The sequence below is a fragment of the Chenopodium quinoa genome, unplaced genomic scaffold, assembly GCF_001683475.1.
Source record: "Chenopodium quinoa cultivar QQ74 unplaced genomic scaffold, ASM168347v1, whole genome shotgun sequence".
NCBI classification, from domain to species: domain Eukaryota; kingdom Viridiplantae; phylum Streptophyta; class Magnoliopsida; order Caryophyllales; family Amaranthaceae; genus Chenopodium; species Chenopodium quinoa.
Window position 1 is genome coordinate 3,052,709 of NW_018744466.1, and position 72,089 is coordinate 3,124,797.

The 72,089-nt window shown below is 40.1% G+C and overlaps 4 protein-coding genes across 4 annotated transcripts in view; 1 reads left to right on the top strand and 3 right to left on the bottom strand.

Annotated features, from left to right (window-relative positions):
* LOC110697520 (TOG array regulator of axonemal microtubules protein 1-like) overlaps positions 1 to 1,660 on the top strand; it is a 6,085-nt gene extending 4,425 nt beyond the window's left edge. Inside the window, exons 4-5 of the mRNA XM_021874888.1 lie at positions 762 to 956; positions 1,063 to 1,660. Of these exons, the coding sequence (XP_021730580.1) occupies positions 762 to 956; positions 1,063 to 1,296 (429 nt within the window). The 3' untranslated portion in view covers positions 1,297 to 1,660. The remainder of the gene's footprint in view (positions 1 to 761; positions 957 to 1,062) is intronic.
* Positions 1,661 to 25,541: 23,881 nt separating this feature from the next.
* On the bottom strand, positions 25,542 to 27,425 carry LOC110697521 (xyloglucan 6-xylosyltransferase 2-like). The gene has a single exon (XM_021874889.1). It carries the CDS (start codon positions 27,119 to 27,121, stop codon positions 25,772 to 25,774), a length of 1,350 nt encoding a protein of 449 aa, XP_021730581.1. The 5' UTR covers positions 27,122 to 27,425; the 3' UTR covers positions 25,542 to 25,771.
* A 3,339-nt stretch (positions 27,426 to 30,764) lies between these two features.
* LOC110697550 lies at positions 30,765 to 31,772 on the bottom strand. Its single transcript, XM_021874916.1, has one exon. It carries the CDS (start codon positions 31,770 to 31,772, stop codon positions 30,765 to 30,767), a length of 1,008 nt encoding a protein of 335 aa, XP_021730608.1.
* A 12,178-nt stretch (positions 31,773 to 43,950) lies between these two features.
* LOC110697522 (pentatricopeptide repeat-containing protein At1g77405-like) lies at positions 43,951 to 45,903 on the bottom strand. The gene has a single exon (XM_021874890.1). The coding sequence runs from the start codon at positions 45,587 to 45,589 to the stop codon at positions 44,213 to 44,215; it is 1,377 nt and encodes a 458-aa protein (XP_021730582.1). The 5' UTR covers positions 45,590 to 45,903; the 3' UTR covers positions 43,951 to 44,212.
* Between the last annotated feature and the right edge of the window lie 26,186 nt (positions 45,904 to 72,089).

The window sequence follows — 72,089 nt, forward strand, 5'->3', positions numbered from 1 at the left end:
GTTAGTGGGGAGATATTTCAATATATCTTTGAATAGGAAGTAACTTTTGAGTGAAATAATGGATGTAACTTTCAACAAGGGGTGATTTGGGGTTGGAATGTTCGATTCGGACAAAATTGCGGGTTTTTTTTACATTCCTTGTTGATACGGACAATCTCGGTTTGGTCAATTGAAAATCCTTGACAAAACGGCCCAATCAAGACGTCGCGGCCTTGTTTTTACACCATGTTTGGTCCCTTGTTCTGCTTTTGCTCTTACGTTTCTTTCTCAATACTCTGTCCCACATGCCCCAACTGAAAAATTGAAACAAAAATAAGAATATAGGCAGCAACTAAAGGATATGGGATCTTGTCTTTTTTTTTTTTTTTTTTTTTCGATCTGGTACATGCAGGCTAGATTGGGCTGCCCTGTCTCAGGGTATCAGCCCATTAAGACCTCTTCGCCCCACCCCATCTTTCTCTCAAGTCTTCTCCAAAATGAGATCCCCCCCTATAGACATTGGGAAGTGATGGCACTAGGCCACAAGAGCTTCAGCAAATTTTATTTGTTTGATGGTGCTTTCTATTAATTTTGAGATTCATTTGTAAAACCATTTTAGTTACTGATGTCACTAGGCCACGGGAGCTTCGGCAAATCTTATCTGTTTGATGGTTCTTTCTATTGATTTTGAGATTCATCTATCAAAACTGTTTTAGTTTTATGTATAATTTTCTTCTCTCTGTATCTTAATTTGCTGCTAATTTCCCATGATGTGCCCTCAGCTGCTACAACTTTTGCTGAAAGCATCTCAAGACAAGCGGTTTGTGTGTGAAGAAGCAGAAAAGACCTTGAAAACAATGGTTCAGTCTATTACCCCTCTTCCTTTGCTTCATAATCTTCAGAAATATGCCCGCCATTCCAATCCAAAAGTCCGGGCTAAAGCTGCTGTATCCATCTCTAATTGTGTATCCAGAATGGTAACATCTCATTCTGTACTGTTTGTGGATATGGTTATGTTATTCTTGCTGCATTTCACTTATCTGGTAATATTAACATAATATAACAAATGTCTTTTGATTACAGAGCTTCCAAGATTTACAGGACTTTGGGTTGGTTTCACTGGTTCAAGTAGCTGCTAATCTGCTGAATGACAGGCTTCCAGAAGCCAGAGAAGCTGCACGTAGTATTACCATGTCAGTATACAAGTCATTCACTGAAAATGACGATCAAAAGCCAGAGTCGTGGCAAATTTTTTGCGAGTCTAATCTACCAGTACTTCATGGACAATCCATAATCAAAATCACAACTACTAATTAGGCATATAGCTGCTACAGGCAGCAGCAGCAGCCGTGTACATAGAGTATGATTGATCTTCTCTGAAGATGCCTTCAGAAAATTTAGGTCCTCATCAGTTCTTTTGTGATTTACTAGTTGATGTTAAGCTGTATCACGTGCTTGCTACGAGCGTGGAAAATGCGCATCTCTTTTCAAATCAAACGTGATCGAGTTTTTTTGTCTAAGGTGATACAGTCATGTATTGTAACCCCTGCTGGCATGGTGTGCCCTTTTTTGATGTCTATCTTCGTTCTGGCATTGTTATAAACTCCTTTATCATATTACTTTTATAATATGAGAACATGGATTTTGGGGCTGAAATTTGAATGTTAATATCCATTGAATATATTAATACTTGTTTGAAAATTATACACCATCCATTCTAAGCTAACAAGAACTTGTTTAACTATTCTATAATGTGTGCACACTATAAGGTGTTTGTTTAGGGGAGTAAGAAGGGAGGGATAGAAGAAATGCTGTAGTTGTTTAGGGGGATGAGTATTAGAAGGGGATTATTGGGGATAGGGATAATACACCAAACACCTACCTTATCCCTCTATTTCTTCTAAAGAGGAGGGGGGGGGGGGGTATGGGCTTGGTTATAAGAAAGTAAAGGGATAGAAAATGGGTTAAAAAGAATAAATTACTCTTATTGAATAAGGAGAAAAGTGAGGATAAGTTTGTAATTCATCACATCTCCCAACTTATTTCTCATATATACTCACATACCAAACTTGGATTAACAATTATTTAACTTATATCACCTATTAATTTTTTATCTTTATCCTCCCTCTTTATCACGTTCTTCATATCAAACGCTTTGTATGGAGTAGAATAGAAGGTTTTTTTTTTTTTTTTTTTAAATAACAGTACAACTATGCAGAAGGGAGGCTCGTAGAAAATTCCATCCGTTTTGAATTGTAACCGATCAGATTTGACCCGAGAAATTTAGGATCCCGATTTGAAAACGACTTGAAGTCAACTCGAATTTAAATTTAACACGATCTGAACTTCATTTAGCATCGATTTAACCTTGAACTCAACCCGAAATCGATTTGACCCGACTTAAACTCAAACCAAACCGGTATGACTCGACCTAATCTCAACCTGACCCTTTATTGACCCCAAAAAATACCTTCTTTTTTTTTTAATTTTTATTTTTATTATTGACCCAAAAAAATACCTGATTCAATCTAATATGTTTTGACTTGAAGTAATATTAACCTGACCCGATTTTAACCTAACCTGATATTAACTCAACATGAATTCAAACCAATCATAATTTCAAACCAACCATAATTTAAATCCTACCTATGATTTTTAGCCAACCATGATTTTAAACCAGAAATGTGTTGTAAGACACTACTTTAATCATCCTAGTGATCTCTTGCATTACAACCCTAGAAGGTATTGTTATCAAATTAATCTTTCCGATTTTCCCTTAATTCATCTATAAGGCCATTTATAATATCCACATGACAAATCATGAATATACAGAATTGAGAAGACTCCTGGCCAATTTATTCCATCATCACTTGATGCATTCCCCATGTTGGTAGATGTTTCAGGATCATCGCGATGTGGTTGTTGTTTAGGATTTGGGAATTCATATTGCATTTCTGGATCAAATAGATTTTCATGGTTCTCTTCAGGGAATAATTTCTGTTACATTTTCATCATCTTGTCGTCGCTTACGTGTAGGACGTTTAGGAGACAAGATCAAAAGTTGGTTTTTGGTTAGCATGTCTTTGTAATTAGACTTTCCTCCCGTAGTGGTTGCCAAGAAACATGTTGGTGCAAAAATGCATAGAAGTCAATAATATCCTTGTGTAAGACAAGAATACATGCCCATAAAAACTATTGGACTTTGAGTTCGAGACCTCGCTAGGTGTACTTATAGTCTTATAATTTATGATCACCAAAGCAACATTAAAAGTAAAAGACAGATTAATTAATCATTAAACGCAAATACAATACAAGTAGGAATTTAGAGAGATAAACAAGCTGACAATCAAATCAGATCCAAGGAAGAAGAGTTACCTCCATGATTAATTACAATCGAAATTTTACTAATCGCTCAGAGAGTTCAAACATTCTATTGCTATTGTTATTACTATTGCTACATTAATATAGGCTACTGAACCAAAAAAGTTAAGAATGAAAAAAAAATTAAGAACTTTTAAAAAACAACGTAAATTGTGTTAGGATTAATTCCTACTATATACTTTAATCTTCATATCAGATTAATCAGTAAACTTTAATTGCAAACGCGTACCTGATTCCATGACAATTGATCGAACCCCTTCTTGATTATGCGTCTTCTAGTAGATACACATTGTTGGGTTTTCTCTCTATTGATGGGATATTATTGAGTGTCTATTGTATGTACTTCTAGGGACCATAATCCTAGATGTCTATTTATAATGCATTATAAAGGGTTCAACGGTCACTACACATGAAACTAAACCCATACCCTATAAAAGACGTAATAAGCCCAACAATAATAATAATTACTTAAATGGATCACTTTATTTTTGGGTTAAATTAGATGATAGCGTATAAATACAATCATAACCGTATAGTCCACATACAGTATTGTATTTAGGTCCATAAATTTCTTACAATCTCCCACTTGGACCAAATACAATTACATGTTTGTGATTCTTGTTAATTGCATTATACTTTAAAACTTTATGAGCTCAGAATACTATCATTTTCACACGTTTTTAAACAATTCGGTCCACCAATTATATTAATATAGAGTCAAAGCAATCTAAGCTACAATTAACGTAACTAGACCATCAATGGCCACAATGTTAACACAATCAACGACATGAATCAAGCATAGGTGTGTAGCATGGAAATAACATAAATGTCATCCAAAATGTCTATTTCCAACTGGTCCACTTTAAACTTTAGCAAGATCACAATATGATCTAATAGAAGAGTAAACCAAACTGAATACTTTATTTCTACAGAAATACTTTACAATATTCAAAATGTGTCAATGTCATACAAGCAATAAAATAACAAACTCCCACTGAAACTATATATCTTTATGTGGCATGACACCCATACGAGCAGTGTGCTCATGAAATACTTTGGGTGGTAAACCCTTAGTAAGCGTCATGGAGTTTGTGCTAATATGCTCTAAGGACAATTATTTACTCTCCACTCTTTCCTTCACAGCTCTAAACTTAACATCAATATGCTTTGATTTTGTCAAGCTTTTGTTATTGTTGGCATACAATACTGTTGACCTGTTGTGACATAGCAATTTGAGTGGTCTATCAATACCATTCACTATGCGTAGACCTGTGACAAAATTCCTTAACCATAATGCATGGTTGGATGCCTTATAACAAGCTATGAATTCTGCTTCCATGGTGGAAGTAGCTGTAAGTGTATGTTTGACACTTTTCCAAGAGACAGCTCCTCCAGCTATGACAAAGATGTAGCCAGATGTGGATTTCAGGCTATCTTAACATCCAACATAGTCAGAATTAGTGTATCCAATGATCTCAAGTTGATCTGACCTTTTGTAAGTGAGCATGTAATCCTTCGTTCTCTGCAAATACCGCATAACCCTCTTTACTGCTTTCCAATGAACAAGTCCTGGATTGCTTAGATATCTGCCCAACATTCCAACAATGTATGCAATATTTGGACGGGTACAAACTTGAGCATACATAAGGCTCCCTACAGCTGATGCGTAAGGGATCTTCTTCATTTCTTTATTCTCAAAGTCATTCTTTGGGCATTGTGTGAGACTGAACTTATCTCCCTTAGCCACAGGGGTATCACCTAGTTTACAGTCTTGCATGCCAAACCTTTTCAAAACTTTCTCGATATAGCCCTTTTGTGACAATCCAAGAGTGCCTAGATGGTGATCTCGATGAGTTTGTATCCCTAACACAAAAGAGGCGTCCCCAAGATCTTTCAGCTCAAAGTGATTTGATAGAAATATCTTGGTTTCGTGCAAATAGCCTATATCGTTGCTGGCAAGCAATATGTCATCAACATATAAAACCAGAAAAACATGCTACTCCCACTAAACTTATGGTACACACAATCATCAACTGCATTTGTCTCAAAACCATGAGACATAACAACTTGATGAAACTTAAAGTTCCATTGACGGGAAGCTTGTTTGAGTCCATAGATGGATTTCTTTCATTTGCAAATCATTTTATTTGAATCTCTCGAAACAAAGTTCTTTGGTTGTTTCATATAGATGGTTTCCTCAATGTCACCATTGAAAAATGTTGTCTTAACATCCATCTGATGTAACTCAAGATCATAATATGCTACAAGTGCCATCATAATCCTAAAGGAGCCTTTAGAAGAAACTGGTGAATAAGTCTCCTTATAATCAATGCCTTCCTTTTGATTATAGCCCTTAGCGACAAGACGAGCCTTACGCCTTATAACATTTCCATTTGGATCCCTTTTAGTCTTAAAAATCCATTTACAACCAATGGGTTTCACACCTTCTGGCAATGGAACAAAGTCCCAAACTTCATTGTCCATCATGGACTTAATTTCCTCATTTATGGCATCAATCCACTCTTGAGAGTTAGGGCCTTCAATGGCTTTGCGAATGGTGATTGGATCATCATCCACCATTTCATTATCCAATTCTTGTTCTTGAAGTAGTGCAACAAATTCTTCACTAATTTCATTGTTATCCTCGTGTTCTTGGAGAAAAACAATATAGTCATCTGAAATTGTACTTCTTCTTTCTTTAGTGGATCTCCTTAATGGCACTAGTTCTTGAAGTTGTTGAGTTTGTTCATCAGGAATTTCCTGTTGATTCTGAATAGGGGAATCATTTTGAGTTTCTGGGGTTGTACCTTCAACCATGTCAGGAATGGATGTCTGATTATGATTGATAACAATAGAAGGAAGAGAAACTTGTTCCTCTTCGAAAATTAACTCTTTAACCTTATCTTCCCCTCCAAACTCAACATCTCCAAAAAATCTAGCATTTCCCGTCTAAAAAATTTATATCCCTTAGACCTTTCAGGGTACCCAACAAAGTAACAACTGACAGTTCTAAAGTCCAGTTTCTTTTCATTTGGCCTATAAGGCCTTGCCTCAGCTGGACAACCCCAAATGTGTAGATGCTTTATACTGGGTTTCTTACCAGTCCATAGTTCATAAGGGGTTTTAGAAGCTGCGTTAGTTGGTACTTTATTGAGAATATAAGTGCGGTCTTAATGGCCTCTCCCTAGAGGGATTCTGGTAAGGTAGAGTGACTAACCATACTCCTTACCATCTCCTGTAATGTTTTATTGTGCCTCTCAGCTACACCATTCATTTGAGGTGATCCTGGCATGGTGTATTTGAGGGACAATTCCACATTCCTCTAGGAATTTTGCAAATGGCCCTGGACGTTGTTCACCAGATCCGTCATTTCTGCCATAGTATTCACCACCACGATCAGATCTGACTTTCTTAATTATTTCCCCAAGTTGATTTTCAACTTCAGCTTTATAAGATTTGAACACGTCCAATGCTTGGGATTTCTCATGAATCAAATATAGGTAGCCATAACGAGAATAATCGTCTATGAACGTAATAAAGTATTGTTGACCATTCCAAGAAACAGTAGGAAATGGTCCACAAATGTCCGTATGTATTAGTTCTAAGACATCTGAAGCTCGTTCGGCTCCTAATTTTCTTTTGTCTGTTTGTTTCCCTTTGATACAATTAATGCATACATCAAAATCTAAAAAATCAAGGGAATCAAGAATTCCATCTAACACAAGTCTTGAATTCTTTGTTTAGAAGTATGCCTTAAACGTTTGTGCCAAAATGATGAAGAATTCTCATTTGCTAATTTTCTTTTGATACCAATAGAACTGACATGCAAACTTTCATTAGATGAAGCAATAGTATCCAACAAATATAGGTTGTCAAATCCAGATAAAGAACCAGATCAACTAACTTTGAATCATAAAAAAGACTAACTTTATTGTTTCCAAAAGAACAAAGATAACTAGATTTGTCTAATGTAGAAACAGAAATCAAATTCCGCCTAAAAGACGGTACAACAAAAGTCTCTTTCAAATCCAAATGATATCCATTCGTTAATGACAACCTAAAAGTGCCTATAGCTTCAACTTCAACTACCTTGCCATCACCCACAAAGATTTTTCTTTCACCATCTCTCGGTTTTCGGCAATTCAGACAACCCTGCATGGACACACTTATGTGAGTAGTAGCACCAGAATCTAACCACCAAGTGTGTTTAGGTACCGAAATTAAATTAACCTCAGAACAGACAAAAGAAAGAAACATACCCTTTTTCGCACGCCATGCATGGTACTTAGTGCATTCTTCTTGTGAGTCATACCACCACAAAAGAAGCATCCAGATGCTTTTTGTTTAGGATAAAAATACCTTGTCTGCCTGGCCCTATAGCATGATGACACGTGTCAGTCTCAGAGAGGCCCAAAGGGGATCCAATCCTCTACTAACACGTGGCACCTTAACCCTAAAAGGGGAACTGATCCCCTTCCAGTATAAATAGAGGAAAATCCTCATTTATTACACATTCATAAATACATACACAAAAAACCAAGAGAAAAACCTTTACATTCTGCACTTTTACACATCCGAAAACGTTCTAACTTGATCGTCGGAGGCGGAACTCCACCCAACCGGAGTTTCCGTGGTTTTGCAGGTACAGACAGTCGACGCGCATTCTTGGAATTGTAACTCTCTCGAGGGACTCCAAAAACCCCGAAACATTTGGCGTCGTCTGTGGGGAGAGTACTTCCGAGGTGGCATCCGAATTTGTACCGCCTGTTGAGGGCAAACAACCTATAACCGAGACTGAGGTCCACACGGACCAAGATAGTGGTGACGAATTTGAGATCGACACCTACGTGGCCCCAGACGGGTCATTCAGAACTATACGCACCCGTTCCAAGGAAACAAGGGAACGGAGCGAAGACAAAGCTGGTCCTAGCAGCCCAACCGTCAAGCCGGCTGGGCGACCCCATACGCTGGAGGGTGCTGCCCCCGTAACTAGAGACGAGCTCATGAAATTCATGACGAGTTTCAAAGGGGAGATCAAGGACATAATAAAAAAGTCAACTGGCACCAACAAGGGTCAGTCGACCAAGAAGCCTTCTCCCTCCGGGAAGAAGCATGTCAAAGATCGTGTGCCTACTCCTCAACCTAAGCCAAAGGGGTTGGACGGGCCCCTGATCGACCTATCCAGACTTCGTTTCTCTAAATCAGGGCAAAGGAAGGCCATCTGGCAAGTTCAGCCGGATGAGTAAAAAAAGACTTACTCAGACATTGGGATGTTCATCCAGGAGAAGAGAAGTCAATAATTGTCTGAGTCAGCCTCAACGTCGACTTACCCAGACAGTTTCCGTAATACTTCAATGAAGTATTCGGAAACAAATCGAGAGAGTCAGTCACACGGCATGTCCGCACGTACTAGCCCTCAGATTATCCTGCCGGCTCCGTATGTGCCCCAACAGGCATACATACCGTATGGATCACCATACATGCAGCCGACCCTCTTTGGGGGTCAGGCGGCACAGCAGGTCCAGCCCATGGACTGGCAGCTCCGACTGCTAAACCTTGGGGAACAGCCGTCAGCGTTCTCCAAGGAGATAACCGAGGCGGCTCAGCCGGCCAAGGTTAAGAACGTGTTGGTTGGTGCCTATGATGGTACCACCAACCCGGAAGACCACCTAATGGCATACACCAACCTCATTTACTTACAGGGGTTGGATGATGCCGCCTGGTGCCGATGCTTCCCGGCAACATTAAAGGGCATAGCCCAACGATGGTTTGGCAATTTGCCAGCCGGATGCATCAACAACTTCAAGACGCTAGCATACCTGTTCGTGTCCAACTTCTCCATGAACATCCCAGCCAAAAAGACAAGTCTCGACTTGGGGGCTATTCTGTAGGGAGATAAGGAAGGACTAAGGTCCTATGTCAGGCGGTTCAATCTGATGAGAATTCAGATCCAAGGACTGTTTGACGAAGTTGCCTATACAGACTTCTTCAAGGGTCTAAAGGACGGATCGACCTTTAAGTTCGACCTGGTCAGAAAGAGGGTTGCTACCCTCCATGAGGCATTGATGGAAGCCGAAGCCTACATACAGGCGACGGAGCTCTGTGCCATCAAGCACTCGTCGGACCCTAAAAAGTCCGACAGGAAAGAGAGCCGGTCTGCTTAGCCGGCTAAAAAAGAAGAGAGCAAGAAAAGAAAAGAAGTCTGGGCGGCGGACCATTCTGTCAGGCGGTCCTAGAAGAAAAAGAGAGAGTTGAAGCCGTACGTCCCCAAGTACGAGTTCAACAAGGACTGCTCCTCCATCCTCATGGAGATCAAAGACCAGTTGACTCTTGAAAAACCGGCAGCTATGAAGAATCCCATCAAAAGTCGGGACAAGAGCAAGTACTGTCATTTCTATGAGGATATCGTCCATGACACCAATGGCTGCTATAGCCTGAGGCGGCTACTGGACCATCTGGCTGATGAGGGGGCTTCGAAGTCCTATATTCTGAAGTCCAAAGGAAACCCAAAACAAACAATGGACAACTGTCCAAGAAGCCGGCTATGAGCTCTAACACTGACGAAGAACATATCTTTACCATAGCAGGCGGCTTTCGGGGAGGGGGTCCTACCATCTGGGGTACCAAGGACAACATCCGAAAGCTAGTCAACTTAGTGGATGAGGGCCAGGCGTCGAAAGACACCTTCCCTGAGGTCCTCATCTCTGAGAAGGATCGGGGCAAGGTCAGGCGGCCTCATGATGACCCTATTGTCATCGAATGCAAGGTTTCCAACCAACGAGTGGGCCGGATCCTTATTGATACCGGGAGCTCGTCTGACCTCATAAGCTATCAGTGCTTGGCGAAGCTCAAGTACAAGCCTAGCAGCATGCACAAGGCCTCTCACCCCTTAGTTGGCTTTGGGGGAGGGGTAGTGCATCCGGTGGGGAGGATTGACCTACCCATTCGGCTAGGAGAAAAAGGGGAGGGACGGCACATGGTCGTCAAGTTCTTGGTGGTCGAGGAATTGACCGCCTATAATCTGATTCTGAGCCGTCCAACCCTCAATGAGTCCAAAGTAGTCATCATCCCATCCCTCATGTTGATCCAATTGAGAGAAATGAGGGGTCAGTGGGTTCCCTGAACGGGGATCAGAAGACGGCAAGGGAGTGTTATCTCTCAGACGTCAAGCCTACTATGGCCGCAGTCGGCCAAGGCGAGGAACCCATCGACCTTGATGACTTCAAGGAAGTCGCGCCCACTCCTAAAGTAGCCGACAAAAAGAGGAAGGCGGACCACCTGGTGGTCGTAAAAAAAGAGGAGCAATAGCAATCACTGATCGGGGAGCGGTCAGATGATCTCCTTCCCCAGCCGGCTGGTGAAAATATTGACATTGTTTTAGATGACATCCGTCTAGAACGAACCGTTAAAGTGGGGATGGTTGCTTTTGCCAAGTTGGGTGCAGATTTGCACCAACTACTGAAGGAATTCAAAGACATTTTTTCCTTTGAAGTGGAAGAGGCGTCAGGCGTCAACCCGGATCTTGATGTCCACAAACTCGCCGTGGATCCAAAAAAGAAACTGGTTAGGCAAAAGAAAAGGAACCACGGCGAGGAAAAATCTCAGACGGCAGCCGCCGAAGTCAAGAAGCTGCTAGATGTCGGGTTCATTCGGCAATGCTACTACCCGGATTGGGTAGCAAACGTTGTTCTCGTGAAAAAGCCAAATGGTACCTGGCGGATGTGTGTTGATTACACAGATCTAAACAAGGCATGTCTAAAGGATAGCTATCCACTTCCAAAGATCGATAGTCTGGTCGACTCTACAGCCGGTCATGCCTTGATAAGCTTCATGGACGCCTACTCAGGCTTCCATCAGATACCCTTGTGGAAAAAAGATCAAGAGAAGACGACATTCGTCACTGATCAAAGGTTATTCTGTTATATGGGGATGCCGTTGGGATGAGGAAATGCGCCTGCTACCTTCCGGCGAATGATTAATACGGTCTTCATTAATCAATTGGGAGGAATGTAGAGGCGTACATTGATGACATGATAGTCAAATCTACGCTACAGACGGATCACCTTGCTGACTTCCGAGAAACCTTCACCACCCTCAGGTGGCATAAGGTCATGCTTAATCCCAAAAAGAGTGTTTTTGGTGTTGAGTCTAAGAAGTTTCTCGGATTCTTGATTGATTAAAGGGGGATAGAGGCTAACCCGGAAAAGGTACAGGCGGTAATTGACATGAAGTCACCCCGCACTGTCAAGGAAGTCCAAAAACTTACCGGTTGTCTGGCGGCATTGGGGAGATTCCTCAGTCGGTCAGGCGACAAGTGCCTCTACTTATTCCAGGCAATCAAGAAGAAGACTAGATTTGAATTAAGGGAAAATGCTGAGTCGGCATTCCAGAAATTGAAAGAGCACCTTCACTCATTGCCACGGCTGGTCAGCTCTCTAGCAGGAGAGGTTCTCTATATGTATTTGTCCGTCTCAGATCATGCCCTCAGTGCCGTTCTCCTAGATGAGAGAGACGGCATCCAGCTCCCAGTCTATTTCATTAGCCATGTTCTTCGAAATGCTGAGCTTCGGTACCCCTTGGTTGAAAATTTTGGTCTCGCCTTGTTCATGGCAGTCAAGAAGTTGAAACCATACTTCTTGGCACATCCGGTGGTGGTCTACACAGACCAAACCCTCAAGTGGCCAATGACAACCTTGGAGTCATCCGGCAGAATGCTCAAGTGGGCTATTGAAATGTAAAGTCTGGAAATCACCTTCGAACCAAGAAAGGCAGTGAAGGGTCAGGCGTTCGCCGACTTCATTGTGGAAATGACAAGGCCGGCGCAGCCGGACAATGTTGATCAGGTCTGGAAGGTTTATGTAGACGCGAGCTCTACTATGAATGGTTGTGGTGCAAGCGTAATTCGCAAGTCTCCGGAAGGGGACCAATATGAATATGCGCTACGGTTCAAGTTCCAAGCCTCGAATAATGAGGCGGAGTATGAGGCCCTGCTAGCCGGTATCCGCATGTGTAAGGCGGCAAGGGCAAGAAAAGTTGACGCCTGCTCAGATTCTCAAATGATTGTTAGCTAATACCATGGTGACTACGAAGCCACCCATCTGGCTATGATCAAGTATCTACAGGCGGTCAAAGATGAGGCCGGGACACTTGACGAATTTCATCTAAGTCAGGTGCCTAGGTCAGAAAATAATCAGGCGGATGCACTGTCTAAGTTGGCATCATCCGCCACTTGTGATGCGCCTAGGTCAGTCTTTTGGGAAGTCATGGAAAAAAGAAGCATTGAATAAGATCCCATTGGAGCTCTTGACTGAAGCTCTACCTGGATGGATGCCATCTGGACTTACATGACATACGACACTTTACCGGACGCCCCTTTAGAAGCGGCTGCGTTGAAAAAGCGAGCCTCAAGTTTTGAGATATACAAGGGGGAACTCTTCAGGAAGGGTCACCTCCAGCCGTTGCTGAAGTGTGTTAGCTTAGAAAGGGGGAAAGAAGTTTTAGAGGATCTGTACTCGGGCTTTTGTGCATCACATATAGGCCGCAGAACTATAGCAAAAAGGGCTAGGCGGCAAGGCTACTTTTGGCCCACTCTTGAGGCAGACGCCATGGAAATGGTGATGAAGTGCGACAAGTGTCAAAGATTTGGCCGGCTCATACACCGACCGGCCACTGATTTGACGACTATTTACAGCCCGATTCCATTTGCAAAATGGGGCATGGACATCCTAGGTCCATATACGTCTGCCACACACGGACCGAGGTACATCTTGGTGGCTGTAGATTACTTCACCAAATGGGTTGAGGTAGAGGCGGTCAAGGGCATTAAGACAAAGGATGTCATCTCTTTCATCTGGAGAAACATCATCACCCGGTTTGGGGTACCTATGTCTATGGTCTTTGACAATGGCCCTCAGTTTGAAACGCCTACTCTCAAGAGCTGGTTGGGAGATCAAGGGATCTCACATTGTTTTGCATCAGTCGACCGTCCCCAAGCAAACGGCCAAGTTGAAGCCTTCAACAAGCTCATCTCAGACGGCATAAAAAAGAAAATTGAAAGGGCTGGCGGTCTATGGGCAGATGAGTTGCCTCATGTCCTATGGGCTATCAAAACAATTGAAAAAGGGGCAACCAGTGAAACCCCGTTTCTCATGACATACGGCACTGAAGCCGTCCTGCCAATTGAACTTTATGAGCCAACACTCCGAGTCATGCTCTATGATGAGGAGGCTAATTAGGAGGCCATGCGTCTTGCATTGGATTCGCTCCCGGAGCGCGGGGAAAAGGTGCCTTGCGTCATGAGATATACCGTCTGAGAATGACAAGGGCTTACAACAAAAGAGTACACAAGCGGCCCCTCAAAGAGGGAGACTTTGTGCTACGAAAAATGGAAGCAACCGGTAGGGCGAATGAGCAAGGAAAGCTAACCCCTAATTGAGAAGGTCCCTACCGGATTTTTGAAGAAGTTAGAGGCGGAACCTACCGCCTGGAAACACCAGACGGAAAACAGTTAGCCAGAACCTGGAATGTAGATAACTTGAAAAAGTACTACTTCTAAGGACTTGTAAATTTTTGTAAATAGAGTATATTAATGAAAGAATGCTTTATTTCCATTGTTTTTTGTACAAAGTCCCATCTGTGCAATGCACAACCGGGCAACCGTCTGCTCTAAAATGAGTAGACATAGGCTAAGTATCAAACTTAGCTATTCATAAGGCCAATGGCCGGATATATTTTAAATCGCCTGCTCCAACATGAGCAGGCAATCGGCGACGCCCATTCGGGTGAATTCGTCGAAGAGAGCATCTCCCATTTGGGTGGTACATTGTTCTATAAATCATAACTCAAGCGGCTTTAACCGACTGTCTAGGTTAAAGATAACTCACGTCTGTTTGAATGATTAATTGAAACCAAGATACAACCGGCCGTCGCTTCAAAGCAACACAGACGGTAGTTCAATTCTTGGTTGAATGTAGCCGGTCTTTGCTCAAAAGCATTACAGCCGATTACAAACTCGAATTACGCAAGGTCAAAACCTTAGCATTTAATCCATAACTTGGTTATGATTTATATGTTCGGCCAATGGCCGCCTGCATACCAATAAACGGCAATGACGGATACGCAAAGAGTAATCCGCAGCCGGTTAAAAGAATAATCTAGGTTGGCCCTAGCCGGCACTGCTTGCTAATCCAACTTAAATAGTCCTATTTTAAATGCGGTCAAGGACTGCCTATCTATTCGTCCGGATGCTTGTATGGATGGCTGCCTGCTTAGAGTTGGATAACATTAAGCAAACAACCGTCCAAGGGCAGACAGAGCCAATGCACCCGGCATATCGCACGTATCGAATCAAATTGCAAAGAGAAAGATTTGTACGAGGAAAAATTGCAAAAATTAAAGCAAAAATTAAAGCAAAGGTAAAACCGACTCAGTCGGCAAATATATTAAAAATAACAGATTATCAGCCGGACCTATGTCCGGGGAAAGAGATACATCTTAAAATACACGGCTCGCAGGCCGGAAGAGGAAAGAAAGAAGGAAACAAATTAAGCTACTACTGCTGCTGTAGGTGGCGACGACTGGCCCTGGCCGGAAGGAGGAGCCTCTTGAGTTTGCTGGGCTTGAGCTTCGTCAGCCACACCCGGCATCCGATCTTTCGTCTGCTCCTCTTCCTCCTCGGCAATCCAGCCCACTCTTTAAAGGGCGCCAGCTTCTCAGTTTCGAGAACCTGGGTATCAAACACCTCAGTGGCGTATCTGTACCGCAGGTCAAAGAAACCATAGTCGGTGTCCGGATGGATCATAGACCAGGCCATCTTCATGCGCTCTTCACAGTTGCGCTCATTCTCGGTAACTAGCCGGTCGTGCTCAGCCGCCAGTTTTTCCTTATGGTCCGCCTGGGTCTGGGCCAACTCATTCTTCAGCCGGTTGACCTCTGCCCGCAGCTCAGTGTTCTCCTTTTCAACATCCCCCAAGGCTTTGACGTCAGCCTGGAGGTTTTTGATTTGGAGTTCAAAGTCGGCTGCTTTCTTGTTGGCTATATCAGCAGCAGTCGTGAGCTCCTTGATTAGCTCCTCCTGTTTCATCTCTCGGCTTTTAGTTTGTATTTCATACATTAGGGAGTTATACTGGGTAACATCAATAAGTTCGGCTGCCCTTCTCTGGGCATCCCTTACCTCCTCCTGCTTCTTCCTCAAGGGAACCTTGAGGCCTTATATTCTGATCATTGTCTGCAAAACAGCCGAAAAAGGGTTAAATCCTTCGAATGAGGTACAATCGGCAAAAAGATGAAAATACATGGTATAGACCAGTCGGTGGCAAACCAAATTGGCTCACAATACCCCAACCGGCGAAATTACCTCAGCAAGAAGAGCAGTAAGGCAGTCAAGGTTGACCTGGTACACTGCCGGCACAGCCTCCTTCTCGGACTGGGTAAGGGTCCTCAGCATTCTCTTGGCGTAATTTTGGAGATCCGGCCAACAAGAAGAGGCATCTGCATCAATAGATTTATCGGTTAAGTACTGAGCATATGCGGCACCTATATTCTGCCGGCTGCTTGAAGAATCCCTTGATTGGGTAGCTTGGGAATGGACTCGTATAGGCCCAAGCGGCCAGGAGGGGTCGAACGTGAGAATAGTACCTTGATTTTCAGGCTGAGGGGTCACTCCACCCCCAGCCGCATTGGAGTCGGATGCTATAGCAAGCACCCGGCTTGAGGGAACTTCAGGATCCCTCGTTCTGACCTCAGCCAGCCCTGTGCTAAATCCGAGGTCTTTAAGGCTTTTGCCCTCTGAAGTGGGCCTCTCAGGCGCAGGCGGCCTTCCGGTAGAGGTAGGGGCAACCGGAACCCTTCGGCTTTTTGAAGCAGGCTGGGAGGGCTCCTCTCCCGGTCTCTTCAGCATCTTTGTTAAAGAACGAGGAACATTCTTGCTCCTCGTTTGAAAAGGAAAACAGCATAGCCGGTTAATAACAAAAATAAGCTTCAAACAATACAAACGGTAAAAGAGCTCAGCCGGCGCTTACCCCATCATCTTTGGCCGCTAGTTGGGCCCTCTTTTTCTAAGTTGATTCTTCCGGATCTCTGCCGCAGACTTAGTCGGTGTCTTTTCGGGAGGCACCATCTCTAATCCTTTCTCTGCAAGGAAGAAAAATAAAAAAAATCATAGCTCATTCAAGTATGATACAGACGACATAAAGTGCCGGTTAACAATCAACATACGTCTGCTCCACATTGTGCTAAGGCCACAGGCGGAAAGGAACGCCTCGTCCTTAAGCCAGTCCAGATGAGGGACCCAGTGTTTGGGGACAATGACTTCTATCCCATCATCCAAAGGCAAGGTGGTCTTTTTGATTAAAAGACCCGTCTCCATTATTTGATCCCTAGCCACCTCCGGTACTTTAGGAAGGGCGCACTTCTTTCCAAGGAAGGTCGGGTGTGTGTTGTAACGACGCAGCCGGTGGTTTAGTTGTAGAGAGGGGGAAGAAACCATGTAAAACTTGCTCTTCTAGCTGCTCCACTTAGACGGCTTGTCAAGGTCATCATATATTCCAGATGCGTGGTTAATGTATACCACGCATTCCAGCCGCTTAGGGCACGGCTAAGGTAGTGCATATGTGCAAACGCCTCCCAGCTAGGCGTTATGTCCTGCATCTCGCAGGCGGCGATATATCCTAGTATATTCACCCAAGAGTTGGGTTAGCTGCCAGACGCCAAGGTCGTATCCCCTTAGAATGGCTTTTATTGTGTTGTGGAGGGGGAACCGGAGGCCGACTTTGAACGCCGCCTCATAGCAGCCGAAATAATCATCGGCATGATCTAGGTTGTCATCCCAAACGACAGATGCCTCTACAGGCGGCACAACAATCTCCCATCCCTTCCCAACCAAGCGCTTCTCCAAAAATACGGGAAGGGTGGCATTTAGAGTGACCACATCAGGGCGGTCATGTGCGCCTCTGTCGGGTTGTTGATAAAGGGCCACTTATATGCCTCCTCATCCTCGTGAGGGGCATCCGGTTCCATTGTGGACTCAGTGGAGTCTGATTGTTGGACGGTCTCTTCGCCGCCTGTACTCTCGGATTCGTCCAAGATGTCATTCCCGGACGTGCTAGGTACGCCCGGTTGGTCATAAGGTACATCATTAGCCGGAGCTTCGGTTGAGCCGTCTGACTGATATTCGGGGTCTACAGTCGTCCGTCTCGTCCGAGCCATTTTGTCTTGCACATGAACAGAGACGGTCGGATTCGCAGAAGAGTAAGGGTGGTCCAAACACCCCCAGACGGCATCCCCAGTCCTAGTCTCAGCCGTATCCGGTGACCGGCTGACAACTATCCTAGGCCGTGCCATGTGTGTGTTGGGTGAGTCCATTATTCTTTAACAAGCTATACAACCGAAAAAAGCGCAAAAAAGTTGCAAGGGGCAGAGACGGTACCTTGAGGTTGTATGAACTCTAAAGACGGTTGACTTCTTGAAGTCTGGAGTCGAAAATCCTTTTGGTTGCTTGATGATGCCCCAGACGGTATCCCGGATGTACCCCTTTGAAGAGCAACTGAACCTCGCTAAAGACCCAGCCGTTTCTTTGAAATGTGGCTCGAAGATACCCCAGACGGTAGTGACCGGCTGTGGGTGTATTGAAAGCTAGGGCAAATAAAAGGGTACTCAGGCGGTTTAAAGGAAAGATGCTTGAAGATGCCCCAGACGGTTGTGACGGGCTGTGGGTATATTGAAAGCAAAGGAAAGAAATTTGACTATGGTCAGGCGGTATCTAAGAGTTTTGAGCAAAGGACACTCAGACGGAAGCCGGATGAGTGAAAGATGGGAAGTTTTTGCAAATAAGAGCAGCTGGTATCAGAGCTTTTCTCTCAGACAGTTTTGTGAAAATTTACAAAGTGTTGAAAATGAGGATGAGGGTTTCTATTTATAAAAGAACCTAGAAGGCGAACCGTCACTTTTCATTCAAATTCGAAATTCGAATTCAAAAAAAAAAGAGAGGGAAGGAGACGAAACGTCACCTTCCCAGAATGTGACACCTGTCACAGGTGCCACGTGGCAAGCCACGTCACACCTATGAGGGGCAAATGTTTAGGGTAAAAATAACTTGTCTGCGTGGCCCTATATCATGATGACACGTGTCAGTCTCAGAGAGGCCCAAGGGATCCAATCCTCTACTGACATGTGGCACCTTCACCCTAAAAGGGGAACTGATCCCCTTCCAGTATAAATAGAGGAAAATCCTCATTTATTACACATTGATAAATACATACAAAAAAAACCGAGCAATATTAATTGCAGAATTCTCTCTGAATCAGAGAGAAAAACCTTTACATTCCGCACTTTTACACATCTGGAAACGTTCTAACTTGATCGTTGGAGGCGGAACTCCACCCAACCTAAGTTTTCGTTGTTTTGCAGGTACAGACGGTCGACGCGCATTCTTGGAATTGTAACTCTCCCGAGAGACTCCAAAAACCCCGAAACACTTTTGATTCAGCCTTTTCTTCCTTATGTTGCTTCTTTTGTGGTTGCGAAACCGTATCCTTACCCTTCTTCCTTTTCATGCCATCCTTAGTGGAAGATGCCAAGTGAGCACTTTCTGTCTTTTCTTGCTTCAATCTCTCTTCCTCTTGAACACAGTGAGAAATGAGCTCATTTAGAGTCCATTTCTCCTTTTGACAGTTATAGCTGATCTTAAACTAACTGAACTGTTTAGGAAGAGATTTCAAAACCAAATGCACGAGCAAGTCATCAGACAACTCTAACTTTAGTGCCTTTAATTTTGAGGCAATATGAGACATTTCCATAATATACTCCCTTATGTTCCCTGTTCCTTTATACTTTTGGAAAACAAGACTACTCAAGAGAGTACTTATTTCCGCCTTTTCGTTTTTAGCAAAACGCTTTTTAAGTTATGTAAGGAACAATTTGGCATCATCCTCTTCGGACATAATGCCCCTGAATGATTCCGGAATTGCACGTTTCATGATCATAAGACTCATGCAATTTGAACGTTCCCACTTCTCCATATTCCCCTTTCAATAAAGGAACTGGAATCCGTAAGAGCAGCGGGACGCTCAACCCGAAGACCAAGGTCTAGATCCATGCAACCAAGAACGATCATAACGTTCTCTTTCCAACTCTTAAAGTTTGTCCCATCAAGCATGGGTATAGTATTAATGTTGGCAGATATCACATTAGCATAAATATTCACTGAAGAGAACACAAACAAACAAAACAAGCTCACAATGAATACCAAAATTCAACTTTAATAATCAGATTAAAATATTGACAACACATCCTATCACAAGAGACCTAGCACAACTTTAATTTTTAGTCTTTGGACAGAAAAGTTAACTTGTAAGTGGTCCTCTTGGTGTAGTAATCAAATATTAACAATAAAATCTTGTCAAACATTAAGCCTTTCTTTGGACCGACTTAACATTCACATGGAAAACCTTATAATTGTTACATATTTATTACCGCAAACATGTTTAATTTCCGACCAAATAATAGCCTTCCTTTGAGCCGACCATTACCCGCATGAAAATCAAACACACACACACATCTCAATATTTCAATTAAATTAATCTACACAAAAGAGGTTACTTTGATAACATATTGTTTCAATTAATAAACCCAAAATATGAAACACATTATTATTTTTACCTCATTGTCAAATACTAAAATCTAATTTAACCTTAATATATAATAAATCATGTATTTATATTATTATCATCAAACCGAAAGCATATTACCAAAGGTATTAATCCACGGCAACGTTTGATGGTCACAGTAAAATTAATTTCAGGAAACATATATTCATGAATTCTGGATCACTAACAATCACATAAGACAAATTAACCGAAGCCGAATTGTTACATAAGCGACATATATTGATAACAACATGCCTGATTATAAAGGCTTAAATGAATAATCTTAATGATATAAAGTAAACACCAAAAATCAATTGTTCCACAAATTTCGTAAAATAAAATCAATCATCATATGAGACAAAATAGCCGAAAAAAAACGAATATCGCATATTGAAGGATCAATTCACCCTCGATCAACCGTGGAAACAATACGATCAAATCCGAAACCCACACAAATTAACAAAATTATAACATGTGCTTCATTAAAAGTATACAGATATGAATGTAATCAATCGAATGAACCGTAACACCATATAGCCGCATAAAATTCATACGATTAAATAATCGAACTATAAAACCCGACTAATCTAATAAGAAGGAGGCTCATGATACCACTTGTTAGGATTAATTCCTATTATATACTTTAATCTTTATATCAAATTAATCGGTAAACCTTAATTGCGGAAGCGTACCTGATTCCATGACAATTGATCGAACCCCTTCTTGATTATGCGTCTTCTAATAGATACACACTCTAGGATTTTCTCTCTATTGATGGGATATTATTAGGGCTGGCAAACAGGTCGGGTTGGGTCGGGTTCAGGTCGACCTGTTTAGATAAACAGGTCAGGACCCCCCAACCCGAACCCGACCTGTTTACTTAAACAGGTCAAAAAAGTCAACTTGAACCCGACCCGTCTAAACTTGTTTTTTTTTAATAATTAATTAATTAATTAATTATTTTTTATTTAAATAACCTTGTAATTTGTTTACCCTGTATATTTTTTTAAATATAACTGTATCATTCAACTAACATAAAATACAAATTCAAAGCAAACATAATTCCATTGACATTTCAAAATAAAAATAAGTGTTGTTGTATAGTTTATACAATCATAAAACAATAAAATTAAATATGATTAATTGGCTGGGTATTATCAAATAAATAATTAAGAAATAAAAGCAAAACAAGTGCTGTTGCATTCTCCATAGTTTGGTATCTTCATCATCTAATTCGGATTCGCAAGTTCATGGGTTCAGGAGAAATAGGGCTATCAGCTATCTGCCTATCTGTTGATTAAGAATAATTAAATAAATAATTAAGCCAAACGCAAATAGAAATCACAAAAAATGCAAAAATTAGCCAACAACATTCATGCATACCAAGTTTCCAACTCATGATGAAAAAATCAACTCATAAACAAGCTGAAATATTCTCATAAACTCATGAAAAAATCAAATTAAATCGCATAAATAGATGATAAAAAATCAATTAAAATCGCATAATCAAAGTGATGAAAAAATAGCATAAAATAAACTCATAAACAAACAAACTTCAATCAGGATTAAAATAAGTAAATTGAAGAAATTGAAGAAACAAAACGCATAATAACATGTAAATTAAAGAAATTGAAGAAGAGAAAAAACGTATAAAAAACACAATAAAATTAAGTGAAGAGAATGAAATTAACAGGTAAATTACCTTGATAATGTTTAGATAAAGATTTAATGAGCTTCAATCAACAGTTTCAATGGAAAAGAATTGAAAACAAGAGAGAGGAGAGAGAAAGAGAATGAGTAAAGAGTGAATGAAAATGAAAGAGGAGTGAAAACGGCGTGAGGTAAGAATTTTTTTTAGGGTTTTTCATTTTGTTTCATTAGATAGTTTGGGCTTGGCCCATATTTAAAAATTAGGATGTAAAAATAGGGTAGGAAACAGGTTTAGGCGGGTTGGGTTCGGGTTGACCCGGCCTGAAACTGACCCAATTAATTAAATGGGTTTAGGCGGGTTGGTTTCAGGTTGGGATTTCCAACCTGAACCCGACCTGTTTAACTTCAGGTCGGGTTCGGGTTGACCCAATTACATAAACGGGTTGAAAATTTCTCTCAAAACCCATTCAATTCGAGTTGGGTTCGGGTCGGGTTGTCGGGTCGGGTCAGCTTTTGCCAGCCCTAGATATTATTAAGAGTCTATTGTATGTACTACTAGGAACCATAACCCTAAATGTCTATTTTATAAAGACTCATTTCCTAATCCGCCCATTATGCATTAGAAATGGTCCAACGGTCTCTATACATGAAACTAAACTCATACCCTATTTTAAATGGATCACTTTATTTTTGGGCTAAACTATACGATAGCGTACAAATACAATCATAACCGTGTAGTCCACGTACATTATTGTATTTAGGTCCATAAACTTCTTACAAATTGTAGTTTAATTGTATAATTGATTGTCCTTTATTCTGTTGCTTCTTGCTGTTTCTATAGAACTCTCTAATGACAGTTACGTATCGTGGCGTTACGGTTATCTTCCTCTTTTCTAAAAGCAATTATCTATTTTTCTTTTTGGCACTCAAAATATTTGAAAAAGTTTGATTCATTATTCTTATTCTTATTCGAGCTTAGTGTCTCCTCCTTCTATTTGGGCACTATGACTTAATATTGGGCCTAAAGGTTCTGAGTCACTTATGAATTGAACTTATATCCTTTGAATCAACGAAAATTAAAATGGGTCTAATACCAAAGAAAATGTTTTCAGAAAAGGATGTCGATCGATGAAAGAAATGCCCACTTACCATCTAATCTCATCCCTCACATCACCCGTTCACCCGAATAAACAAATTCATGAGAGTGAGGGATAGGTGGTTAGAGCTTCCCTTCCAATTTCAAGAAATTTTTGGATCAATTCTCATTACTCACCTTGTGGCTCTCTAAACACCTATAAAAACCAATAAATGAATTAATATGTAGAACTTCACTCTCATGTTCCTTTCTCACCTTTACAATCAACATAAACATCACAAACACAACCTCACAATTAACCAAACTAAAGATAGTTAACTAGTAAATACAAAAACAAGGTACTAATGTTTGCCTAAAATTGCATATAAGGTATTAAAGTTTTAAAAGTTGCAAAACAAGGTACTCAAACCTTGGTTGGAGGTCAGAAATTCGGTAGTAACCTATACCAACCGATTAACTCATTTAAAAGCCTAAAAAAAATAAAAAATTCCGAGCAGTTGACTCGAAAAAGAAAAGGCCATCATTTTCTTCTGACATTGGCACCACCATTACCCCAAACTTTCATCTAAACAAAGTAAACAACAAAATTAGACCCGATCAAACGTCAGGCCGGGCCGGATTCGGGCCGGGCTGCTGATTTTTTCTGCCCAATTTGTCGATCCGGGCCAGAATGTTGCTGCCCAAACCCGTCCCGATCAGGCCTGTTTGTCTAAAGTCATCAATTTTAATTTTTAGTGTGGGTCTGCAACTCTGCATCGTATGATGGTTAATATTGGTTTTCATCCCAATGATTTGCGTGAGTTATTAGTAGCACATTTTGTGATACCAAATGTGAACCTCACCTTTTATTAAAGCATGCAGTGACTTTGTTTTGGGATTATTTGAGAAGACTACCTTAGTGGGCTAATTTAGGCGTCCATGTGGGTACCATCTTGTTAAAATGGTATTATATGATTTGCTGTAGTGTTGAACTTTCGTACAAGCCCACTTGTCTGCATTCCCTGTCATAACCAAAATAGATTATGCTCTCCACGAAGTAGTTGTTCAAAGCAGCTCGATATGTGGGCAACCTCCTACAAACAATATATTTGAAATTCGGAGATATAAGACATGCATAGAAAGGTGTTCACCGAAATGCCCATCAGACATTTTTAGAGCTGGGTATCAGGGATGAGCAGTACATAACTACATATGAGCCTTCTGGACAACCTGAACGATAAACTAAAGCATAATACCATAGCTGGACCTAATGCAAAGTGGACTATTACAATGTACATTTACTTGAGAAGGAGAGTAAGAAGAGGGAGCTGATGGAGTGACGAGATGTTGGCGGCGTTGATGGCGGTGTTGTTATTGATGTCGGTTGTTGTTGATGGCGGTGGTGGTTAGAAAGATGGGAAAGAAGAGGGGAAAGAAGAGCAGATCTAGAAGAAAGAGGGGAACGAAGAGGAGGGGAAAAGAGAAGATGACGGCTATCAGGCTGTGTGAATGAAAGAAATGAAAGAATTAGGGCTATTTGAATTAGGGAGGGCTATCTTTTTTAGCCGAGCCGGGCCAGCATGCGGGCCAGACCTGCTGCCCAAACCCGTCCAGAAATTTTTCAGGCCTGTTTTCTCTTGCCCAAACCCGCATTTCGGGCTCAAAAAATCTGCACAAACCCGGGCAAATTCCGGGCCGGGCCGACGGGCCGTCCATGATCAGGTCTAGACAAAATTAACAATATTCAATGCATTTTCATCAAATTATCCAAAAACAATCACAATATTTCAACAATTTATTCAATCAGCACATTTCTCATATTCATAAATTCAAATTGAAAAATCACCTTTATCTAAAAAATCAAATCACTTAAACGCATATAACAACAGATCTTCAACATTATTCTCATAATCAATCAACAAAATAAAAAATCATTCAGGTTAAAAACGCCAAAAATCAAATCAATCAAACACAAAAACGACGAAATCTAATCTCATGCTGCCACGACCCCTGCCGTTATTACTCATTAGCCACTGCTACGACGCTACCCAACCTTGGTCGACGCCTTCCTTCTCGCCACAAAGCTTTTGTCGTCGGCTTTTAAACTCAGGAACACCAAGTATAAATCGTTAACCCAAACCCAAATCCAAATCCAAAAAAATCACCTCAGATAGTGAAAACACTACCAATAATACAGCCCAATTCCCATTTTGCTCACCTTAATCAACAATGGCATTTTCATCAAAATTTAGGGATTTCACTTTCCCCACCCATTTTGTCCTCTATTTTTAAATAAAACCACCGCTAAGATGAAAACGCCCCACCATTGTTGAAAATGACGACTTTGCAAGACTATGAGTTGCCGGATTGGAGAGGGCTTTAGAGGGGAAGTGTGCGGAGTAGATGTTATGGAGAGGAAGGAAGTTTTTGGTGGCAATGGTGTTTGTCTTTGGAGTTGATGGTGAGGGGGTGATGGTGGAATTGGTGGTGGTCTGGTGTTAGTATAGAGATTCAGAGTATAGTGGAAGTGGTTAACATGTGAAGGGAGAAGAGAGAAGGTGAATTAGAAAAGTTGTGAGGTTATAATTGCCACCAAACATTAATATCTTTTGTTATTATGTCAGCAATTTAATTTTCCTTTTGAAACTTGAGTACCTTAACTGCTACTTTAGACAAACATTAGTACCTTGTTTTTATATTTACTCGATAATTAAGTGTAGCATAGATTGAGGTGCACAATATTGCAGAGCAACCGAATTATATGTCCAATTTGAAAAGTAATTGTGCTAACAGAAACAATTGATTCTTAAATGATCCATGATTCTTGAAATTACTCCTTTGAATGAATATAACTTAACCAATTCTAACAGAAACAATTGGTTCTTGATTGAACCATGGTGTTACAATTATCTGAAAACTACAACAAAGAAGTAACATATACTCCATAATATCTATCAGAAACAAAAAAAAATGGGTAAAAATTCAAATAATAAAGCATTGTAGTGTCCATTATCCTCTCTGAAAGCTTCTACACCAACTACGATCAAGACGATACCTTGATAGCTTTGAATGGTGGGTGAAGCAAACCTAAATCATCTTTAACCTCGAGCGGATTACTCGTTTCGTTTCGAGTTTTAACAACCTTTCTACTAGCCAAAGACTTGTGAGAATACCCATACATTTGCAAAACCTGATTATCTCCGAAATTATATGCTCTATCCATTTGTTTCAGGCACCTCTCAACTGGGTAATCCCCGAATTTACCACAAGGTTTACACCCCACAAAGTGAGTAACCAAAGGCCATCTATGATCACCGAAACCCGGGTGATATTTCTCAATGTACTCCTCATAATTATCCACTAATATCCCCCAATAACCATGGAGGTAATAATGATTCTCTAGATAAACCTTGTCACCCCATTTCTCCTTTTGAGTTGCTAGGATATAAACCATGGCAGATTGATCGTCGGCCTCGAAAACGGGCCGACCCTTTAAAGCACTAGTCAAGACCTTCCCTGCTTCTTCCCTAATCTTACCCTTCGGACCCATTGGTGCCCAAGTATCAAGCAAATCCAATGACCATTGATTGTTTCGCAATAGAAAGCTTCCCGTGTTCAAACCGATCCAATTCTTTTCGTCGTAAACCATTTCATTCCAACCGTGCATAACCAAATTGTAATCCTTGTACCGCTCCCATGGAAGCTCAAACACCATATCAGTGAACATAGCATCACTATCCATCCACCATAAAAACTCGATTTCCGGGTGCGACAACAACAGCTTCCTAATCAATGGTAACTTGGCCCAAAACCCAGCCATCTCAGCATCCAAAAGTGCCAAATTATAGAATATCTCAATCCCATGAATTCTACAATAATCAATCTTATTCTTAATCGATTTCAACAAGTAATGATCACCCACTGGATTCTCACACGGTTTCGGCGACGAACCAGTCACCAACAACACCCGAGGCTTATTGGGTTGAACATAGTTAGGAAAATCCGGGTTATTCTTCAACCAATCTCTCCTTTGTTCATCCCAATCAGAAATCTTGGGACCCAAAGTATAAGCCTGGTTAGGATCTTTCTTCTCAGGAGGCTCATCATCAACCATAATCTTCTTAATATCAAAAGATTCGTAACTATTCGAGTTCGTGTCGGCGGCATCATTGACATCCTCCAATATACGGCGGCTGTGGGTGTGATGCCCAGCAGCCGAAAGCGAAGATTGAAGGAGATGGAAATCAGTCTCGGGTGTTCCGAAATCACCCGCGCCAAGCATTGACCGAATCATAATCAAGGTTAGGAAAAGACAGAGGATTGTTACCTTCATTTTCTGGAATGCTCTCTGGATCTGGGCAACACGCCGTTGCCCAATACACCAGCTGAGCATTTTTTAACTTAGGGTTTAATTAATCTGTTCAAAAAATTTTAGAACTAATTTTTAGATTGTTGGAAAGAAAATTGGGATTTGATTGTAAGAAATTTGATTGATTTTGGGTAGTATAATTAGATTGGATCTGAGAAAAAAAAATAAAAATAAAAACAAAAATTTGTCGGTAGGAAGAATGGAGAAGTGAAAGAGTGAGGTTTTTGATTTTATTGCAAAGAAAGATTTTATTTTTTTTTTTTTTTAGGGCGAGAAGAAAGATGTTTTGGTAGAGGTAATCACGTTGTAAATTGACAAGATGGGGATATGTGAACGTGTTTAGCTGTCTGTAGGTTGCATCGCAGCATCATGTGAGAATGTGAGATGTGCTTTCCCATTAATTATGGGTCAAATTTAATATACTTACATAATTAGCCTTCAATTTAATATACTTATTAAAATTAGCTGCAATTATTTAGGAGAAATGTGTCTTTCTGGTCGTTGCATTCCACGTTTTTAAATGGAAACTAGCTTTCATAACATTTTTATTTCGTCGTTTTTTTTTTTTTTGAAAGGCCTGTTAGAGCATTTATATTACTTTGGCAAATCCATCTCCGCTAAAGATACAACGCTATTAGGGAAGGATTCAAAGTGTATGAGCTCTGAATGATCCCCTGTAAAGTCCCTAGCAACAAGGTGAGCAACAGTGTTGCAATTACGTTTAGCGTGAGAAAAGAAACAAACATTAAAACCAGCTCTAAACAGCCTAATATCATCAAACACACTAAAGATCGGAGAGTATCCCTTCAAACCAGACGATATGGTTGAAATCACATTGAGAGAATCCGACTCAATCCATATGTTGTCAAAACCAAATCTTCTAGCAATGATCATTCCATACCTGACGCTACAGCTTCAGCAATCTCCGCAGATAGTTGGACAGTAGATCGTGTAGCAGTAAATACAATAGACCCTACCTCATTCCTGCCCACCACTCCCACAGCAGCCTTCCCAGCGTTTCCTACATGAGCATCCATATTCAACTTGAGCACACCACTTGGGGGAGGAAGCCACTCGTTATTGCTCTTAACACCCATCCTTGTACGAGGAGTAAATACACATTTCGCGTAGGTGTAGTAGTCAGCCACCCATTTGCAGAAATTCCAAGCCAGCAAAGTCGGGTTACTATGTATCCCCTCAAATAGAAACAAATTTCTGCAGCGCCAAGCAGCCCATATTAAAGCAGCTATTTGGATGATTCCTTCCCCCTGAACTTTCTGAATAATCCATTCCCATCTGTTAGCAAAGGACTCCGTAGGAGCATCTTCCCACATCTCCTTGTATTGGCTATGCTGCCATATTTCTCTAGCCATGGTACAGTCAAATAAAGCATGTATAATAGTTTCGTTATCATTATCGCAGATAGGACACTTACTGTCATTTACAATGTGTCTTTGCATTAACCGCCACTTCACCGGTAGATTACCTTTCACAGCATTCCACAGGAAATGTTTTAGCTTCGGAGGACCTTTGATGTTCCAGATTAATTGCCATAGGTTGTCTAGGTTGCCTGTATCGTTAGACTCAAGGACTCCCTTCCTGGCCAGATAATAGCATGATTTAACAGAGAAGACTCCGTCCCTCGACTGGGTCCAATAGGCTGTATCCCTTGCCTCATGGATTGGGAGAGGAAGGGATAGGACCTGGATATATAATTCCTCCCCCAGCAACTGTCGAACCTTTGTTGCATCCCACCTATTTCCATCCTCAGTCAGCAACTCACATACCTTCATCTCCTTATCAAACCCCGGAGGCCTTTGCAGACTAACTGGACGCCCATTATTGATTAAACACGTATCAGTCCAGATATTTGTGTCCCGACCATTGCCAATTTTCCATGCCAACCCATCCCTAAACAGACCCTTAGCGCCCCGTATGCTTCTCCAAATGTAGCTTGGATCATAGCCTCTGTTTGCCTTTACTACGCTTGAATTTTTAAAATAGCGGACTTTTAGAACCTTGAATAGCAGCGTGTGAGGGTTGGATTGCAGCCTCCAAATTTGTTTAGCTAGGAGCGAAAGATTGAAACTTTTCAAATCTCTAAATCTTAGACCACCTGCAGCCTTTGGGCGGAAAAGAGCATCCCACGATTGCCAGTGAAGCTTCCTCTTATCCACCGTTGTACCCCACCAGAATCTGTACAAGATGGTGTGTATTTCATCAATTAAACCATCCGGAATATGAAACAAGCTCATCATGTACGTGGGGATCGCTTGGGCTACCGCTTTAATTAAAATTTCTTTCCCTGGCCTAGACAAGAGCAACTCTTTCCACCCATTCAATTTCTTCCAGATCCTCTCTTTCAACCCTGCAAATATAGCCTTTTTTTACTTGCCAATTACAGTAGGAAGTTCGAGATATTTCTCATGTTTATCAACTTCCCTAACTCCCAATGTGCCTATAATAGTAGACCGCCTCTCGACAGGAACACATTTACTAAAAGCAATCTCCGTTTTATCTAAATTAACTTTCTGGCCAGACGCTTTTTCGTACACACTGATTATTTCAGCTATCTTAGAGCATTCCTGAGGAGTCGCCTTTGCAAACAAAATGTTGTCATCAGCAAAAAATAAATGTGAAATCCTCAGAGCCGATTTACAGATTTTAGCCACATGAATGAGATTATCTTGAGCAGCCTTAGAGAGTAAGCCTGAGAATGCATCGGCACAAAGAAGGAACAAATATGGAGAAATAGGATCGCCTTGTCTTAATCCTCTGGATGGAACTACAGAACCACATATCTCATTATTCACCTTAAAGGAGAAAGAGACACTAGATAAACATTGTAAAATACGTTTGATCCACTGTTCTGAAAAACCCAGTTTATACATCACCTTTTCCAAGAAAACCCATTCCACTCTGTCGTATGCCTTGCTCATATCCAGTTTTAAAGCAACCGACCCAGACCTGCCCTCCCCACCCCTCTTCATAGCATGAAAAATCTCGAAGGCAATCATTGCATTATCGGTAATCAAGCGGCCCGGAATGAAGGCACTCTGATTAACAAAAATAATGTCATGTAGAAAGGGCTTCAGTCTGTTAGCCAGAGTTTTAGAAATTATTTTATATAGAACATTGCAACAGCTTATCGGCCTAAATTCCTTCATGTACTTAGGGTCATTACTTTTAGGAATTAAAACAATGCAAGTCCTATTAATCTCCTTCAAATCCCAAATACCATCCCACCAGTTTTGTACATATACAATGATATCAGCACCGATTATATGCCAGAATTTTTGAAAAAATAAAGCATTCATACCATCCGTACCTGGGGCCTTATTAGGATGCATTTGAAAGAGGGCATTTGAGATCTCTTCAACCGTAGGAACTGCATCAAGGGACACATTCATTTCACTGGAAATTTAGCTTCCAAGCCATCCAACGCAGCATCCATGTTAACAGGGTTATCCGTAGTGAAAAGGGAATTAAAATAGTCTGCAATAATCCCCTAAATTGCCTCCTCATCTGAATTCCATAACCCATTATCATCATACAGCCCATCAATTCGATTTTTCCTTTTTCGTTGATTCGCCTTATGATGGAAGTAAGCTGTATTTTTGTCCCCGTCTTTCATTTCATTAGCTCTCGCCCTTGCAAACCAATATGACTACTCCATTCTCCTGAGTTCATGAATTTCCCCAGCTAACGTCTCACACCTCTTCAGCATTCTCGCATCAACCCGCCCTTCTTGCACATCCTTCAAGTCCTTCTCCTTATCTCTTATCTTCTTTTTTATATCACCGAAGGCCTTCCTAGCCCACCTACTTAGACTATCAGCATACCCAGCTATACTGTCATGAGGAGCTACCCCAATTTTATCAGTCCACGCCTCCTTTACCACCTTACTACATTCCTCCTTAGAAAGCCATAAGGCTTCAAACCGAAATAGTTTCACAGTTTTCCCTCTGTCAAAGTAATTTATGGTGTCAAGCATGATGGGTGAGTGATCCGAAGCTACTCTAACTAAGTGTCGCACACTGAACTGGGGAAATTTCACACACCATTCATTGTCCCCCAAAAACCTATCCAGCCTTTCCCTAACCAAGGTTTCAATACTCCTTCCCCTTTGCCAAGTAAATACACTGCCCTTGTATCCTAGATCATGCAGCCCGCAATCAGAAATCGCACTTCTAAAAGCTTCCATAGCACATTCCCTCCTAGCTGGACCCCCATCCTTCTCTGTTTGATAGAGGATTTCATTGAAATCACCATACATAATATAAGGAATTGTGCAATTTTTCTTCAGAGTTCTCATCAAATCCCATGTCTTACATTTATTTTCCACTTCCGGCCATCCATAAATACCCATCGCCCTCCACAGCGCCACACCATTGCTATTGCATACATTAGCTTCAATGTGGTGCTCGGATTTAGACACCAATTCCACACTGCATTCTCTCCACCAAAGGCAAAGTCCCCCCGTTCTCTCATTACTATCCACATAAACACCATTGCCGAACCCACATCGTTTTTGCAACTTAATCAAGCAACTGCTATTTGACTTCGTCTCCATCAAAAAGACGATATTTGGCCTCTCCTTCCAGCAAAGGTCACGGAGAGCTAGTTCCGTTTTCGGGTTGCCAATCTCGAAGACGTTCCAACTTAAAAGTTTCATGGCTGTTCGAGGGGTTGGGATACTCCAACACCCTCTACTTGGATAGACTTGTCCCCATTAAAAGTACTCTGTACTATTCTTCTCTTCACACCACCTATGCTCTCCTCATTATTGTGATCCTCAAGATTCATTTCCTTATGTCTCCTTTTTCCACACTGCTCAACGACTCCCATATTGTCAGCACGTCCCTCTACACCATCATACCCTTCCTTCATTCTGTCTAAACGACTCCACCCTCTCTTACCAACATTCAAGTTTTTGCTCTACTTCACCTCTGTTTCACTATGAGTTGCCATACCACTTACCATGTTGTTTTCCCCCATGATCTTGACACCATTATTCAGCTCCCTCACCCTCCTAGGAATATCATCCCTTGTTACTTCATATTGCAATTCGGAACTCGCTTTCGTACTCTGGGTCACAGGGTCAATCCCCTTATCTCTCGAATGGTTCCCTTCCCTAGGCACCTCTTTCTCCACACTGGAGAGCTCTATAGGGCGAAGAACATATTTGTTACTGTTTACGTCTAAGACCTCTCCCAGTTGAGCTTTTCTCATCACCGTCTCCATGGTGCCCATGCAATGCATTTCATCACCCACCTTAACCTCTCCACCTTGCATTGGTTTAGGTGTAAACACAAGCTTCTTCTTAGCCGCTTTTAGTTGATTCACCTCTTCTATCTTTTTATTTTGCCCACGTCTCGGGGATGCTTTTCAACCATTGCCCCCATTGCCTCTCCCCTCCATCCTCCTCATCATCACTTAGTATACAATCCTTTTCTTGGTGGCCTATAACCCCACACCGGAAGCAAAACAACGGAAGTCGTTCGTATTTCAATTGAACCATTGTAATCGCCCCTCTTTTGCTCCTTATTCTCTGAATTCTCTTTTATTTCGTCGTTTAAATCTTCTCAATATTGCAAGATCAATGATAACATTACATAATAATCCGTACCTCTGTCTCTAAAATAATTGATATAGTCAAACTTGACACACATGCTAATTTATGTATACATTTGATCTTATATATATAATAATTAAATACTACCTCCATTTTTTTTTGACATGTTTTGACTTTAGCATTATTCACTTACTCTCCTTTGACCCTGTTTTGTGCTTTATACGTAATAAAAAATATAGTCATGTGGGATCTTGTTAGATTCGCCACAATATATATTTTAAAAATATCAACTATTTATAATTTTTGTTTATCGGTAATTAAAGATATTAATGATTGAAGTTGTGCATTGGTAAACGTGACTAAAGAAACGTGTCAACTAAAAAGAAACGGAGGGAGTATTACATGATAAAATTTGTTTTAATCACATTTAAAAAAAAATATAGTCAAAGTTAACATTGATTAGTAAATAAAGTCAAACGTGTCAGTTTTTCTAAACTTTCTCCATCCCTAATTGTTTACCTCGTTGTATAGTTTGTGCTAAAACGTAAAAATTTGACAAAAATTCTCAGTAATCTATGCAATAATGTTACGAGTGCATTGAACTTAGCGGCGAAAAGGTCAAAGAGATGACACGTGTCATGAGGTAAAACTAGGTTTGACCATCGTCAATCATTGTGTTTTTGTTTTTCTAGAATAAATCGCTAAGAATGCATGGCTCGAGAGAAATGTAGAAAGGTGTGTCCACTCCAAGCTACAAGGCAGTTTTTGAGCAACATGATTGGACCAACTGATCCTTCTTTGGAGCACCCACTAATTTCGAGCATCAATCTTCATCGATTTTAGCTATTTAATCTTGGTCATTCATTTCTAATCTAAGGGCTATATGCTTTTAGGGCTATGCTAGCCACCTATATAAAGGGGATTAATGGATATAAGAACAATCATTTGCCTATTTTTGAATCTTGAAAGAGAATTTCATGTCTCCTTTATAATTTGGATGATTGTTGCAAACCTTTAAGATTTTTTTCCAATCTTGCTAAAACTTTGTGGTAGGTTTACAGTGAAACTAACCCTAATTACATTAAACTTTGTGATTATTAGTGTAGTAAGAATCTAATTTTATTGCTTATCTCCTCATAGTTGCACAATTTTATATAAAGATTGTTTCATGGGGTTTGTATAAATTATTGAAATAATCAATTCTTGTGATCATTAAATTTACATCAGTTTGGTATCAAGATCCTAGAAAAACCTTATACTTATACTTCATATCTCTCTCTCTCAGCTCCAAAATTCAAACTTTCCCCCTTCTACATCAAACTACAAATTTCTAGCCTCTATATATTGAATCATATATATGTATAATTATGAAGACCTTCATGAAGATTCTAGGCGGGAAGATTTAAAAGAAAAGAAGGATAGAGTAGAAGAAGCATAGGAAAGAAATGGGATCATGGGAAATAAAGCCTAGAAGAAGGAGAAATCCTAGTGTTAAGTTTTCCAATGAAGATGATAACCACTTTCCTCATCGGAGAAGAAAATCCAAGGTTCCGACACCATAAAGACAATCATAACCGAGGATTCAAGTTGGAATCTAACACTTCGACTTTGAATGTAATCTTAACCCTAATGAATTTCTTGATTAGTTAGTAAGGAAAACACATGCGTAGGGCCATTCTACTTGGAGAATATTTTCAAGATGCTTACCTTAATCTCTAAATGCACCTAATAAAGAAGAGAACATACTGAATTGATTGAGAAATACCCTAGGGATTGAGTTTGAGAAGCATTTATGTTAAGTGGAAGCACCAAAACATTAGATTGCTAGATAAATTAGTGGACTTGAGAGGAATCTAACAAAAAGGTTGATATGCATGCTCATGGTAGCTTTGACCATGTGATACAAAAAGCCTTTTAAATTGAGAAGAAGGCCACGTACTACTCTAGTGGGTATGTTAAGGGTAGCTTCAACAACCCATTTGTTTTGAAGAATGAACCATCCAAGGTTATTTCTAAGGATGACAAAGGCAAGGCCACGGCCAAAATTCCTTCATCCAGCATAGACCTGGCAATCCTCACCCTGACCCGACGACCCGACCCGAATGATCCAACCCATGAATTGAAATTGACCCGAAACTCGAAATTAAACCGACCCAACTCATACCCGACCTTGACCCGAAACCCGAATCAACCCGAGCCTAATTGACCCGACTCGAAATTGACCCGATACCCAAAGTGACCCGACTTGAATTTAACTTGAATTTATTGACCCAAACAGACCTGAAATCCGAAGTAACCCGAAGTAAAATTACCTTATATTAAAAATGACCAGTTACAATTTAAGCCAAATACTTGACCCGAACAGAACCAAATAGAAATAACCGCAATTAATAAACTGACTCGGTTTTTTTAACCAATAACTATTTACTCCCTCCGTCCCTTATGACCAATTTTAAGTTCTAAAATGATAGTCCCATTTGCTTTTTTCATGTACCATTAATATTAATTTTTTTTTTACCGAAATTCCCTCCAATTTGCAACAATATTTGTGCAAATTTAACTTTTCCATATACTTTTATTACTTTCTCTCTCTACATTTTTGCATACCCAATGTAAATTTACCTTTCCAATGTACTTTTATACTTCTTATTTATGTTTATTAATTCCCGTGAAAATTGCCCATAAGGGACTATCATTAAGGGACGGAGGGAGTACTAAAATACACACCAACAATGACACGTGTCATCTCCTGGCGTGTCTTTAGTTTTCTTTTTCTTTTTTTTTTTTTTGAAAAAAATTTCTGTTTAGGAAACAAATATCTTACTTGTATGAATTAATACTCTACGGATACTTCAATAATACTTGCTAAGAACAACACATGTTAATTATTCTTTTTGTGATTTTTTCTTACCATTTTTGTTGTTCTTCAGCATTCAATTAATACGAATATAATATACAAAAGTCTGATTCAAAAAAAAATTAATATGGTGTTATTTTAAAACAAAGATATTGAGAATTACCATGGATGTCACGGGACCTAACCTAGTTTATTTGTAATGTGTAACAGTGCAAGTAATTTTTATATATATTTTGAATATTACTTTTCTCGATGTTACAATAATCTTGTAATGAAGATGACAACAATAACATAACAATGATATTAACACTAAAAACTATATTTTCTATAAAAGCAATAATAATCATTTCGTATAAAAAAAAATCTACTAATAAAGCTTGACTCAAAGTATCGACCAGAACTGGCCTGACCCGATTTTGACCCGACCTGATCTTGACCCGATAATTGACATGACCCAAACTGACCCGTCCCGAATTGACCCGACCTTAAACGACCCGACCCAAACTTGACCCGACCCAAATGCGACTCAAAGTGTTGACTTGAAACCTGAAATGACCCGATATGACCCAAACCCGACTCGAATATCTGTTGACCCGACCCAAAATGACCCGACCCATACTCGACCCAATGACCCATTTTTCAGGTCTAATCCAGCAAGGATGATCATGGTAAGAATAAAAAACATGTTATACAAGTATCAATGGTACGAACATTTTTCTAATGAGTGTTTGAAAAAAATTAGAGCTATGAGTGGATGATGATGAATGCTTGATTTATAAAGAAGAGTGTTATATGTGTGCCTCGAATGCTCCATATTGATATATGTTTGGTATTATGGTGTTTGGATCTTAAAGAAAAGAATCAAGGCAAAGGGCTGACTTTAAATGGTCATATCTCAAGATCTAAAAATGATATTGAAATGATTCAAGTTAAGGGTAATATCTCTTTTCAAGAACTTTCCAACGACTGGTCATAAGCTTGATTTAGATAATATCGAGTAAGTTATGGCCGTTTTACGAAGAGCTGTATGCACACTAAGGGAGTTCGGCCGAACTAATGAAAAGTTCGACCGAACCGTAGCATGGTTCAACCGAACCTGAGGTAGGTTCGAAGAACTTAAGAAGGAAAATTTATGAAGGCTACTAACATTGGAGTTCGATCGAACTCACAAGGAGTTTGCCCAAACTTATGAAAAGTTCGTCCGAACCAAGGGTAGGTTCGCCCGAACCTACTTAGTTTCCGGATTTTCCCTTTTCGTGATGAGCTCTAATCTTGGGCGTTGGATTGTCCTTATTTCCAAGCTCTATAAATACACTTTTTATAGGTTTTTAAGAGCATGAGAGAGAAACACAACTGAAACATAGATCTAAAATTAGCTCACCAAGAACACCATCTTTCTCCATTGTAGTTCTTCCTCCATTGAAGAGTAATACAAGCTCCAATCACTCCAAAAGTGGATGTAGCTCATTTAGAGTGAACCACTATAAATCTTGTGTGTTTTATTTTGTTTGTTTTAATTGTTTTCTCATTTAGTTTTGCATTGTTCCTCAATCAAATTCAAAATCCCAAAAGGTCCTATTTCATAACAATTGGTATCAGAGCTTATATTGGTTTTGGGGTTATTTGTTTGATTACTTGTTTTGAGTATTGAGTACTCATGTCAACAATGAAGCTAGAAATTGAGAAATTTGATAGGTCAATTAACTTTGGCCTATGGATATTAAAGATGAAAGCCATTTTGATACAAAATGGTGTGCACAAGGCCCTTGATGGGAAAGAAGAGAATCCGTTAACCATGACGGAAGAGAAGTGGGAAGAGATTGACTTGAAAGCTTTGTCGGCTATACAACTTTGCCTTTCGAACGAAGTATTGAAGGAAGTTGCCAATGAAAATACCGCAGAGGATCTATGGACGAAGTTGGAGTCTCTTTACATGGCAAAGAGTGTCACCAATCGTCTACTACTCAAGAGTAGACTCTACGATCTCCGCCTTGAGGAAGGTAATTCACTTAAGTCTCATTTAGATGAATTTTTCTCAATTGTCATGGATCTTCAAATTATTGATGTGACCTTGGATGATGAAGATCTTGCAATTTACTTGTTATGTTCATTACCACCTTCTTACAAGCATTTTCGTGAAACTATCTTATATGGTAGAGATGACTTGAGTATAGATGATGTTAGAGATTCTTTAACCCAAAGGGACTTAATTGATCATCAATTAATTTCTAAATCATCTAATAACTCCAATGATGGTTTGTTTGTGAGAGGTAGAAACTTTGAGAAGGGTTCTACTAGTAATGGTAATGGGAATAAGAACAAGGGTCGGTCTAAGTCAAAGAAACCGAATCCTAACCGTAACAAGACTTGTAATTATTGTCGCATTAAGGGCCACATTAAAACGGAGTGTTGGAAGTGGCAAAAGAAACAATTGAGAAAATGGTGATGCTAAGAACACAAAGGGAAAAGACCCGCAAACTACCGTCGAGGCTAGTTATGTTGACACCGATAGTGATAGTGGTGCATTGGTTGCCACTCATGGGAAATTCAAGGGAAAGGATGAATGGATTTTAGATTCGGGTTGCTCTTTTCATATGACCCCCAACAAGGATCTTTTTAGCTCCTATGAGGAGTATAATGGAGGTAATATCACCACGGGAAACAATGCTACTTGCAAAGTGATTGGAATTGGACGGTCGCCATCAAAATGTTTGATGGTGTTGTGAGAACCTTAACTAAAGTTCGTCATGTTTCGGAGATTAAGAAGAATTTGATATCTCTTGGCACCCTTGACACTAATGGGTGCAAGTACATAGCGGAAGGTGGAGTTTTGAAGGTTGTGAAAGGTGCTCTTGTGTTGATGAAAGGTTCAAAAGTGGGTAGCTTGTATACATTGCAAGGATCCACCATTGTTGGCTCGGCAAATGTTTCCACGGGTACTATGAGTGATAGTGAAACCAAGTTATGGCATTCGAGACTTGGACATATGGGGGAACATTGTATGTCGGAGCTTTGTGAGAAAGGTCGTTTTGGAAGCTTAAAGCTTGGGAACCTTGGTTTTTGTGAGCATTGTGTGTATGGTAAACATAAGCGGGTTAGCTTCAAACCCGCAATTCACAACACCAAAGGGATTCTTGACTACATCCATTCAAATTTGTGGGGTCCTTCTAAAGTCCTTTCTATTGGTGGTTGTAATTATTTGCTCACTATGGTTGATGATTTTTCTAGGAAAGTTTGGTCGTTCTTCATCAAGCATAAAGATAATGTCTTTGATGTTTCCCTTGATTAGAAGACCATGATTGAGAAGAAGACCGAGAAAAGAGTCAAGACCTTCAGGACCGATAATGGTCTAGAGTTTGTTGAAAATGAAATTTACAAAGTACCGTTCCAAGAATGGCATTGTGTGGCATCGAACTTGTGTGGGTAGACCTCAACAAAATGGGGTTGCGGAGAGAATGAATAGAACTCTCCTAGAGAGAGCAAGGTGTATGCTCACACAAGAAAACATGGGGAAATCTTTTTGGGCGGAAGCCGTATCAACGACTTGTTACTTGGTGAATCGCTCTCCTCACTCTGCCCTTAACTTCAAGTCACCATAAGAGGTATGGTACGGAAAACTAGTTGATTATTCTACTTTGAAAGTATTTGGTTAACCGGCTTACATTCATGTAAATTATGGTAAACTTGAACCTAGAGCTAAAAAATGTATTTTTGTAGGCTATGGTTTAGGTGTTAAGGGTTATAGAGTATGGTGTACCCAATCTAGAAGAGTTATAACTTCTAGAGATGTTGTTTTTGATGAAAAATGTTTGATTACTCTGGAAAAGGATATTTCTATATGTAATGATCATGTAGGTATATACCATGATACCGAGGAGGAGGTGGAGCTTGATGAGAATTCACATCATGAAGATGGCCCCTCTCCAAGGAGACTTCGTGAAGCAACACCACAAGCCAAAAAGAAGTCCATTGCCGAAGAGAGAGCAAAAAGACCAATCAAGCCTCCAAGTAGATACATTGAGGAGTGTGATTATGTCCAATATGCTCTCAACGTTGCAAGACAAGTTGAGACCAATAATGATGATCCATGCCCCTTTAAAGAAGCAATGTCTCAGCTTGATGTCGGCAAGTGGTTGATAGCCATGAAGCAAAAGATGGATTCTTTGAGCAAGAACAATCACCAAAAGGCAAGATAATTATTGGGTGCAAGTGGGTGTATAAGAAGAAAGAAGGTACACCGGAATCTGACGGCCCTATCTATAAGGCAAGAGTAGTTGCAAAGGGTTTCACACAAATTGAAGGCATTGACTTTCCTGAAGTTTTCTCACCGGTTGTGAAACACTCATCCATAAGGGTGTTTCTTGCTTTGGTAGCTATTGAAGACTTGGAGCTACACCAACTTGATGTGAAGACCACATTTCTCCATGGTGAATTGGAGGAAGAGTTTGAGGTAGTTGGGAAGGAAGATCATGTATGTCGTCTTATGAAGTCCTTGTATGGTTTGAAACAATCTCCAAGGCAATGGTACAAGCGATTTGATTCATTCATGTTGGCACATGAGTTCACAAGGAGTTCATTTGATAGTTGTGTTTACTTCAAAGAACTTGAAGGTGGTTCCTTTATCTACTTACTCTTATATGTAGATGATACGTTGGTGGCTTGCAAGAATATGATTGAGGTTACAACTTGAAAAGGTTGTTGAGTAGTGACTTTGATATGAAAGATCTTGGTGAAGCCAAGAAGATTCTTGGTATGGAGATCATCCGTGATAAGAGTGCGGGTGTGTTGTATCGAGTCAAAGAAGATACATAGAGAAGGTGCTTGAGCGCTTCTCCATGATGCATGCAAAACCCGTGTCCACTCCATTGGGCTCTCATTATAAGCTCTCAAAAGAGCTTTAATTTTTTCTCAATCCAAAGAAGAAGAGAAAGATATGGCTCACATTCCTTACACTAGTGCGGTTGGAAGTGTGATGTATGCCATGGTATGTTCAAGACCGGATATAGCCCATGCAGTGAGTTGGTATATGTCAAGACCGGGAAAGGTCCATTGGGAAGTCATGAAGTGGTTGTTGAGGTACTTGAAAGGAACCTCAAACGTTTGCCTTGAGTTTGGAAGAGATGCAAACGGACTTGTTGACTATTGTGATTCGGATTATGGAGGAGACTTGGATGATCGAAAATCTACATCCGGTTATGTTTTTACTTTGGGAGGTACGGCCGTGAGTTGATAATCTTTGTTACAAGATGTTGTAGCTCTTTCAACTACGGAAGCCGAGTTCATGGCCATTACTGAGGCATTCAAGGAAGCAAAGTGGCTCAAGGGTCTAGTGGGTGAGTTTAGTTCATATTCAAGCTTGGGGTCCGTGTTTGGTAATAGCCAAAGTGCAATTCACTTGGCCAAGAACCAAAACACATTCTACAAAAGAACCAAACACATTGATGTTACGTACAACTTCATTCGAGATGTGATTGCAAAGAAAGAGTTACTCTTGAAGAAGATTGGTATCGAGGAGAATCCGCGTACATGTTAACAAAATCTTTGCCTACTACTAAGTTTACTTTGTGCGTGGACTTAGTTGGTCTCTCTTTATGTTCGATGTAAGCCCTTAAAGGGCTTGTTTGGGGATAGAGATTCATTGTTGATGATTACTACTTAAGAGGAAGTGTGGAGGATTACGAGTCAAGGTGGAGAATTGTTATATGTGTGCCTCCAATTCTCCATGTTGATATATGTTTGGTATTATGGTGTTTAGAGCTTTAAGCAAAGAAGCAAGGCAAATGGCTGACTTCAAATGGTCATATCTCAAGATCTATAAACGATATTGAGATGATTCAAGTTGGAGGTGATAGCTCTTTTAAAGAGCTTTCCAACGACTAGTCATAAGCTTGATTTGGACAAGAATCGAAGAAGTTATGGCCGTTTTAAGAATAACTATCTGCACACCGAGGGAGTTTGGCCGAACTAATGAAAAGTTCGACCGAACATTAACATGGTTCGGCCGAACCTGAGGTAGGTTCGACTAAACTCAAGAAGAAAAACTTTTGAAGGCTACTGACATTGGAGTTCGACCGAACTCACAAGGAGTTCGCCCAAACTTATGAAAATTTCGTCTGAACCAAGGGTAGTTTCGCCCGAACCTACCTAGTTTTTGGGTTTTCCCTTTTCACGATGAGCTCTAATCTTGGCCGTTGGATTGTCCTTATTTCCAAGCACTATAAATACACTTTGTATAGGATTTTAAGAGCATGAGAGAGAAACACAAGTGAGACATAGATCTAAAATTAGCTCACAAGAACACCATCTTTCTCCATTGTAGTTCTTCCTCCATTGAAGAGTAATACAAGCTCCAATCTCCCCAAAAGTGGATGTAGCTCATTTAGAGTGAACCACTATAAATCTTGTGTGTTTTATTTTGTTCATTTTAATTGCTTTCTCATTTAGTTTTGCATTGTTCCTCAATCAAATTCAAAATCCCAAAAGATCCTATTTCATAACAATGAGAGGATGGAGTTTGAGAACCATACCCTATTGATGATGTTGTGGAACAGGCCAATGAGGGCCAAATTCTTATTGTTTAAAGGGCACTTCATTCCTTCACTTTGTCGCAAGAGGTAAGAGAACAAATTTTCCAAACTCAACCTTAGCGCTCTTGTTTGGATGTTTGTTTGACAATTATTTTTTATCATTTATTTAAAGAATATGTATGGAAGTTATTAATAGCATATCAACATATTAACTTTTATTATTAGTAAATGATAAATAGATGAAGTGAATCGTGAGTGTTGTCTTTAATAGGTTATGTGAATTATAGTGACGATATTTCATGGATCCTAGCAAAGTGGAGACATTTTAATCTTGGCATGTTCCTACTCTCCTCAATCAAGTTTGAAATTTTCATGATTTGGGTACGTTTTATTGGAAATTGGGAAGAATCTTGACTCCAGTCACCGAATACACGAAAAAGGGGACTTTTGACAGGATTGCATCATCTCCAAGGATATTTGAAACCCTAGCCTAAAGAAAAAATGATGTGAAGTAGTAGAATCTTGGCTCTCCCCAACTCAATCAACCGTTTGAAGTAGTAGAATATGATGCAAGAGGAGTTGGAGTTGAGGCGTTGTTTGTTCAAAGATGAAGACCAATCGCTTATTTTAGTGTGAAGCTTGACATGGCTAGGACAAGGTGCAACACTTATAACATAGACTTTGATTATTAGTGAGAGCTCTTGATCATTGCCTTCATTACTTAAACCATGACCCTTTGTATTTCATTCTAATAATAAATCACTCAAGTGTATCAAAGCCTCAAAGGTTTTCGTAATCCTAATGTAATGCATGCCAAGTGGATTAAAATTCTTCGATATTTTATTTGTGATGTAAGCTTTTAAAGGAATCGCACGGTGAATATAAGGATTTTGGTGAGCTGGTGAAGAAGTATGGAGATGGTACCAGTATACAGTGGCGGAGCCAGGATTTTCAACTTGGGGGGACAAAATGCTTAACTTACGAAAAGCTTAACAAAAAATAAAAACAAAAAAAAAACTCACACACAAATTGGTTAATACTTAATATTAAAATTTCAAAATACAAATATATACTTAGTCATACAATTCAAAATGATGAAAAAAATTACATAAACATTACATTAAAATTACAAGTTCATTCTTCGAGTCTTCATACTTTGAAATCGATCAATAATCTTTTCGTCGGAAACTCGTAAGATGACATCCTTCTCAATAAAAGTGACCAAACAATCATTCATAAGTTGATCACCCATGCTATTTCGCAACTTGTTTTTGACACATGTCATTGCAGAAAACACTCTTTCAACACTTGCCGTGGCAACGGGAAGAATCAACATCAACTTGATAAGCAAATGAATTGCCGTTGCCATAATGTTTATTCTTTTTCCCGGATCATGAGGAAGAAGTTCAACATCGTACACCGAATCTTCCTCTAATGGTACATTACTATTACTTGAACCACCCATTTCCATACTATTTTCTTGACTTTGAGGGGAGCTAAATGAAGGTGAGTTATTGGACTCATTTTCATTGGACTCATTTTCACAAGGCCACAAATGACAAATTCACAATAAAAATATAAACAATTAAACATTTAAACAAGTAATAAAAATATGAAATTCAGAATTTCAGATTTACTGTAAATTTAAACAATTAAACATTTAAACAACAAAACAAGTAATCAATTATTCAATTAATCATACATTCATTGATTCATACCTCCATTGAAATCCAGATTTACAGCAAATGTGTTATGCTTATGCATATGACGAAGTCACGAAGACACGAAGTCACGAAGGACGAAGGCTCAACTGCTGCGAACTGCCGGCGAACGGTGGACGGCGTCACGGCGAGCCGGCTAGGCGACAGGCGAGGGCGAATCGAAGAGAGAGAAATTGAAAATTGAAAAACTTAGGGTTTGGCTGGCAAATGTCGCAACAGAGCACTGTAATTGCATTTTTTTTTTTTAAAATTTTTTTTTTTTTTAAAATTTTTTTTTTTTTGAAAATGGGGGGACAAGTGTCCCCACATGTCCCCTTCTAGCTCCGCCCATGCCAGTATATAGTCTTTTCATAAAAGGAAAACATTGCTAGTTGTGAATTTGGCAAAAGAAATACTTGTCACAATTGAACTACTCATGTCATTAAAAGATTCGAATCAATGCTCCTCAATTATAAGCATAGAACCTTTTCGATTCATAAAGGGTTTTTCCTTCATTCTTTGCCTATATCTAATTATTATACCATCCTCAATCATTCTACATGTTTCTTCATTGAGCATATTTGCGTTTCCATTGCAACGTAGGGCATCAAGAACCAACTTGTAAGTGTATTCTCTGGGAATCAAACCTCCATCCACCAGCTCCACAAGAAATTCCCAAGCCTCAGACGCCCTCTGGACTTCACACAAAGCATGAATGATAGGCGTGTACGAACTAGTCGTAGGAGTTCCATGATTCAGCTCTTGCATTTTCCGCAACATCTCAATAGCCTTATCGATCTCGTTCACAACACTATAGTACCTAATAAAAGAGTCGTACGTAACTCGATTTGGTAAACAACCCCTTTTAATTATATCTTCCAAGAGCTCAAGAGCTCTTTCAATCCTATTAGTCTTACAACACCCATCAATTAAGCTATTGTAGGTGACAATATCAGGAACAAAACCCTTAAACAGCATTAGACGAAACAGATGATTCGCTTCCCACAACCTCCGCCTGAACGCCTTCCTACACCCGGTCTGCAAGGCATACTTGCAGTAAGAGCTTATCAAAATTGTGTAGGTGTAGGTATCAGGCGGGCAACGAAACCCAGGTAGCTCCATTTGCTGCAGCAAACTCTTAGCTTTCACAAAAAACCCAACTCTACAAAGAGCCAAAATGACAGTATTATAAGCATAAACATCAGGTTTACAGTGAAACTGTTTCATTCTATAGAAAGCCTGCATTGCTTCATTTACAAGCCCTTCTTCACCTAAGCATTTCATCAAACAGGTGATAGACGTGGTAGTTACTAGCTCACCATCTACTTTCCTACTCATTTCCCTTAGAAAATTCCACAAATGACTTAATTTATTAGCCTTAGCCAACACAATAGCCATCTCTCTGACGGTAATCTCGTTGTGAATGAACCCGGCGTGGGATTCGACCCAGTAGAAAAACTCGGTCGCTTTCGAGACCCCGTGATCAACCCGGGTTAAATCTCGATAGGCTGCAGGTCCAAGAATTAGGAAATTACTTTGATATTTGACGGATTCCTGGCGGAGATCACGCTGCTTGAGAGGAGCGCGATGACGGAAAAGATTGGATTGACGGCCAATAGAGCGTGTTGGCGTGAAGAAGAAAATGGGTATGGAGCGGAGGATATCCGAAACAGTTTGAGTGGTCCATGAGTATGGAGGTGAGGTGGTGGCGGCATCGAACGGACTATCCCTGATCATGACGGCAAGGACTTGCTTAACCACCGGGGAACGGTGGTGGTAGAAATGAGGTTTTGATGCTAGCATTTTTGTTTGGATTCCAAAAGAGTACAACATCTACTGTTAATATGTGATTGTATCATTCGGTCCTTTTTTTTTTTTTTTTTTTTTTTTTTTTTTGAGGAAATCATTCGGTCCTTTTATACTCTTTTCTTTTTATTTTTATTTTTTTAAGGTTACATTTTCACTGTTGTAGGTAATTTAATTGAAGTTAATATGAGCAATAATGAGGTGTACGTGAGATAATTAAGGGTTTAAGTTGTATAAGAAAATATAGCGGTGTTAATATTTATCGCTAATTAGGAGTTTGTTTGACATCGTTTTTTGTTTTCAGTTTTCAGTTTTTTTTGAAAACAAAAAACCAAAAATAGGAAATAAGAAAAAAGTGTTTCTATTTTTATGTTGTTAGTTTTCAAAATTACCGTGAGTTTAGTATATTTGACTAATTTTTTATTCATTATATGACATATATCATATGATTTTGAAAAACAAAAAACCAATAAACAGAAAACCATTGTGATGCCAAACAAACCCTAGGTTGTCTGTTTTTCGAATTAAAATTAAAATTCAATCTAATCCAAACCAAATTATTAATTCCGATCAAAGCTGTCGTGTGTAAAATACTGTGGTCAAGACTTTGACATTTATCTACTAATGGCTTGGACCGAGAATGATTTGCATTTGGCTGAGATCACCTGCATATATAGAAGAGCATGTTAACTAGCCTCAATGGTGCGTACGAGGAAACCCCTTGGATCCCTAAGTCAACACGTTTGATTGAAGTTCAAGGAGACAATTATTGATTCAAAACCGAAACATTGTCATTGAATGCTAAACATAATAATGAAAACTTCAAAAGAACCCTAAACTAGGTGGATCAATCCCGTGGTCCTCAATGCGTATAAAGACTCCACTTGAAAATCACGACTAATTACCAAATATGGCAAACAGGGTGAACCAAAACATAATAGAAAGTACGGGTTAGCAAAGTATGCTAAGTGTTGGGTTTTACGGTGTCCCGAACACCTTACGGAACCAAACCCCAAGAAAGAGAGAGAGAAAAGGGAAAAGACCATCATACCCTCGAAGTGTGCTTCTCCTCGAACACGAGCACGTCCCTTGAAAGCTTTAGACCCGCAAACACGAGATCCTCTCGCTTTGCACACCCACGTGCCCGAACTAGGTTTGTATCTTGTAGCTTAGACGAGACCAAACCAAGACTATGAGTTTTAAGAACTCTAAGGTTTTCTCACAGTTTATATCGAAGATGCCTTTTTGAGTTTTACTCAAGTGATTTTTCCCAACATCCAAAGTTGGTATTTATAGGAAAAGCATCTCCTTTTCCACACTATTCTTTCCATGTGGGAGATGTGGTAAAGTGAGAAAAAAAAAACATTTAACTTAATTCTAAATGAAATTAAATACTCAAGGCAATAAGTAATCAACAAGTGTCAACACAAGAGAAGGAGTAAGTGAGGACCACAAAGGGAGGACCACCAGCTCCCCTTGTTCCCCAAGCAAGCCCTTCACACATACTGGCCCCAATGGCCTTGCGCCAGCTAGCGTGACCTACCTTTGGAACAAAGGCTGCCTTGCTTGCGGCTTGGTCCCTCGGCTGGGCCTGCCAGCGGCCAATGGTTTGCTGCCCACACAAGCTGGCCTCGCACGCCATGCGGGCTGTTGTGCGTGGCTGCCGCTACGGGATGGCTATCATTAGCAGCATCTAGCGAGGCCAAGCACGCTAACATGCTGCTGGCCTTGCTAGTGCTACTAGCATGCAAGCTCGGCTTGAAAGCCCTAGCCAGCACGCGCATGGGGGTGCTGGGATTGCGGCGTAGCCAGTGCATTGGCTAGCAGCCCCTATTAACCTAGCCCCCGCGTGGCTTGGCCAATGCGAGGCTACGGCTATGCGTGTTGACTTGTTGCTTGACTTATTTCTCATCTCTTCGGAACCTAAAATTGACTTGACGTTTTACGCTCGGCTTCGACGCTTTAAGCTCAGAATCTGACGTCTGAGTACGTAATTAAAAGGAATGATGTCCTTCTAACAAGTGTATTATTCCGATAGAGGGTTCGGAATTAATTAGAAAGCTAATTATTCAGTGAGGTCAAGTGATTGAAATGCCTAGCTGGAGGCCGCTTTCGATCAATAATATTAATGAATAATTAATATTACAGCTTAATCTTGACTGAACCCTTCGGGTCACACCCAATCGTGTAACCGAACTGAAACGACGAATTCATCCGAAGGATTAAATGAGTCAATAGAGTATTTACGAACAAAGACGTCGGATTACGAGCTTAGAGCGTCTAAACCGAGCATCGTAAGTCGAGTCGAATTTAGTAAAAGTCGAGATGGAAAAATCAGCTAAACGATAAGTCATAACATATAGCCCTAGCCTCGGATTGGCCGAGCCAACCGAGGGCTAGAGCAATATGGCTAGCAAGGCTGTGGCATACCGAGCTAGCTAGCATGCTAGCATTGCTTGCTAGCTGGCGCAGCAAGGCCAGCATCGCTGGCGCGCATGCTAGCACCAGCCCCGCACCATTGTAAGCAAGGCCAACAACAATTGCTAGCTGGGCCTTGCGCGAGGAAACAGCACAGCAGCAGCAGCTCGCAAGCTGAACTTTCGGTAGGTGCGCCCAGCACGCCCAGCAGCAGCCCTCATGCATGGGTGGCGTGCTTTATAGGGTGCATGCACACACGACCAGCAAACAGGCCCAGCCTAGGGGCTAGGCCGCCAGCCAGGTAGCCTTGGTGCCCAAGCCAGGCCACGCCAACTGGCGTGTTGCGAGTGAGCGTTTGTGTGGAGTGGTTTTGTGGGTTTGCTTGGGGAGCAAGGGGAAGGTGGTCCTCCCCTTGTGGTCCTCACCTAACCCCTTGCTTTCCTCTTGCCATTTGTTGTTTGGTGATTCATTTGGCTTTTAATTTGATTTTAGAATCAAATTAAATTATATTTTTCCTTTTTACTAACTCTCCCACATTGATGGGAGATGGGATTTCAAGGGCTCCTTTCCCTATAAATACCAATCATTTTGCATTGGAAAAGAGCACTTGAGTTGGTGAACTTGAAGGGATCTCTAAAGAGAGATAACCTTTGTTCTAATACTCTTAAGTAATTTTTGGTCTAGCCCCGACTAAGCTTCGGGGTAGGGGCCGGCTCGGTTCAGTAGCGAGGGTGTTAGCCGTTGGAGGTTCACGCGTTTGCGGGAGTCTTCGCTTTCAAGTCCAAGCTCTAAGTTAGAGCGAAGCACGCTACAAGGGTGATGATTCTTCTCTCTCTTCTTGTTAATCATGTGATTAAGGTTTTTTTTTTATTTTTTTTTTTATTCAAATAGCTTTTTTTTTATTTTTATTTTTTTATATTATTTTTTTTAGTAAATAAGAAATTATAATACCAAAGGAAATGCCAAAAGGCAAGAAAACACAAACCCAAAAGGCAAAGACTACAAACTCCACAAGCCCCGAAGGCACACACCCACTAGCCAAAGGTCCAAACTCTACACCTTCGAGGAAGGGTTTTTAAGGAGCTTAAACCAAACAAAGGCTCCCCGACCTCAAAGGAAAGGAGCTACCCTCGAGCAGTGGCACCACTGTCCAAAGGGACGGAACAAAACAACCACACCAAACACCAACAAAACAAACAAAACCAAAACAACCAACGTTACACCAAAAAGTCAAAACAAAGCAACAAAAAAAACACCAAAAAAACCAACAAAACTGACAGCACGCAAAGCAGCACAACCTACACTCCACCAGAAAAACAACCACCAATAAAAAGCGAGGGCACTAGCAACCAGCACAAGGACCAGCAGCAAGAAGAGCAGGCAGAGGCAGCAGCTAGAGCAGTGGTAGCCCCAAAAACAACACAAATTTGGCAGCAGCTCCCAGCAGAACCAATGAGCACAGCAGAAAGACAGACCTGCAGAAGAGCCCAACAGCAGCACCATAGAACCCACAACACCTAACAGAAACTTACATCAACCAACCAGAACTAGCATCACACCAGCAGCTACAGTAAGAACTAGGCACCAGCAGTAGCCCCAGCAGAAAATAGCAGCCAGCCAACAGCAGTAGGCAGATCAGCCCAGCAAGCACCCTGAACAGGCATCAAGACCTTCTGCCAGCAAGTAAAACTGCACCAACCTACAATAAGCAAGCAACATCAACTAAACAAGGGAACAACAGCAGGCTACTTCAAGGACAACAAAAAAACTACACACAAACAACAAAGCAATACAGGAACCTGCCAGCAGCCACAAAAACAACAAAAGCAACCAAACCACCAGGAATAACCAAAGCAACATCAATACAAAAGGAATTGCAAGCAAGCCATGCACTATATAACAGGCAGCAACATTAAAGCACCCGGCCTAGCATCAAAGAAAGAGAAGAGAGAAGAAGAAGAAAGGAGAGAAGCAGGAAAGAAGATAAGAGAAGAGAGAAGAAGAGGAGAAGAGAAGAGAAGAAGAAGGGAGGAGGAAAGGAGAGAAAGGTAGGGAGCTAAAAAGGAAACCACCAATTTCACAAACATTACCAAAGAGCAACCACCACACCAAGATCCCCAAAGGGACAACAAAGATCACCGAGCAGGAAAGCATCAAATCAAAAGATATTGCCTGGCACCTTCTAAGCATCTACAAGAAACTCTAAAAATAATATTCTGAAACTCGGAATTAGCATCAATACAAAAACCATTAAACATGGTTGAGTTCCGTCAAATCCAAATGCTATAGACCGTTTCGGCAAAAAAAATCAAGAATAAGTTCTTCCTCTCACCCGCTTTCCTACTTTACCTGGAAGCCCAATCAACCTCCAACTGAAAGCTTTGAATAGGTTTACTAATATGAAGCAAATCATGCACCTTCTGGCAAATCTTGCTAGAATAAGGACAACCAAAGAAACGGTGTTGAACATTTTTGGCCTCACTCAAACAAAGCAAGCATAAAGGATCGCAATTGATTCTCCAAAAAATCAACCTATCTTTACTCATAATCCTATTCAAGATACTTAATACATGCTTAGTTACTTTAATACATGCATAGATACTTTAATACATTCATAGATACTTTAATACATGCTTAGTCAGAATCCTATTATCTTTGGTTTTAACACATGCTTAGTTACTTTAATTTTTGTGTGGATTTTGGTCGGGTTTCCTTCCGCGTGGTGTTGGACATCACGAAACCCAACAGCTCTGTCGGAGCCGCGTGCATTTAATTATTGTAACTTATAATATATTAAGGTGATTTAAATGGATTTAAATTTCTGATTTTGCTTTCTAATTAGATTAGAAGCTCGGTTTTTAATTAGTTTAATCTCGTATTTATGCTAATTTTGGCTAAAGAACCCATAATTTGTTCCAAAACTAGTGAATTTTGGGTGGAATCGATGTTTTAAATTGTTTTTTACCTACTTGGTGGATGCTCCAGAAGCCAAAATCAACCCAGAAACATGTTTTTCAAGGGGTTTTTCGTTTTTGACGAAAAATATTAAATCTTTAAACCTTGATTAATTATGGCATGTTAATGTTAGATTATGTGTATGGTTACACCATTATTCTACAGCAATAATAACCCTTTTTGAGCATATTTATGAAGTCATATTTGGTGCTTAATTTGGTGAATTCATTTTTCACATAAACTAGCAATTTCACATTTTTGCAAATTAATTGCTTCAAGTGTGAATGTTTATGGTGAATTTGTATTGTTGAAGCCCCTAAAATATTAAAGATCCAATCTTTAATTGTTTATTTGGTTGGAACTTAACTTTCTAAATTCCGTCTTGAACTAAATTTTGATTTTAATCATTTTTGAGTTGGTTAAAGTCTTTAAAGTTCAAACTTGTGATTGAAATTTGATCACTCTTCATATAGGAGGTATGTAATTTTTCAAGTTTACACAAGTTAGTGTTGGCAAATTTTTCATTGGACGATTGTGTTTATTTTTCCAACTCCTTTTATTTTGTCAAATCTCATTATTAATTTATGTTTGGTTAAATTAATTGTGGGAATAGCCCTCAATTTTTGTAGCATCAAGTTGAGCAAAAAATAATTTAAGAATGGTTCTTGAATTAATTTTAGTTTGTGCACTAAAAATTGAATTTATTTAAGTTGGACTTGTTTTATTTTATTTTTGCTCAATATTGGTTTTAAAATTATATAGAATTCACTTTATCTCACACAAAAAAATCCAGGATAAAATCCCAAGGCACAAGCACGCAAATCGAGGCACAAAGCCACAAGCACTACCCTCGGCCAGCTAGGTTGCTTGCGCAACCCGCATGTGGTTGCCGAGGAGTGCGGGCTTGTGTATGTGGTGTGTGCGAGCATCACATGTGATGGTGCAGTGGTAGTGCGCTTGGTGCTGGAGGCTTGCGTGGGCTGCGATGTGCGGCCGCGTCCTGCACGAGCTCGCACAGCAGCACGCCTTTGAGGCCCTCACTTGCGTGCGCGCAAGCATGCTGGTGTGGCCAGCATAACGCACTTGGTGTGATGCTGTCAGCCACATGCAGGTGCTAGGTGCAGCAAGTGGGTGTGTGGGGGCAGCAGCCACGCAAGGCAGCTGTGGCTCGGTGCGTAGCAAACTAAGCCTCGTTGCTTGGTGCTAGGCACTCGAGCATCGTGGGGCTATGCGTTTTGCGATTTTTGTCGGTTTTTATTTATTTTATTTAATTTTTAAAGCGAGGCTAGGCCTCGGTTTTTTCCGAGCACTTGCAAAATAATTTTGGCAAAATTTGGGTAAACCGACTTAAAATTAATTGAATTAATTTTTATTAAGTAGGATGCAGAATTTAGTGGGAGCTTCATTAATTTTTTGAGCTAATTTTATTGCGTTTAATCACATAATCGGTTAACAACTTTGACTAGTTTTAATTAGGCGTGTTAATTGGATTAACCACCTAAGTTAGTTACTAGTTTGCGCGTGTTTTGCTTTATTGCTTGTTTTACTTTGTAAAATGCAAACGTGAATGGATGAATGAAATGAATATTCTATCACAGGTTTTACAAAATGGCAACTAGTGGGGGCCGATTAGGATAGTAAATACGAACTGCGATTCGTTATGTATTTTTGTAAATCTAAATACGGTATACGTACCGCTGCGTATTTTTGTACCTTAATATTTAGATTAGTCCTACCTTTTCTAGTAGTTGCATAATTGGTGGTGATGTCTTGAAGACAGCGTTTCTGAGAAGACGAGCCAAGAGGATGCAACGAAGGCCCTTGAAGATTTGAAGACTCAAGTTCAAGGGGTCATGCTAGTTGTCAAATGCATATTTAATTATGCTTTATATATTTTGCTTATATAATTGCGATGTTAGATGCAATCTGCCATTCCAAAATGACACTTACGGAAATAATGAGAACAGTAATGGGCTATGCCAAAGCAAGACATTACTACTTTCCTAGGGAAGTAAGTTATGTTGGTGCGCTTGCCAAAGCAAGGCATCGCATACAAGTTAGTTTTGGTTAGACTCAACGATATCAGTAAGGAGTCCTTAGATATCGTGGCAATGGAGATAAAACGTTAAGAAAGCATTAGATGCGACGTTTTATCGAACCAAGAGTAGCTTAGTGCTAGTAGCAATTGGATTACTAACCTTAAAATATTAAGTGTTAAGACAAGCCAAAGCATGCTTAATCACTTTTTGATTTTAGGGGTCTTGGAATCGTTTTATTCTCGCCTAAATGGGACAATTTAAAATGTGTGGATAAAACGCTTAATAAGATTGAAAATTTGCATGTATGCTTAGAATTTCAAACTTATTGGTTTTATGAATGGTTTTTCATTGAAAATTCTTTCAATTGTAGAATCATGTCTGCAACTAATACCAACAACAACCAATTATCACTCCGTTCTATTCTCGATAAAGAGAAGTTGAATAGGACAAACTTCCTTCATTGGAAAAGGAACTTGCGTATAGTTCTCATGCAAGAGTAAAAGGAATTTGTCCTTGATGAGGAAATGCCCGACACTCCTGATGAGGAGGTCACTCAGGTTGCCTTAAACCGATGGCACCCTGCCAATTGGGATGTCAAATGCATCTTGTTGGCCACAATGTCTCCGGATCTCCAAAAGACCTTCTTTGGAAAGGAGACCGCTTTTGAGATCATTTCTGAACTTCAGAATATGTTCCAAGAGCAGGCCCGAACTGAGCGGTTTGAGACCCATATGCAAATCCTTGAGAGCAAGCTCAAGAAAGGAGAGCCGGTCAGCCCACATGTACTTAAAATGATCGGATTATTTGAGAACATGGAAAGGCTCGACACTAGGTACTCAACCGAGATGGCAATTGACATTATTCTCCACTCGCTGTACAAGGGCTTTGATCAGTTCAAGATGAACTATTATATGCAAGCATGGAGAAAACCTTCACCGAGCTTCATAGAATATTGAAGCAAGCTGAGCAAACGCTCAAGGATGAGGAGAAGCATGATATTTTTATGGTCAAGAAGGGCAAGCCGTTCAAGTGCTCGGGCAAGAAGAAATGCTTTAAGGGGAAGGGTAAGAAGACCTTTTCGCCTAAGTCAAGAGCTACCAAGAGCAACAAGGAAAAGAAGGTAGCCTCTTCTCAATCTGATTCCGAATGTTTCTACTACAAGAAGAAGGGACATTGGAAATGGGATTGCCTCAAATTCAAGGAGGATAAGAAGAACGACACTGTTGCTTCTGGATCAGGTATATATGTTATAAACCTTAACTTTACTAGCAAAGCTTCATGGGTATTAGATATCGGATATGGTTTACACCTTTGTTCCAATGCTCAGGAACTAAGGAAAAGTAGAAGGCCAGTGAAGGGAGAAGTGGAACTCCAAGTCGGCAATGGATCATGGTTTGCGCCGTATCCGTTGGGACACTTAGTTTGTCTTTGCCCTCTGGGATTTTTTTAGAACTTGAACATTGTTATCATGTTCCAAACATTACCAAAAATATTATTTCAATTTCGGCATTGGACGCCAAGGGATTTGAATTTCGGATAAAAGACAATAGTTGTTCATTTTATCTCGATAATGTTTTATATGATATGGCACATTCAGAAAATGGTCTTTATGTGCTTTAACTAGACAAACAGGTTTATAATGTTAATGATACCACCAAAAGAGCTAAGACCATTGAGTCAAATCAAACCTTCTTGTGGCATTGTCGTCTTGGCCACTTTAACGTCAAACGCATCAAGAAACTTCTTCATGAGGAGATTTTTGATTCATTCGACTTATAGTCATTTGAAAACTACGAAGGATGCTTACTAGGCAAGATGATAAAGCAGCCATTCTCTTAGTTGGGTGAAAGGGCTAGTGACTTATTGGGTCTTATACACACGGATGTATGTGGACCAATGAGCACAACCGCAAGAAATGGTTATCGCTATTTTATCACTTTCACGGACGACTTTAGTAGATATGGCTATGTCTACCTTATGTCGCACAAATCTGAATCTTTTGAGAAATTCAAAGAGTTTTAGAGTGAAGTGGAAAATCAGCTAGGCAAAAAAATCAAAGCACTTCGATCGGATCGAAGTGGCGAGTATTTGAGCTACGAATTCGATGATCACGTGAAAGAACATTGAATTCTCTCAGTATTGACACCTCCTGGAACTCCACAATGGAATGGAGTGTCCGAAAGGAGAAATCAAACTCTGTTAGACATGCTTCGATCAATGATGGGTCTTAGCGATCATCCTATCTTTTTCTGGGGACATGTACTTCTAACCGCGACACTTACACTGAACCGTGCTCCGTCAAAAGCTGTCGAAAAGATTCCATATGAATTATGGACGAAGAAACCTCCATGGTTGTCTTTTCTTAAGATTTAGGGTTGCGAAGCATATGTGAAAAGACTCATATCTGACAAGCTTGCACCAAAATCTAATAAGTGTTTCTTTGTGGTATATCCAAAAGAAACCAAGGGGTATTACTTCTACAATAAATCCGAGAACAAAGTATTTCTTGCTCGTGATGGTGTCTTTTTGGAGAAGGAGCACCTTTCCAAAATGACAAGTGGGAGGAAAATCGTACTTGATGAAGTTCGAGAGGATGAGCAACAAAGTCAACTTGACAAAACTGACAATCAAAGTGCTTTAGAAGCAGCTGTTGACATTGGTCAGAGTCAAACCGATAATGTGCAAAGTCAAAATAACAATGCAAATGCTTAATCTATTATCCTGCGTAGGTCGCAAAGACCAAGATCTCAACCAGATAGATACCTTGGTGTTGTTTTAACTGAGGATCAAGACATCCTAGTTGTGGATGGAGATGAGCCAGCTACATACAAACAAGCTATGATGAGCCCCGACTCTGCAAAATGGCAAGAAGTCATAAAATCCGATATGTACTCGATGTTTAAGAATCAAGTATGGGACTAGGTTGATTTGCCCGAAGGTTACACACCTATCGGTTGCAAATGGATTTTCAAGTTGAAAACCGACAAAGATGGAAATGTATATGTATACAAAGCTAGATTGGTGGAAAAAGGTTATAGGCAAATTCACGGCTTTGATTATGATGAAACCTTTTCGCCAGTCGCCCTGCTTAAGTCAGTTCGGATTATTCTAGCAATTGCCACGTATTATGATTATGAGATATGGCAAATGGACGTCAGAACCGCCTTCCTTAATGGGATTTTGGAAGAAACAGTGTATATGACACAACTGGAAGGTTTTGTAGATCCAAACAATACTGGGAAGGTATGTAAGCTTAAGAAGTCCATTTATGGACTAAAGCAGGCAAGAAGAAGTTGGAATCTTCAATCCGACGAAGCCATTAGTTAGTTTGGCTTTATCAAGAATCCAGAAGAGTCTTGTGTTTACAAGAAGGTCAGTGGGAGTGACATCACCTTCCTTGTCTTATATGTCGATGACATATTGCTCATTGGAAATAGAATTCCAATGTTGGAGTCATTAAAGGCTTGGATTGGAAAGTGTTTTTTAATGAAGGACTTGGGAGAGGGACGGTACATATTGGGCATCAAGATCTATCAGGATAGATATAAAAGGATGATTGGATTGAGCCATGTACTTATATCGATAAGGTTTTGGCACGATTCAATATGGAGGAAGCCAAGAGAGGCCACCTACCCATGTCACATGGCATAACTCTTAGCAAGAAACAATGTCCGAAGACACCTGATGAGCTAGTGAGGATAAGTCAGATTCCATATGCTTCGCTTATTGGATCGATCATGTATGCCATGATATGTACTAGGCTGGAAGTATCTTATACCTTGAGTGCTACGAGCCGATACCAATCAAACCTAGGAGAGGTGCATTAGACTGTGGCCAAGAATATCCTAAAGTACCTGAAAAGGAACAAGGATAAATTTCTGGTCTATGGTGGGAGTAAGGATTTGGTTGTTGAAGGTTACACCAATGCAAGCTTCCAGACTGATAGAGATGACTTCAAGTCACAATCAGGGTACATATTCTGTCTAAATGGAGGAGCGTTTAGTTGGAAAAGTGCTAAGCAAAGCACAACTGCGGATTTTACAACTGAAGCCGAATACTTGGCAGCTTCAGAAGCAGTTAAGGAGGTAGTTTGGATTTGTAAGTTCGTTGGTGAACTTGATGTTGTACCCTCAATCAAGGGTCCAATAAATCTTTATTGCGATAACAATGGAGCTATTGCTCTGACTAGGGAGCCAAGGGAACATCAAAAGGTTAAACATGTCAAGAGGCAATTTCACATGATAAGGGAATGGAAGTCCGAGGGTGAAATCAGAATTTGTAAGATTGGAACGGACGACAATGTAGCCGATCCACTCACTAAACCTTTGCCTCAAGTGAAACACAACAAGCACGTTGAGACATTGGGAATCAGGCACGTTGGAGATTGGCTTTGATATCTCTATTTGTGTGTTTTAATTAAGTTGTGGAGATCTTAATGTAAAACACCATGTTAAACCATTAATTTATGGATTAATTTAATTTTATTGTAAATTATTATTCCACTTCTATTTAATTATGGTTTAGAATTGAATAATGAGTCCATTCGATTTGTACATTCAAAATAGGGTATCAAGACCATGTCTTGGATAAAGAAACATCTATTAAGTGAACGTTGAATATTTTAAATGAAACCCTAATCAAGGTCATTTAAAAGTTGGACGACTAATGACCACTTGAGATTAGTGTGTAGTATGATTTATAGCATCGTTTCTTGTGCTACAAGCACAAAATTGTCATAAATCATTTGCATAGGTATCAGTTTGGACTATACCGAATCGACCTATGAGAATACTTTAAGAGATTTAACAATTGTCATAAGTATATTACTCATTATCGCTATCGGAACCTCTTTCCTCGACCATGAGTATTGTTAGTTCTCTTGTTTGAGTACTAGTCCGCTTCGATGTTGTCAAACATCTGTCGTAAAAGGGGATTATATAGGCAACATTTGGGCTGCTAGGGCCTCTTAGTAAGGGAAGCTGACAATGCAAGACTGGGAATGTCCCCCTATTAACAGTAGGGAACATGTCTTTGTTGTTTACAAGGCCTCTCGAAGAGCGAGACTGTGAAAATGCATGGCTGTGCTCAGATGGATTTTAGAAATCATCTGCTGCTTGATAATCGAACTCGGAAATCGAGAAACACTTCTGGACATAATAAGGATGACGAAGAATCTTAACTTATAGTTCATGACGAGTCATTAAGTGACACAGGAAATAAGCTATACACAATTAGCACACTTGTCCGGAAGGACAAGTGGGAGATTGAAAGGAAAGGTGTCCTTCAAACAAGTGTATTATTTTGATGGAGGGTTCGAAATTAATTAGAAAACTAATTATTCAGTGAGGTCAAGTGATCGGAATACCTAGTTAGAGGCCGCTTCCGATCAGTAATATTAATGAATAATTAATATTACAGCTTAATCTTGACTGAACCCTTCGGGTCACACCCAATCGTGTAACCGAACCGAAACGGCGAATTAATCCGTAGGATTAAATGAGTCAATAGCGTATTTATGAAAAAAGACGTTGGATTACGAGCTTAGAGCGTCAAAACCAAGCGTCGCAAGTCGAGTCGAATCTAGTAAAAGACGAGACGGAAAAATCAGCCAAACGACAAGTCATTACATATAGCCCTAGCCTCGGATTGGCCGAGCCAACCGAGGGCTAGAGCAATATTGCTAGCAAGGCTACGACATGCCGAGTTAGCTAGCATGCTAGCATTGCTGGCCAGCTGGCGCGGCAAGACCAGGATCGCTAGCGCTAGTGGTGTTCAGATCCAGGTGCCCGGATCTTCGGGTAGTTGATAAGTCGACCCATGTCCCGTCCCGGATTTTATTTATCGAAGAAAGGAGTGAATCGAGAAACCCAAAACTTACCACCTCTCCTCCTAAGCCACCATAAAAAATTACCCCACCACCACCGCAATTCACCACCCACCACCACCTACATTCACTCCACCACCACCAAAACCTCCCACCAACATAGATCCACCAACGACACCCCAAACCCACAACGAACCGACAACCCAACACCACCGATAGCCTTTGGTCGTTGGGGTTTCCTTTTCTTCAACCAATTCAGCCACAACCCACAATCAAAATCAACCCAACCAAACCCCACCCACACCAAACCGAAACTACCACCACCAGAATTTTACCAAAAATAATGAAATTTACCGAAACAAGCACGATAATTACCAGAAATCATATCATATAAATGGATTTATAAAAATTTTTTTAAAAAAAGAAAGAAAATTAAAAGCAGGAAGGCATACCTTTTAAACTGAAAATGGCCTTCAATTTCACTTAGAATTTTGTTTAAAACGGTCAAATTCGACCGATATAGAGTTTTCATGGTCGAATTTAACCATTAAAACCTTCGTTTTGGCCAAATTTCGCGAATTTTGTGACGAAAACCTTCGTTTTGACCATGAAAATGGAAAGAAGGAGAAAAATAGAGGAGAAAGAGAGAGGCGTGAGAAAGAACAGAGGAAAGAGAAAGAAGGGAGGAGAGGAGAAAAGGAGAAAGAAAGAACAGAGAAAGAAAGAAGGAGAGGAGAGGAGAGGAGAGCGTGAGAAGGAGAGAGAAAGAGAGTAACTTGGGGAAGAGGAGAGAGAAAGAGGAGGATGAGACTGAAAAAGAAAGAGAAGAAGATAGGGTGGCTGGGTGGGTAATTGGGTATCCATAGTTTTTTTTGAGGTTTTTTTTTTTTTTTTTTTTTTTTTTTTTTTTTTTTTTTTTTTTTTAACGGGTATCCGGGTACCCAAGAATAGCAAGGTCTGTCCCATGTCCCGGCCCACGAAACTAATATTTTAGCAGGACGGGTACCTGACCCGAAAAACACAGAAAAATTTGTCAATTTCCCATCGGGTTTTTTGCGGGTCATCGGGTAATCGGGACGGGACAACCGGGTCGGGTTTTTTTGAACACCCCTAGCTGGCGCGCATGCTAGCACCAGCCCCGCACCATCGCAAGCAAGGCTAGCAGCAATTGTTAGTTGGGCATTATGCGAGGAAGCAGCACAACAGCAGCATCTCGCAAGCTGAGCTTGCGGTAGGTGCGCCAAGCACGCACTACAGCAGCCCGCATGAATGCGTGGCGTGCTTGCTAGGGTGCATGCACACACGACCAGCAAGCAGGCCCAGCCTAAGGGCCAGGCCGCCAGCGAGGCAGCCTTGGCGCCCAAGGAAGGCCACGCCAGCTGGCGTGTTGCGAGTGGCGTGTGTGTGGAGTGGTTTTGTCGGTTTTTTTCGGGAGCAAGAGGAAGGTGGTCATCCCCTTGTGGTCCTCACCCAACCCCTTGCTCTCCTCTTGCCACTTGTTATTTGGTGATTCATTTAGCTTTTAATTTGATTTCAAAATTAAATTAAATTATATTTTGCCTTTTTACCAACTCTCCCACATTGATGGGAGATGGGATTCAAGGGCTCCTTTCCCTATAAATACCAATCATTTGGCATTGAGAAAGAGCACTTGAGTTGGTGAACTTGAAGGGATCTCCAACGAGAGAAAACCTTTGTTCTTATACTCTAAGTAATTTTTGGTCTAGCCCCGACTAAGCTTCGGGGTAGGGGCTGACTCGGTTCGGTAGTGAGGGTGTTAGCCATTGGAGTTTTGCGCGTTTGCGAGACTCTACGCTTTCAAGTCCGAGCTCTAAGTTAGAGCAAAGCACGCTACAAGGGTAATGATTCTTTCTCTTTCTTATTGTTAATCATGTGATTAAGGTTTAATACATTCTTAGTTACTTTAATTTGTGTGCGAATTTTTGGCGGGTTTCCTTCCGCGTGGTGTTTATCATCATGAAACCCAACATTAATATTTTTATTGACGTATTTAATCCTTCGGATTAATTAGTCACCTTAATTCGGTTACAAGATTGGGTGTGACCCGCAAGGTTCAGCCAAGAGCAAGCTGTGATACGCTTTCCTAATTTATTAATCTTACTAATCGGAAGAGGCCTCCAACTAGGTGTTCCGATAACTTGACTTCACTGAATAATTAACTTTCCTAATTTATTTCGAATCCTCTGTGATACGCTTGTTCGAAGGACACCATTCCTTTCAATCTCCCACTTGTCCTTCCGGACAAGTGTGCTATATGTGTATTGCCCTTTTTCTATGTCAATTAATTCCTTTACATGAACTATAAGGTAAGATTCATTGTCATCCTTATTACGTCCAAAAGTGTTTCTCAAAATTTTGATTTCGACTGTCAAGTACAGATGATTTCCAAAATCCATCTGAGCACGGACATGCATTTTCACAGTCTCGCTCTTCGAGAGGCCTTGTAAACAACAAAGACATATTTCCTATTGTTAATAGGAGGACATTCTCAGTCTTGTATTATCAAGCTTTTCTTACTAAGAGGCCTAGCCGCCCGAGTGTTGCCTTTATAATCCCCTTTTACGGCTGACGTTTGACAACATCTAAACAGACCAGTATTCAAACAAGCGAACTTCCAATACTCATGGTTGAGGAAAGAGGTTCTGATAACCATAATGAGATATATACTTGTGACGATTTTTAAATCTTTTAAAGTATTCTCATAGGTTGATTCGGTATAGTTCCAAACTCATACCTTTGCAAATGATTTTTGACATTCATGTCCTTGTAGCACTAGAAACAGTGCTATAAATCATACTACACAATAATCTCACATGGTCATTAGTTGTCCAACTTTTAAATGATCTCGATTAGCGACAATTTTGATATGACATTCAATGTTCATTGAATATGCGTTTCTTTATCCAAGACATTGTCTTAATACCCTATATTGAATATTGTCAAATCAAATGGACTTACCATTTAATTCTAAACCATAATTAAATGATCATGGAATAATAATAATAATAATAATAATAATAATAATAATAATAATAATAATAATCATATTTATTCCACTTTAAAACTTTTTCAATTTTTTATCTTATGATAAACGATTTTCCCAAATGTTTTATGAGTAATACTCTTTACAAAACATTTATAGAAATCACACCCATATCTAATATGCTTGATTTCTTTTATGCAATTGTGAATGTTGTGCTTCACTTATTACATAGGTTTAGTTATCATTACCTTGGAAATCTTAGCATCTTCATTATCGAACACTTTCATAATAAGATAATAAAATTCGAGTGTGCTGTGGATTACATGTGATTTAGGATTTATTGCCCAAGTGATGGCTCCAACTCAATTTCATGATTTGAGACCTTCAACTTGGAAACCTACAATCATCAAAGTTTAAAAATGAACTATCCATTGAGCAACTTCCCTTTTATTGCCTCTAAGGCAACAATGCTCTCAACATATACTTTATTAGACTTTTTAATGATGCTTTGATTGGATTTTACTCCAACCGGTTCACATTAATTTCGGATAACCTAATCATTTGTGATCATGGAAATTATCCTTAAATTTCCGCACATTACAAATGGATGCAAGTCCATGTTACCATTCTTAAGCCCCGAGGCATCTGAGCTCGTGCTTATAAATGACTACCTTATCAAGGATCAAATCCTTGCTATGGTTGCGCTCGCAACATCAATACTTTGTTATACTTGTTCCATGCATCAAGAACTCATCCTTTTACTTAACCAAGTACTTTGGATGTTCTTGATCATAACCTAATGATCCATTATTTAGATTTAAAACGATTGGTACTTTATACTTGTCATGCTCTAAGCATGAAAGTCATGTGACGATTCATATCGTAGCATACATTATGGATTCAATTGCAGAACTTTTCCCAATTTGATCCCACTCATGTAACTTTTACCTCATCCAGTTTCACTGAGTCTTGCTAAACTGTTTGCTATATGATACAGTTGAAAGTCTCTACTAGAGTCTTTCATGTTTGACTTAGTATTTTCCTAGCTTATACTTAGTTCAAACATTTACTTAGTCTTATACATATGGGTCGAAAGCCTTTTCAAGTCCTTCATGTTTAACACGGTAAATTCCTTTACTCGTTCAAACATTTGTTAAGTCCATACAACATATCCTAATTCCCATTATGTGCTAAGTATCGCCATAGTTTGGTCCATTATTAAAAAATACTTTCAAATCTAATAATTTAGGATTTGATAGCCATTCTACAATAGAGTTCGTAAACTTCTTATTGGACCTTATAAAATTAAATTTTGCTCCATTTAAATTTTTATCTAAAATAATTTCTATGTTTCTCAATAAGCCAAACCTTTTATTAACTTTATGAGAAAACACATTCCAATTCCTACATGCTTCTCTCAATCCACCAATGGATTTCTTGAGCTTGATTTCAAATCTAGCATTATTTAGATTAACAAAACCCTTAGATTATATCCAAAGTCTCTTCCAATATCCCATTTTGTGAAGGTGGTTTTGATATGTATTTTTCCATATTCCGAGTGTGCAATAATTGCTAGAATAATAACGAAAAAAGACATAAACATTCCGCTTAGTGAATATGTTTCATTAAAATCAACGCCGTGAATTTCATTGTAACCTTTTCAACCAATCTAGCTATGTATGCATATACATTTCCATATTTGTTAGTTTTCCCTTGAAAACTTATTTACAATCGATGAGTCTTTACCCTTGATGCAAATTAATCAAGTTCTAAACCAGATTTTCAAACATGGTGTCTATTTCAGATTTTATGGCCTCTAAACATTTTCGAAATTTGGATTTGTCGTAGCTATCTTACAAGACATTATTCCCTTAGTATCCAATAGTAAATAATATACTTGCATGTTTTAGGTGTATTTGTAACTTAATAGAAACTTCATAAGATTCAATCCAAACCTTTGGTGAATTCTATACCTATACGGGGTAATTACATAAAACTTTGAGTTTCAAGGCGCTTGTAAAGCCTTTTGATTATTTTGGTCTTACTCCAATACTTTTAAAGTTTTGTGAGTAATGAATTATCTTTAAGGCACTTGTAAAGTCCTTTGAGTATTCTTGATCAATCATTCTTATGAAGCCTTTCTAAAGTCTTCCGAGATTCATGAAGCCCTTCTAAAGTCTTCCGAGATTCAATTTTCGTTTTTTGTCTGTCTCGATGGTCATCGAGTTCAATTTCCGCCCACTTATCGTTTTGGAAATGTGTACTTTTCCAGAAAGATACCACTTAGAGCAAAAAGTATTATGTTCTCAATTTGGTTGTGGAAGTAATGCCCCTTGTCTCACTTTAATGCTTACAAAGAGACATGTATATTGTCTTTGGGTAAAAGTTCGTTGCAGAACAAATAGTTAGCTCCCACTTGAGCTACCTTAACCCTTATTAAGCCACTTAGCTCCCACTGAGCCAATGAGCTCCCACTAAGGCTAAGAGCCCTAGACATATACTTGAAAAGACGCTAGAAACTATTTCTATCCATAACTGAATATGGTGTCTTTTCTTAGCTTCGACAATTTTGTTAAGTGTAACATTAGTCATTGGTGCATATCTTTAAGAACGTTATAGGAAGGGATGAGATTCATCATCGTTTGATTCATTTTTAAATGGATTTGAGATCTCCGTCAAGTCATACAACATTCTTTGTGAAGCTGATTATGATATTCCAATTTCATAATCTTGAGATGATTACTCTTGGCTCAAGGAAACATCGTTCGATCTAATCTAGAAGTTTTGATATCTTGCCAAGTCAATTCTATAATTCATTGAATTTTTGAGCTACTCAAGATCAAGTTTGTTTTACATTTGAATATTTGATGAATATAGCCATATTCATTCAAATTCTTGTGAAAACGTTGAAGCAATGGAATCCTCTAAAGCTTTTGGACTCGATTGTCTATAACAAGAACAATAGCTCCTTTCTTTGTCGGTTTTAACAAGTAAGACTTGCTTGCTTTAGAATGATTCAGAATCGATCAACTTTCAAGAGTCTATCTAATAGAGCCTTGAGTATATTTTTGTTGATGTGACATTTCTAAAGATAGATAGAACACAATCATGTCCATAACTTGAATCTTGTGAGTTTATGTTAAGGAAATGTTTGTTTATAATCATGCATTCTTAACTCATGGCTTAAATAACCATGCCATTCAAATAAAACCAACAACTACTGTTCTTTTATTTTGAATGTGAGTCTTTGTGTGTGTAAACATAACGTTTTCTGATTATGGAATACAATAACCATTATTTGTTCCAGCCTTAGCTTCAAAAGGTCTTTAAACAAAGTAGATGACCTTAAAGCTTAACTAGCACCACTTGCTTCATTCCAAGATTGTAAGTTAATTATAACTTAGCTTAACTTCATTAGTTTTGAGGTCACTTCAAAAGTGGAATACTCAAGTAGTATCTAATACTTGTGAAGATAAGTTACTAATTTAACTACGATAACATGAACTCTAAGATAGAATTAGAATCTTGAATACCATTTCTTTGTTCCTTGTTTCCTATATTTCTTATCATACATCATATCATAATTTCAAGAACCATTTCATTAAGTGTTTGAATTTTATGCTTTGTTAGGCATAATTAAGTATCTAATGCGCCATGAAACAAAGTTCTTTTTGAAAGAATGGTGTCCTTCGAACAAGTGTATTATTCCGATAGAGGGTTCGAAATGATTAGAAAGCTAATTATTCAGTGAGGTCAAGTGATCAGAATGCCTAGATGGAAGCCGCTTCTGATCAATAATATTAATGCATAATTAATATTACAGCTTAATCTTGACTGAACCCTTCGGGTCACACCCAATCGAGTAACCGAACCGAAACGATGAATTAATCCGAAGGATTAAATGAGTCATTAGAGTATTACAAAAAAAGACGTCGAACATCGAGCTTAGTGCGTGCGTTGAAACCGAGTCGAATTTAGAATTCGACGAGACGAGAAATCAAGTAAACGACAAGTTTAAACTAAGTCGTAGCTTCGCATTGGCCTAGCCATGCGAAGGCTAGGCTAGCATAGGGTAGCAATCGCATTGCATGGTTGTGCCGCAAGCCAAGCATGCAAGGCTTGATGGCCGAGCATGCTTGCAGGGCTGGTGCGCCCAGTCGCACGCAAGCTAGCACCAGCACACATGGCTGGGCTAGCAAGGGGCCTGGCAGCAGGTGCCTTGTGGGGCAGCGAGGGCCTAGCAAGCATTCCATGCCATGCGAGCAGCAATGCCGCACTGTAGGGTTTCGTAGTGACCCGACACTACGCGGAAGGAAACCCCCAAAGATCCGCCCCTTAATTAAAGCAATAAACAAGCATAATAAACATAATTAAGCAAGACTAAGAACAAGAATTATACATTTGTTGCGTGCTTCGCTCCCGAAGAGCTCTTACTTCAAAATCCCGAAACTACAAGATCTCCAACGGATCGTACCCTCGACCCGACCCGAGCGTCCCAAGTCTTGAAGGTTAGTCAAGACCCGGACAAACCAAACTATGAGTTTTATGAATCAAAGGTTTACTCTAATTACAAGAGTTGCCTTTTTAATTCCACTCAAGGTTGTGTCTTCCCAATACCCTTGCCTTTGGTATTTATAGGGAAGAGCACCCTTGATTTCCAATCTCCCATCAATGTGGGAGAGTTGGTAAAATCAACAATTTATTTAATTCCAAATTAAATAAATAATTAACTTAATCACATTGCGACAAGTGGGACAATCACATGCTAATGAGTGATGGCCAAGGCTAGGTGGGGGGACCATTTGCCTTGCTCCCCAAGGCCCTTGATTGGTCCCTACAAGCAAGCACAAAACCGGCTCAAGGAGGGCTGGCTGGCTTCCACCTAGCGTGCCAGCTAGCGCTGCCAGCTAGCACTGCCTTGCTGCCCAGCACCTCCATCGCACGCACAACACGCATCACCCAGCCCTCCAAGCACTTGCGTGCTGCTAGCGAGCCACGCCTTGTGCTGGGCGCTAGGCGCTGCTGCTAGGGCATCGCACACACTCACGCACAGGCATGCATTGTGCTGCTGCCTACCCTATCTCGCACATGCTCGCATAGCCAGCATGCGTGCTGCTAGCGAGCCACGCATGTTGGCCCTTGCCTCGCCAGCCACACGCACCAGCCTCGCACCACGCACCAGCCTTGCATACACTCGTATGCTGCTGCTGCGATGCCTTTCACGCACACGCACACACATACAAGGCCTACCATGGTGCTTTCTTGTGCGAGGGGCCTACGATGATGCCTAGCACCCAGGCACGCATGCTGCGATGCAGTGCCATGCGAAGGCACGCATGTGCGCAGGCATGCTTGCTGTGATGATGCGATAGGCTAAGGCACAAGCACATGCACACACGCACTGGCCTAGCCATGCGATGGTGCTGTGCTTGTGCTGCGATGGTGTGCCTAGCACACCCAGTGTGCTTAGGCTTGCGCCTAACCATGCTAGGTGCATGCTAGCTTGAACTAGCCTAGCTCCACATGGTTAGACCATTGTGGTGCTACGGCTACGCTCGTACTTGTCGCTTGTGATTTTTGTGACGCTCGGCCTCGACGCCCTAGGCTCGATATCTGACATCTGTATTCGTAAAACTTTGTCGACTCATTAAATCCTTTCGGATTAATTCGTCGTCTCGGATCGGTGATTCGATTGGGTTCGACCCGAAGGGTTCAATTAAGATTAAGCTGTAATATCAATTGTACCTTGATATTACTGATCGGAAGCGGCCTCCACCTAGGCATTCCGATCACTTGATCTTACTGAAGAATTAACTCTGTAATAATTCTGAACCCTCTATCGGAAGAATGCACTTGTTGGAAGGACACCATTCCTTTCACGCACAGCAAGAGGACCAGCACGCAAGCTGGCCTGTGCGTGTGCTGGTTGTGCCGCACAGCAGGGTTGGTAGCCAACCAGGCCTTGTGCTAATGCCAAGCCACAACACTTGTGTGTGGGAGCTTGTGCGTGCGAAAGCTTGTGTTTGTAGGTTTGCTTGGGGAGAAGGGGGAGGGTGGTCCCCCCATTGTGGTACTCACCTAACCCCTTGCTCACCTCTTGACACTTGTCGTTTGTTGATTCATTTGCATTTTAATTTGAGTTTTGAATTAAAATTAAATTGAATAAAATGCATTTTACCAACTCTCCTACATTAATGGGAGATTGGAATTTAAGTGCTCCCTTCCCTATATATACCAATCATTTGGCATTGGGAAAGGACACTTGAGTTTTGAACATGAAATGATCTCCAAGAAGAGAAAACTTTAGTTCTAATACTCTAAGTTATTTTGGTCTAGCCCCAACTAAGCTTCGGGGCAGAGGCCTTTTGGGTCGGGTCTCGAGGGTGAGAGCCGTTGAAGGCTTGTGCATTTGTGGAGCTTTACGCTTTCAAGTTCGAGCTCTAAAAGGAGTGAAGCATGCATCAAGGGTATGATCGTCTTTCTCTCTCTCTTTGTTAATTAATTATGTGTTTGTTAATTAATATGCATGTTTAGTTACTTTAATTTGTGTGTGGATTTTGGGAGGGTTTCATTCCGCGTAGTGTTAGACACTACGAAACCCAACACTTTTCCTTTAATTCGTACTTGAATTATTATATCAATGAGTCCTTCTCATTAGTGTATAAAGCGAAAATATATGTTGGTTGTCAAATATTGACAAATTGAGTTTTCACAACTCAAAACTTCATGTTTATTAAAACTACCTTGTATTTTGAATACATGATGTCTAACCGTCCTTTCGGACATAAGTCATAAAAGTCATTTATGAGAAGTTGTAATTTAGAAATGCCTTTTCTTTCTTTGAGAACCGTTCTCGAAATATTTCCTTTACCAATCATTGGAAACATTATAATTTGATTTCAAATTCTTCAAATTTATGTGCAAAGTATAACCATTTATCAAGATATCATAATAAGCTTTGAAATACACACACTAACAGGAAATTTCAATCAACTTATTATAACGCTTTATTCTATTTGAATTTTTCCCATATGCTTGAATAAAGTGATTCCGAGATCCCAAAAATCAATAAGTGATTAAGCATGCTTGGACTTGTCTTAACACTTATTATTTCAAGGTAAGTAATCCAATTTCTAATAGTTCCAAACTACTCTTGGTTGATAAGTCGTGGCATCTAATGCCTTTTTGACGCTTATCCCGGTTGCCACAACATCTAAGGACTCCTTACTGATATGGTTGAGTATAACCAAAATTGACGTGTATATCCCATATACCTCACATCCCTAAGAAAATGATGATGCCTAGCTTTGGCATAACCTATCATTGATTTTCGAAGTTTAAGTGTTGTCATTTTGAAATGGCAATTTTAACTCAATATTCTTTGGGATTTAGAGTTTCCATATTGGTTTGATTTAATTGAACTTAACTAACCATTCTACATTAGAAATCCTAAAAACATGAATCTAAATATCAAGATATATAAGCTATATATATATATATATATATATATATATATATATATATATATATATATATATATATATATATATATATATACATACATAAATGCATAGCGAACTAAGCATGACCCCTTGAAAATTATCTTGAAGCATCCAATCTTCAAGATCATCTTGACACCTTTTGGCTCCGTCTTCTAAGATACGTCGTCTTTAAACTTTACCATTAAGCATACAAGTAGTAGAAACTAGGAGTAATATAAATAAGCTAGGTACAAAAATACTTAACAGAACGCAATACGTATTTAGATTTACAAAAATACATAACGAAACGTAGTCAGTATTTTCTATCCTAGTTGGGTCCTACTAGCCACTTTTGTAAAAACTTGCATAAGAACATTTATAATATTCCATTCACCCATTCACTTCTAAATTGAATGGCCCATGCATAATTTACAAACAATACGAGCGATGATACAAAACCTTGTGTTAAACAAGCGCGCACTAGTTACTAACTTAGGTGGTTAATAATCCGATTAACGCGCCTAATTACAATAAGTCGTGTTATTAACTAATTATGTTAACTAATGCAATAACAAGCATAATTAAAGTTGAAGACGCTCAATACCGATTAACGACACTCCCACTAAAACCCCCTTCCATCTTAATTAATATTAATCCTATTAAATTTAATTAAGCACACTTAGTCAATTTTGTCAAAATTACGCGATCATGCGAAAAACCAAAGCCTAACCTGGTTTTAAACAAAATCGCAAACCGAAGCAAAATCCTCAACGCAAGCTAAAACTGAGGCACTAGCCCCCAAGCCAATGTCGGGGTGCTGCTAGGCTGCCTAGCCGAGCAACCTTGGTAGGGCATGGGCTGGGTGCTGCCTAGTAGCCCCAACAGCTTGCATGCAAGTACTGGCCGTACGCACATGTTGGGTTTCGTAGCGTCCAACACTACGCGGAAGAGAAACCCGCCCAAGACCCGCCCACTAATTAAAGCAATTAAACATGTAATCACATAATTAACAACATAAGAGAGAGGAGAAAAGACATTCTTACCCTCGACGCGTGCTTCACTCGATTCACGAGCTCTTACTTGAAAGCTTAACCTCGCAAGTGCGACGACCTCCTACGGCTCGCACCCTAGACTCGACCCGAGCGGTCTTAATCCCGAACGTTAGTCGGGACTTGACAAAATAAAACTAGAGTATTACGAACTTAAAGGTTTTCTCACTAATGATGAGATGCCTTATTGAGTTCAACTCAAGTGATTTTTCCCAAACCCAAAACTTGGGTATTTATAGGGAAAGGAGACTTGATCTCCCTTCTCCCATCAATGTGGGAGACTTGCATTTTTCCTCTATTTTATTTTAATCAAAAACAAAATAAAATGCAAGATGAATCAACAAGCTCCAAGTGTCACATGGAGGGCAAGAGTAGGTGAGGACCATTTAGGGGGAGGGGGGGGACCAAACCCCTTGCTCATCAAGCAACCCCCTTAATTTCGGTCCCCACATAAAACATGCACACACCTCGCCACTTGGCTAGCTGGCAGCCTTCCTTGGCTGCCAAGGCTTCCAGCTGGCGCTTAGCAACAAGGCTAGGCAGCATAGCCAGCTAGCACACAGCACATGCGCAGCCAGCAAGCACCCAACCAGTCAGCGCACAAGCATGCGATGCTGCTGCTGCTGCTTGGTGCATGCTGCTGTGCGAGTGGCGTGGTACTTGGTGCTTCTACGCTAGCACGCACACACATCCCAGCATGCCTAGCACGCTGCTGCTATGCGATGCCCAACATGCACAGCCCATAGCGCAAGCACGCATAGGGAGCTGTTGTGCGAGTGCTATGCTGCTGGGTGCGTGGCCCAACACGCAAGAACGCTAGCATGCGCGAGCATGCTTGGCCTAGCACGCAATGCATGCTAGGCTTGCAGTATGGCTTGCGATGCGCATAGTAGCTTAAGCTAGCCTAGCACGCGCATGGCTAGGCCAATACGAGGCTATGACCTAGCTCGAACTTATCGCTTGCTTGATTTACCGTCTCGTCGAATACTAAACTCGACACGACTTGCGACGCTCGGTTTCGACGCTCCAAGCTCGACATCCGATGTCTTTGTTTGTAATACTCTAATGACTCATCTAATCCTTCGGATTGATTTTTTTTTTTATCTCGGATCAGTTATTCGATAGGGGTGCGACCCGAAGGGTTCAGTCAAGATTAAGCAATAATATTAATTATGCATTAATATTACTGATCGTAAGCTGCCTCCACCTAGGCATTCTGATCAGTTGACCTCACTGAAGAATTAGCTTTCTAATAATCTCGAACCCTCTATCGGAATAATACATTTCTTGGAAGGACATCATTCCTTTCAATCTCCCACTTGTCCTTCCGGACAAGTGTGCAATTAGTGTATATCCCTTTTCCTATGTCGCTTAATGTCAAGTGGTCATTAATCGTCCATCATTTAAATGACCTTGATTAGGGATAATTTTTGATTTCATATTCAATGTTCACTTAACAGGTGTTTCTTTATCCAAGACATTGTCTTGATACCATGTTTTGAATATTCTTCAAATCGAATGGACTCATTATTTAATTCTAAACCACAATTAAATAGAAATGGATTAATAATAAATTTGCAGAAAATTTAATTGTTCCAAAACTGAATGGTTTAACATAGTGTTTTACATTAAGACATCAAGTTTAATTAAAACACATATATAGGGAAATCAAAGCCAATCTCCAACATGCTTGATTCCCATTGCCTCAACGTGCTTGTTGTGCTTCACTTGAGGCAAAGGTTTAGTCAATGGATCGT

Coding starts and splice junctions, on each gene's coding strand:
- LOC110697521 (XM_021874889.1), bottom strand. CDS start 27,121: ATGCTCAGCTGGTGTATTGGGCAACGGCGTGTTGCCCAGATCCAGAGA.
- LOC110697550 (XM_021874916.1), bottom strand. CDS start 31,772: ATGAAACTTTTAAGTTGGAACGTCTTCGAGATTGGCAACCCGAAAACG.
- LOC110697522 (XM_021874890.1), bottom strand. CDS start 45,589: ATGTTGTACTCTTTTGGAATCCAAACAAAAATGCTAGCATCAAAACCT.